The sequence below is a fragment of the Tasmannia lanceolata genome, unplaced genomic scaffold (genome assembly GCF_043159265.1).
Source record: "Tasmannia lanceolata isolate RefF3 unplaced genomic scaffold, GAP_Taslan_0.1 ptg000013l, whole genome shotgun sequence".
NCBI lineage: Eukaryota > Viridiplantae > Streptophyta > Magnoliopsida > Canellales > Winteraceae > Tasmannia > Tasmannia lanceolata.
This window is the reverse complement of record NW_027518690.1, coordinates 31321240-31393328: the sequence shown is the minus strand read 5'-3', so window position 1 is coordinate 31393328 and position 72089 is coordinate 31321240. Positions and strand designations below refer to the sequence as shown.

General features: G+C 39.2%; 2 long non-coding RNA genes across 2 annotated transcripts; both read left to right on the top strand.

Annotated features, from left to right (window-relative positions):
• Positions 1 to 38664: 38664 nt before the first annotated feature.
• Positions 38665 to 45252, top strand: LOC143890011 (uncharacterized). Its single transcript, XR_013255100.1, has 2 exons — positions 38665 to 39043; positions 42251 to 45252. It is a non-coding gene; the product is annotated as an uncharacterized LOC143890011 (long non-coding RNA).
• Positions 45253 to 61186: 15934 nt separating this feature from the next.
• Positions 61187 to 62108, top strand: LOC143889365 (uncharacterized). The gene is made up of 3 exons (XR_013254818.1): positions 61187 to 61650; positions 61734 to 61795; positions 61902 to 62108. It is a non-coding gene; the product is annotated as an uncharacterized LOC143889365 (long non-coding RNA).
• The last annotated feature ends 9981 nt before the right edge of the window (positions 62109 to 72089 follow it).

Below are 72089 nucleotides of genomic sequence, written 5' to 3'. Positions count from 1 at the left end.
CCAACCCCACGACTTCGGACGCTCGAACAAAAGTGTTCAAACGCCCGAAGGAGGTTTCGTGCCCAGACAGATGGAATCAAAAGAACCCGAGAGCCCAGATTTTAAAAGTTTTGCATGTGTTTTGAAGCAGCATCCCATACTCTCCTCACTCACGGCCTCCTCAAATCTGTCTTCTACTAGCTTCGTTTGGTTGCCCTGAGTCTCAGTAGCTGTGGGGATTTTGAAGGAATTCCTTGTTTTGTTGCCATTCCTTGTTTGGTTGCCATTCCTTCTTTTACTAGCTACTAGATGTCAGCCTTGGTGCAACGGTAAGGTTGCTCCATTGTGACCTGGTGGTCACGGCTTTGAGTCACGGAAACAGCCTCTCTGCAAAGCAGGGGTAAGGACCCATTTTCATCACATGGGGCACACAACTGTAGTGTACCTGGCAATCAAATCCGTTGAATTCTTCTGACGTGAAGTACATCAGCCCCTCTACAGTCATTGATACACTACTGCTGGGTGTCCCAAGTGATGAAAAGGGGAGCATTTATCATTTCCCAAAAAAGGTAGAATTTGGCTGAAAAATCTTGGTAATGGTACTTTTTCTCTCCTTTGTTTTTCTCGCTCCCCTCCCTGTCTTCTGTCTATTTAGTTATGACACCCCATACTTATTCCCCTTCTTTCCAGAGTCTACACTGTGCTAACAAACACTACTTACCACTATTCTCTGAGGTAATTCTAGACAAATCCTGCTTGTCTCCTCCCTGTTGACTTCTTATTCCACTACTCTCCTAGGCAAGGGCGGATCTAGATTGCCCCTCTAAAAATCTGGATTTTCCTAAATTAGTAGGTTTAGATATCAAATTTTCTTAAAACTTTCCCCCTTGAAATTAGGGTTGCCACTTCAAATTAGGGATTTTTTCCAAGTATGTTAGCATTTTTTTAGGGAAATGATAAGTTTGCCCTCCTTTTTTACTTGGGACAGGCCCCCCTCTAGTGTAAAAGATAAGTCAAAAATACACTTGACAGGGATGTTGCAAGTAAAAAATAGGGGTGGATCAATATATCACTACCCTTTTTTTAAAGTTGCCCCTAAAAATTGGGATTTTTTCCTTCATAGTTTAATTATTTTTTTCGTATAACGTTCCTATATTATAGGCTTTTTAGTGACTTTCTCATTGGCAACCTAAATCTCTCCCTTTATGCGAACTCACCTTAGCTAAGCAATTATGAGATTTTATATGTTAGTGCACATAGATTTTTTTCTCAAAAAATACTGCGGGCCCACTTCATCAGATGATCCAAAGTTTTCATTTGTTGGGCCACAACATAAATAGGTTGCTCCATCTAAATCATCTCCATAGGATGATCCTAACCCTCCGATCGATAATGAGATTGCCCTTTAGATTGAGGGCTTACTATCATCCCATAGATATCATTTAAGTTGTGTAGACATGAGATGTATATAGTGGGTCCCACGCATTAGAACATAAGGTGTGATTAGTGGGCCCCACTACATCAAAATATGAGGTGTAAAATGTGGGCTCCGCCTTAAGGATTAGAGGGAGATGGTGGGCCCCACCTATCAAAACTTGCAATCCAAAATGGTGAGCCCCAACATGCTATAACAACCATTTTCTGCAATGCCCCTTCTAATGTATATTACTGGATCCGCCCCAGCTCCTAGGTCAGTGCTGCGCATCCAAACATACCTAGGTAAACAAATATTGGCTGAGGCGTTGTGGACAAGAAACAGCTACTATGTAGGGAGGAGGCTAGATATAAGTCAATGGAGTTGGTGAGATAGCGCCCCAACTTTGTATTTATTTATGGAAAAATTGTCAATTAGTGACACAAAAATGCCAAAATAGTGGATGGGTGACACCCTTTTGAAAGCTTGTGAACGGAGGTCGAAACACCTTTTTCTGACATGGCCTTTTACCTAAATACCCCTCATGGCAAAAAGAACACGTTATAGTATATTTTTCTCGCTCTTACTTTTCACCTACCAAAATTTACCGCCAACCTCTTGCAAATTTATCCATTAACGCCTGAAACCCACGAAGTGTAAGTAAAGGTTAGTAGCTTATCTATTCTCTTAGGATTAGTGCTTCCATTAATGTGTTTGAACCCTGTCTTTAGTGTGTGATAATAACCCTGTCTATATTGTGTGTGATAACCCTATCTTATAACCCTTTTAAAAAGGTGACTTAGGGCTTGTGCTTCTATTATCTCTGAAACCGTTCTTATAGAGTTGCTACAATTGAGTTGAATCTCTTCTAGAGTTGGTACCCTACTAATAAAGTTGGTATTAGTGTTTGATGACCCGAATATAGATGGTTTATGTAAACCCTTTTGTACATGAATCACAATTTTTTGCACTTGATAATCCCTTATTTGCAGTTGGTAAGTCCCATATATTTACCTGATAAACTTGTTTTGACACTTGATACACCTCGGAGAGGCTTGGTAACCCCATTGGAGGGGGTTGAAAAGCCGTTGTACATTTTTGGTAATTCCCCTTTTACTTACTTGGTAATCCCTTTGGGTGCTGTGGGACCCGATCCCGCGAGAGGGGTGGGGCGCGAGCCGCCACGCTCCCTCTTGGTCTCTCGTACCCACGCGATTGGCGTGTGCATTTTTATTATTGATTTTAATTCATCTTTTATGTGAACTTGAGATCACTAAGGCAATCTGAATTCCACACAAAAGAGAATGACAGAGTCGCCACCTAGATGTGGGATCTAGGACCCATAACTAACCAGAAATCTAGACTAGCTACCTGGTTACGAGAATGGAAGGTATGGGGAGTTATCCACCACATGCACCATTCCTGCCCGATAATCGTTCTTCGATTCCAAAAGTTAACTCTTTTAAATTTATTTTAAATGGCTCATTCAATTCTCTATTAATGTGCGAACTAAGTGACATGCATCCTAAAATCTAATTTCAATGTAGATCCTAAGTGTGTAACTTGATTTCTTTATTTGTTTGAATTCAATCTAAGTGAGAGTTCTCCTAAAATTCTAATTTCATGGAAAAAATCCTAAGTGATTTAATGAAGCATTTACAAGAAAATTAATATACAAAACCCCACAATTTGTTGTGGAGCCGACTCGCGGTTGGTATGCCATCAGACATCCAAGCTGCCTACGTACCCAAGCCTCACTGGGATCAGAGTCGACGTAGTTCGGTGCACTTAAGCTAAGCTACTTATGCCCAACTCGACTAAGACATCGACCTAGACGGGATTGACTGTTTCAACAGTTTTAAGAGAAGTTATTTAATTCAAGTTGAGGATTTTATTATCCTAGAATTTCATCTAAGATGCTATATGATTCTTATCTAAATGCAAGTTATTCCTTAGACTAATGCAGGTTAGCCTACATCCTAGTTTACTAGGCTTGTCCTAGGGAAAGATTGGGCGACTAGTGTAACTAGACCTATGGTACGGATGCTATCCATAGCAAGCGTCCGTGATGAGGCTGGACTCCTAACTCTAGGACTCCCTAAAACCTAAGACTCCCTAAAACCTAGGACATGACCTGACACCAGTGTTCCTAAATTGGGCTCTAATGGTTCTTATATCGAAAACCATAATCCAATGGTTCCGAAAGACTCGAGACAAATCGATTCAACTTCTTGAAGTTAATGAATTTCAGATTTCAAGGATTTTCAGTTTCTAGACATTTAAGGATTACCAATGGCTCTAGGGTTTACGAATTTCGGCCTAGAATAACATCCAAGGAAGGGAATCGTGCGCTCTTTCCTTGTGCAATTTAATACTTAAGTTATAGCATCTTATTGCCTGGCATATCTCAGGATTTCCGTGGACAGTAACCTCGGAGGCAACAACATGCTATAGCTTAAATGTTCAAATTGTCAAAGATCGAGTGCAATAGGGATACGATTATGGATGCACTGGCCATTTTTCCAGGGAAATCTAAAGATCCTAAAATTTTTGTTTCAATGGATTTAGGAATTAATATGTGACAAAAATTCAAGGTTCTTTAGAAACTTTATGATGATTTTTAATTAATTTCGAATTTTCAATGGATTTTATCAATTTTAAACCATATGAGTGATTTTACAAGTGAAATTATCGCAAATGAATTCGAAATGAATTGAAACTTCTACGGAAGTAAGACATGATGGGATGTAGCTTACGAGAAGATTTTTGTAGATTTTTACATTCAGCTCATATTTAATTTTTATTTAACAATAACGAGACCAGATTGCAAAAATAACACAGAAACTACTAGAAATAGAACTCTAAATTCATTGAAATTTCTACAGTAGTAAGATATAAGTAAAAATAGCATGCTGTGAGATTTTCATGAATTTTAGAAACTATTTACTATCAATTTCGGATTTTTCAATTTTCAGACCAAATTATGAATTAACCCTACATCCCATAGGAAACAAGATCCAAATAAATTGAAACTTTTACAGAAGAAATAAATATGAAATATAAGACTACTGTAAAAATGTTGTGAATTTTAATGGTGACCTGATGTCAGTAAAAATTCTCACAAAAGCTGATAATTTTCAAAGAAAGCATTAAATAATATATCAAACAGAATCCAAAACTTCTTAAAAATTTATGGTAGAATGTATCAGTACCATATTATGTTCAAAAGAAATTTCATTAATTTTGGAATCCATTTAGTATATATTTTATTTTTCTTCGTCGAAAAGATATTTTTGAAGAGTTTTCCATTTTTAAAACACGATTTTCGAGGAAATTACGACTCCGGAAAATGTCCTTTAATCTTGTTCTGATATGATGAACACAAGAAAAATTTAAAATTCCAAAAAATAGATCATCCTGAGATGGCTATTTTTTCGAATTTTGTAATTTCTCAGCCATTATTTTAAATAAAATTCCACTCATCACTCAAATTTTCGAAATCCTTTGATTCAATGTCCGATCCAATCCGATGGTTATTTTAGTCTATTTAAATAGATCAGTGTATTAAATTTCGGGACGAATCGGAATTGAAACACTCATGTAAATCGTGATTTTGAGCACACACATATAATATTGAATTAAATTCAATTAAATGCTAAAAATCGTGCAAAAATACATAAAAAAATATCAAATAATCCTGGAAAAATCTGAGGATAGTGCACCTACCTGTGATGGAGATTTTGGGTATCCTTTGAATAGAACAAGATTTGAAGGCGGGGATATGGAGGATTTCTCTAGTAGTTTTCTTTGAGTCTTCTTCCTCTTTTTTTCTCCTTTTTGAAAGAAGAGAGCATGGGTATTTATAGGTGAGGGATGAGCCAGGTTGCCATCTTTAGGGCCTAGAGGTGTAGGGTGGAGATTGAGTGATAGAAAAATGAAGGGGAAATAATGGCCAAGATCGGATTTTTCTAGAATATTCTCCCTCTTCTTTGGCATCTTCCATTTAAGCCATGGCTATGTTCAAAATGGCAGGCACTTATGCGGCCAGGATCAAGTACTAAAGATTTAGGAACAATTCAAGGTCCAAGATGATGCCATTTGTCCTTGGAATCTTTGTAGATTTTGGAAGCAAATTTCAAGGCAAAGGAAATGTCCAATTTGGTTGCATTTGTAGAGAATGGCAACGATTTGGATGGTTGCGATTAACTGCAATCTCCATGTGATCGAAAGAACGGGCGAGATCAGGTCTCCAAATATCCTGAAATCTTTGCAATGATATGGAATAAGATTGGGTGGTTGAGATCAATTTCGATCGAAAGAATGGACGAGATGATGCCTCCAAATCTCCTAGAATCTTGTAAAATAATTTTCAAATATTTTGAATGTAAAAATCGAAAAATGCGGTTTTCAGGAGATTTTGAAGTTCGATTTTGATAATTCTTTCGCCATTAAAATCGTTGATTTTTCCTCTTTCATTTAAGCCCAATATTGCCATAGAAATATTATTTTCAGAATTTTTGACCAATGAGAGCCGTCAGTTTTTAACAGCGAATTATTTTTCCAACCGTTGATCAAATTGACGATTCGATTGGTCCAACCAACTTGATCAATTTTTTATGAATGATCCTAACCTTTGAAATATGAATTTTGTCAACAATTAAAGTACTGAAAGCATCGTTGTTGATAATTTGGTTAAATTATTTCGACGGCTCTCGTTCACCCACTTTGATCCGTGATTTTTCACTGGGTTTTTGCTCAATTAAGTGACACAATACTTAATTTGAATTTGAGATTAACCTTGATCGATCTTATTTTGACTAAATGTTCACAAATTCATGGTAAGGAAAGACACCCGGGCAAGATCTGCCCTTGGTCTAACGATTTACGGAAATCGGGTCTCTGAATGGAATCAGGTCCGGGCTGTGAAGTGCTCCTAGCTTATTTTGTCCCGATTGATGATCCGTAAAGTCAGATCGAGATATTAATGATCTAAAACATATAAATCCATGATAGAGGGGCTCTCACATGGATTTAACACACTAAATTCACCAATCAGGGTATTTTTCAATTTTTCGGATCTAATCATCTCACCCCAGGTACATCTCTTTATCATTTCGGTTTTCAGAAAATTTGAGGATGCATATTTTACCAATGAAATTCTACGGATCAATATATTAGGTTATTGTTGGTTAAAGTGTAGCAAAATGAGGGTGTCTACAGGTGCGTTTGGATAGCCGGCATTAGGAATCGGTATCGGTATCACACTCCAATCTGATTCCAATATAGGAACTTTCCCATGTTTATTCCACCCGGAGTCAACAATACTTTCCCATTCCATTTGGAAAGTTCAACCAAACAGTGGAATCTCCCAAACCGGTATCAGATACCGATATCGATTCCCGATTTCAGTAATCCAAACGCGCCCTTTGGGTACTTGAAACCCCTCTTTCGTAGAGAATTGAAAAACCCTAATTGACTACTTGAAACCCTCGTTAGGGACCTGATAATCCCCTTAGAACATCTTCTGTATTGACTTGCAAGCCCTCGTTGAGGTAGTGAAACCCCCCTTTAGAGTCCATAACCCCATTTATGAACTTGGTAACCCACTGTGTACACTTGAATAGCTCTCAAGGAGAGATGATAAGGCCCTTTAGCAACAACTTGATAACCCCTTTCAGAGGCTTGATAAACAATGGTTTCTCTTCTTTTACAGTTTGATGGGGATTTGAAGGATGATGTTTCTTGGGATATGTCGGGGGAAGAAGACATTATTATCGGTCAGCCATGGAATCAATTTCGACGAATTTGAAGCTGCAATCCAAAGAAGAATTGGTGTTACACAAAGGCAGGTTTCACTATCGATAAAATGTCGATATGTTGTTGATCCATATATAGTCACTTTAATTGACGTCAATGATGATGATGTCATCCAAATAATGTTGAGGATGTTTGACAGATACATGTTCAATTCTGTGATGATATACATAACGAAGAGCATAATTGACAATGGTATTAATTCTTTGAATTCGTCAATGCTTCCCCCAAACAATATTTTTACTAGTAGACCCTCTCTTAATCCTAGCATTCCTTCTACTTCAATTCCGTCCCAAAAGTGTCTGCGTTTTGAAGTGGACTTGCAAAAAGACTACGAAAGTGAATTTGATGGGAGACATGTAAGTGAAGAGATGGGAGGTGCTCCAGCAGAACCCGGCATAAGGTATTGCAGTTATTTGGAAATCTTTCAAGACTTCCATGTTTTAATTTATGAATTAATCATATGGATTGAAAATGACTTTATATTGCCGAACTATGCATGTCTCAAATTGACTTAAATGAAACATTGGCAAGTGGTTTGCATGCCAACCATGTTATTGGAGGTATCGATGACTTCCAAAATGTGGAAGATGTTGAAGTGTACTTCAGTAATGTTTTTGAAGATGGTTTCTGTGTGAGGGGTTTAGATTTAGAAGAAGAAAGAAATGATGATGATAATGACGATGGTAGTGATGATGATTACGATGATGATGAGGAGGAGGAGGACGAGGAGGATGACGATCATGGAAAGATCGGTGTTAGTCCATGTGCTCAGCTTATCAGTGTAGATTCTCCTATCAGAGGGGCTTCTCAACCGGTTCCGACTGATAGTAGTCGGCCAATGGAAGGAGATGGGATGTTTGTTGGGATCTCATTGCCAATTACATGAATTGGAAAGTGGTGGTGGAAGTTTATCTCATTGCCAAAAGGAAGGTATACACCATTCGTCATGACCCTCCTACGGCTTCGAATCCCACCTCTGAGCAGTGGGAAACGGATGATGCTCATATCCGTAGTTTACTCTGGAGAGTATGATTCTACAGATTTTCGGGACTATGATGTAGCTTCCGACTACAAAGAGGATTTGGGATCATATTGCGGTTCTATTTTCAGGCGTGAGTAATCTCACACGTATTTGTGCCACATATTATGAGTGGATGCATCTTTGGCGTGGTGACACCCCTCTTTCTACATACTATGGCCAGTTTGTCTCTCACTGTCAGCAGCTCGATGTTTTCATGCCCTTAGGCTCTATTTAATTGTTTTCCCGCTGCAGCAAAGGAAAAAAAGGAAAAGAAAGGAAACTGTGATAAACATAAGTTATAACATTTCCACCTAACTCATACACCCAAAATATAGATAAACATCACATAGTTCATATATAAACGGTTCAACAAAAAATAGATAAACATCACATAACCAAACGGCGCAGAATGAGCCCCAACATCTCCACTCGGTCCATCTTGTCCAGAGAAAGGAAGGCCTCAGCTTCATTCTGATGCCTGTGCAGGTACACATAAGCATCAATGAGCTCAACTCTGGCGAAAACATCAATGTTCAGCATCTTTGAGGTCAGGGAGGCTGTGTACCTCACCAGTAGTAATTTTGGCATAAGCAACCATTTTAATGCCAGTCTGCATATAAAACCATAATGTGAGTCAACATACCTCATAAACAAGTGGAAAAAGTCTAAAATGCTACTTCCATAGGTACTAACCCCACACCAATGGCTAACCCCAAAAACCACCGAACACTATGGATGTCCTCTTCACGCTTGTCTTTCAAATGCTCCTCATGGCGCTCATCATATGCATTTAAGGCCGTTTCTGCCTCCTTCCTTGTGGCATAGGAGCGATAAGATGCTCCACTATACCTGTTCACTTGAAGGTGACAGTCTGCCCAACTATCAAATATGCCCACCTGTCGTCCCTTGAAAACCACACAAAACTTATCCTTCGCCATTACCTGGTACCACATCAACAACACATACATAGTTCCATAAAATCCATCCATTAAAAAGAGAAAGAATGATGCACTAACAAACCCATACACCCAAAATATAGATATAACAATTCCATCAAATCCATACATAAGTTAGTTCATCCAACCCATACTAACAAACCCATCAAACATCACATAGTTATAACAATTCCATCAAACCCATACTAACAAACCCATCCATAAGTTACAACAATTCCATCAAACCCATACACCCAAAATATAAATAAACATCACAAAAGTAGTTCATATATAAACGGTTCAACAAAAATACCCAACAACCCAAAAAAACCATCCAACCATAAAAGGTACTCATAACTACATAGCCAAGCACCCCATAATGCGCTCCAACATCTTCAATCGGTCCATCTCGTCCAGAGAAAGGAAGGCCTCAGCTTCCTTGTGATACCCATGCAGGTACACATAAGCATCAATGAGCTCACCTCTGGCGAAACCACAAATGTTCAGCACAACATCTTTAAGGTCAGGGAGGCTGTGCACTTCACCAGTAGAAATTATGGCATCAGCAACCCTATTAATGGGTCATCAACCAATCAGAAGTGAGGTTACCAACATACAAAATAGGATCATCAACCCATTCCTTTGGTTGACAAAGCTACTGGATGTTGGAATTCAGGTTATCAATTCCCTCAAAATAGGTTATCAACCATCGTAAATGGGGTGAACCCATTCACTAGGTTGATAAAGCTACTTGAATTCAAAATTCAGGTTATCTACTCCTTGAAAACAGGATTACCAATATTCGGAAATGGGTTACCAACGCACAAGTTGGATTACCAACTCATACCCTGGGTTGATAAAGCCACTGGAATTCACAATTCGGGTTATCGACGCACTCAAAATTGGGTTACCAACATTCGGTACTAAGTTATCGACACACAAATTGGGTCATCAACCCAATCCCTGTGTTGATAAAACTACTGGAATTGACAACTTGGGTTATCAACTCCCGATTTTTTGGGTTACCAACATTCGGTAGTGGGTTACCGACACACAAATTGGGTCATCAACCCAATCCCTGTGTTGATAAAAGTACTGGAATTGACAAACCAGGTTATTGACTCCTAATTTTTGGGTTATCAACCCATTCAGTGGGTATTAAAGCTACTGGAATGAGCGATTATGAGTTATCGACTACCTCAAAACGAGGTTACCAACATTCGGAAGTAGGTCACCGACCAATAAAATGGGTTATCAACCAATTTCCAGTGTTGATAAAGCTACTGGAATTTGGCAACCGTCTTATCAACCTCCCACCTTATGGGGTGACTGACAATGCAAAGTGGGTTATCAACCTAAAAATTGGGTTACCAACAAATTACGTGCGTAGACAAAGTTACTGGAATTGGAAATTATGCTTACCAACCTCTCAATTTTTTGGGGTGATTGACATTGTAAAGTGGGTTATCAACCTAGAAAAGAGTCACCAACCAATTTACCAGGTAGATAAAGCTATTGGAATTGGAAATTAGGCTGACCAACCTACCAATTTTTTGGGTGATTGACATTGTAAAGTTGATTATCAACCCAATAAATGGGTCACCAACCATTTTATCAGGTGGATAAAGTGGGTTATGAACCCAAAAAATGGGCCACCAACCATTTAAATTTACAAGTTCCTGAGCCATTCACAAACAAGTTCCCCTGTTCAACTTCAAACACAAACACACATCATAACCTATTTTAATTTATAAGCTTCCTATCCATTAAGAAACAAGTTCCCCTGTTCAACTTCAAACACAAACACACTTGTCTAAAACCTGTTTAAATTTACAAGTTCTCCACCCATTCAGGAACAACTTCCCTGTTCAAATTGAAACACAAACACAAACAAACACCATAAAACCTGTTTAAATTTACAAGTTTTCCAACATTCACAAACAAGTTCCTCTGTTCAAATTGAAACACAAACACAAACAGACACCATAAAACCTGTTTAATTTTACAAGTTTTTCAACATTCACAAACAAGTTCTCAACACTGGAAATGGGGGATTATCAATCTGAAAGGGGTTCAAAACACTGGAAATGGAGGATTATCATTCTACCAAGAGGGGGTTCTAAACACTGGAAGTGGGGGATTATCAATCTCAAAAGGGGGTTCCCAACCCTAGAATGTGGGATTATCAATCTCAAAAAGGGGGTTCTCAACACTGGAAAAGGGAGATTATCAATCTCAAGAGGGGGTTGTCAACAGTGAAAGGGGGTTATCAACAATGGAAGTGGGATATTATCAATTCAAAAGGGGGTTCTTAACACTGAAAATGGGAGATTATTGTGGACCCCGATCCGAGGACGGTGAGGGAACGAGTCCTTAACACCCTCTAGATCATCCACGTGAATGGGAGAATGAGAGCTCTACCAAGGAACTCTCGAAACGGTTGCCACCCTCATAGCATAGCACAGGTGGCGATATAAAAAGAAAGAGATATGTCTTGATCTGGAGCCAAGGGTCGAAACCAAGACATACCTAAAATAAACTCAGAGTCGCCATCCATGGATATGCCATGGAACCCTAAAATCAAATCCTCTGTGTAAAGGATAACCAGAAATATATATGGGTTCGTGCCTAATTACGAATGGGGAAGGTTCGAAGAACACCCCCAATTCGTCCGAGTGCAAGCACTTGGTCTCTTATGCCATTTTCATTAACTCCAAAGAAGTTTAGGTAAAAATCATGTGAAATGGGAACAATCCTCAGGAGTCACCTACCTAAGCATGCATTTCCTGAGAATACAAATAATAAACACATATAAAATAAAATGAAAGATGTGTCACCTAAGCATAGTTAGGTTATGAGTGACAAGCCTAATTGGTGTCTAAGTTCTGATGTGCAAACACATGCAAGCTATAGCTAAACGTATAAGATCATTATAAGAAAGTAAGAAAACACATAAAAAATATACAATAACTACACAACAAATCCTAAGACTCTAAATGATTAGCCCGAGTCTTCGGATGGTCTGGTATTCATTCAAAGAAGCCTACGTATCCCCGCCTCCGCAAGAATCAGAGCCACGTAGTTCTTCGCACCTATTCTAAACTACGATGCCTAAGACACCTAGACCTCTATCCTAGACTCGATCTAAAAGACCGGACCAGTTATTAAAATTTCTTGTACTATTATTTAAATTCCGGTGAATTGTGGATTTTAAGACACCCCCTATATGCCCTAACTAAATGCAGATTAGCCCTAAGCTAATGCAGGTGGTTCCTAAAACCTATGTGTAACTAGGCTGTATTTCCTAAGAAAAATAAAGGATGGACTAACGTATCCTGCTCTAGTCATCACTCGGCGATGTGGATCGCCGACTGATCGGACGGAGGCGATCCTATAACTCTAGGACAAACCCCTAACTCTAAAACAAGCACACAACAGACAAACAATCAAACACCCTATCAAAAAGAAAATCCTAACTCTAAAACTCTCTATCTAGGAGAAACTCCTAACTTTAGAGGAAGATATTTTGAAAACATGATTTGAAAGGTTCTTTGAAGAGGGTTTAAAACATTATTTACAAAAAGTTTGGCTGGACTTGGGATGTAAATCCCAAGCTGCACTATGTACCTCGTGGGAAAGGATCAAGCCAACGTAGTTCGAAACGAACTCTCCTAATTGCTAATTCTAAAACACTCAACACTTTAGGCTTCTTTAAGGTTTTTCAAGTATTTTTGATGTTTTGAATTTCTAATGTTTTTTAGTTTTAAAATATTCAATGTTTTTTGGATTTTAAAACTTTTCCATTGTTTTTGAAGTTTTAAAGAGTTTTCACCCTTTTGATCAAAGACCTAAGGGAATATACAAAGCAAAACCCGAGGGCCGAACCCTAGGGCTAACAGGGGAAACCCCTAAACCAGGTAAACTAACACCAAAGACGAGGGAATGATCTAAGATCACAAATAGGAAAAGCTCTAATGAGACCGTGCTAGTCTCTAACAAAGAAGAACGACGACAACACTAAGGAGAAACTCCTAACAGATGATACCATGGAAGGAGTACAACTGAGACATAGGCTCTCTAATAATACCACGAAAAGATGAATGAGTCAAAGACTCTCTGATAATGCCATCCAAAGGACGAGTGAGTCAAAGACTCTCTAGTAATATCATCCAAAGGACGAATGAGTCAAAGACTCTCTAATGAAAACCACTAAAGAAGACAAATGGGCCAAAGGTTCTCTAATACTACAACTTAAAGGAGAAATGAGTCAAAGACTCTCTAAAAGGAACCGCTCTAATATAACGCTGGGTAAGCCTTCTAAAAAAGGAAACCCTCTAAATGAGACAAGGCTTATCTCCAAATAGGGGCTCTACCAATGAGGCAAGGCATGCCTCCTATGGATATCTCTCTAATCCGGCTGAGGTAAATTCCCTAAGGGGTAGGCTGTAAATGAGGCTCGTCTCTGAAAGAGAACTATCTTTCGAGACGAAACACGTCTCTTAATGGGAAAACTCTCTACTAAAACAAACTCCCTAAGGAATTGGCTCTAAACGATGAGGCTTGTCTCCTAAGGAGAACCGCCTAATGAGACAAAGCATGTCTCCTAAGCAAAGGAGGGGAGCGCTACTCGGACCGGGCAGGTCCCCTAGGGATGGGCTGCTACGGACACCATAATGTTTTATCATATATATATATATATTTATAATAGTAAAACAACCATGAAAGTAAACAGCATATCATGAACTTAGCTCCAAAACCTTTGCAAAATTAACACAAGAAATTTTTGTAGCTGCCCATAAAACAGAAATTACAAATTGAACTGATGCAGAAAACTAATGCTATCATACTCGTTCATAAAAAAATTTAAACTATGATGATGACCTACTCGGATAACAAAGAAACCATATCCTTATATAGCAGATTCACCTTGACCTGCTCTATTTTTTCTTGAAAACATTACAGCACCAAAATCCAAGATAAAAGGAGTTTAACCCAGCAAAGCAATTCGAACAAGAAATCACATCTTATTATCATAACATTTGAGATTAAGTATAGATGCATATGATCACAACTCACATGGGGATTATGGATAGCATCTCAATAATCGATTTACGAGCAATTAAGACCAAGGGAACAATAATAAAATGAATGAGCAATATAACATTCAAGCTCTTTAGCTACAAAAGTGATCTAAACATCTTGGAAATTCTACCACTAGATTTAGATATAGAAGGCAAAATGGAATGAACTTGCAACAATTTTATGTCCACACAACATTTATATCATCAACATAACCAAACACGGATTTCTATTAACCTCTAGATGCCAAGAAAGATGAAGAAATTGATTAATTGAAAAGGAAATCATTGGTTCAAAATAGGAATAAAGCAAGGACCAAAATAAGAATTGCAGATCTATAAATTCCACCTCGATTTGAAACCAGAATCGAAGCTTTAATCACGCACAAAGCATGTCAACAAAATCATCAAAATGAATTTATAATAAGAAGATTAAAAGCAATTTTACCTCCGTGATTTACCTTTTCCCTTCGATTTCTAGCTTCCAGATTTATAAAAATTCCGACAAGATCGCCTGAATCACCAACGTTGTCGTCAGAGCTTGGCCAGATTTTGATCGGAAAATATGATCAGAGAAGAAACAAAACGAAGTAGGGTTTTAAATTGGGGCTCTTCTCTCTCTCTCTCTCTCTTCTTAGATCTCAGATCTCAGATCTGAAATTCCTCATTAATTTCTATGAAAAATGAACCGTCTCCCTCTTTCAAATCTATGAAGATAGAGAAGATCAGATCCCGACAGATCTTACCGATGGAGATAGAAATAGGGTCTGTTGAGGATTTGTAGTGAGAAAAACTAAGGAAATAGAAACCGAAATAGGGTTTTGGGTGAAATTAGCTTTGAAAAATGAGAAATGCAAAAGAATTAACAAATCTAAATGGTTAATCAAAAAAGAGAAAGCAAGATTTAAAGGAGATCATCGACCGGCCGGAACTTATACTCTTGCCGGAATTCTGCCCGGAGAAGAAATAAAAAAATGGAGAAATGAGAGTTAGGGTTTCAAAGGAGGTTTCTAGATTACGAGATCCACATCAAACAAACGGAGACTAACCAAACTCCGGTCAGATCTGAGCTCCGGCGAGCTTAGCCGGAGAAGATCTGGAAATCCCCCTTTTTCCGATCTCGATCTCGATGAATAGTCCTCCTCCTCTCTTTCTCTGCTGGAAACGAAATAATGGGGGGAAATCGTCAGATCTGGTTTGGGTTAGGGAATAGAGAAGAAGAGGGTCTGAGATGGGATGGGCTTCAAGTATTAGTGGCTGATATGAAGGTGATAGTGGCAATGGAAAGGTGGAGAAGGAGGTGGAGGTGAGGGTGGATGTGGTGCGATCGGAGCTTGGATTCTGATCGTAGATCTGCCGGAGAATGAGATCGCATGCCGTCTGCAACTTTTCTCCCTCTCAGATCTCTTGAAACTTTCCTAACGAAGATCAAGAAAATCTTCTCTTCTCTCTCTCTCTCTATCTATCACAATCTTCGGATCGAAGGTAGGGAGACAATCGGGGAAGACGATCGGAGAGGGGAAATGGGTTTTTCTCCTTTCTCCTCTTTCTCTCTCTGGGTTTTTACGAGAAAATCCACAGTTTCCTCTTTTTTTTTCTCCCATCATTTTTCGCTTGATTTCTTTTTTATATTAAAAAAAAAGGCTGCTGATATTAGCACTACTAAATTTACTGGGCGCACAAATAGTGATGGGCGCGCCAATTAGTTGTGTAGAAAACGAGCTATATCAACCCTCTTTTGTAAAAAGAATAGATTTGTCTCCTTTTCTTCCCACGGACAGCCCTTGCCTTGATTAATTCAACCCCCTTATTGCTTGTACTGCTCTTCTTGCATCGCTCGTCTTATTTGACAAATATGCTTGGATTTTGACGAGATTTGACAGGGCCCTCGATGGGACCCTAACCCAACTTATGATAGAATTCGGGACCTTAATTCACTATTTTGACGAGGTCTCGCACAAACATTACCAACCTGGGTCCGGTCAAAATGGGGTGTCTACAGATGCCCCTCTTTGGCAGAGCGTGATTGTCACGTGAATGGCAAAATTGAACAGACGACACATTTTGACAGACCCAAAGCAAATTTTTGAGTTTTTGGTTCTAAGAACGGCATTCACAAGGGTAAGACTCTACTAACAATAGGGAGATAGCCTCTCACCGACTCTTAACTCGGCAACTACGACATCTCAAAGAGATAGCCTCTCCCTAATACTCATGACTCAACTATCTAAACTAGGTAGCAAAGATGAACGAACAGTAATAAAACACAAATACACTTGTTTTTTTTTTTTTTTATCAGGCTAAACCAAAGTAAACATAACAATGGCTCAAAGAGCACAAACCAAACAAACAAACTAATTACTTCAATCACTCAAAGAGCTCTCATTTTTTCAAATTCTTTTTTTAGAAACCTGCAAAATAGGCCAAAGACCAATGTATTGAAACTCGTCCAAAACAAGTTTAAAAACCACACACTAAAAGAGTTAAAATTTTTATAACACGTCGATCAGTCTAAAACTTACTCGACCACTTATTAGGGTACTCGAATATTTGAGCTAAACTCAAACATCTAATACGAGGCGAAACTAAGTCTCAAGCCCGACGATAGATATACAGATCATTGCTGAAAATAAATCTGTTTAGCTATCCGAGTAACTCTGACTCCTCTCTTTCAAGGTAGCGAATCACTCCGTATCACGCGGTTCTGTTAAACAGTTCCACAAAAACTCAAATTCGTATGTGCTGCTAAACAGTCCCATACAAACCTCTTCGCATATACACATGACACCTAACGCGTTAGGAAGCTGCACATTACGGAACGATGATTAGGCAAGTCACTAATCATCAGGGTACTAAATACCCAGGAGAAGGAAGAAAAGACCAATCCGTGCAACACAGGATCAGAAATATTTTCCCTATTAAAACCTTTCAAAAAAGACCAAACTGTGTAACATAGGTTCGGTAATGCTCATCTCTGTTAAAAACCTTTCAAAAAGACCAAACCGTGTAACACAAGTTCGGTAATTTCTATCTCTATTAAACTCTTTCAAAAAGACCAAACCCTGTAACACAGGTTCGGTAATTTCCATCTCTGTTAAAATCTTTCAAAAAGACCAAACCGTGTAACACAAGTTCGGTAATTTCTATCTCTGTTAAAATCTTTCAAAAAGACCAAACCGTGTAACACAGGTTCGGTAAATTCTATCTCTGTTAATTTTTTTCAAAAAGACCAAACTGTATAAAACGGGTTCGGTAATTTCTATCTCTGTTAAACTCTTTCAAAAAGACCAAACCGTGTAACACATTCGGTAATTTCCATCTCTGTTAAAATCTTTCAAAAGGACCAAACCGTGTAACACAAGTTTGGTAATTTCTATCTCTGTTAAAATCTTTCAAAAAGACCAAACCGTGTAACACAGGTTCGGTAAATTCTATCTCTGTTAAATTTTTTCAAAAAGACCAAACTGTATAACACAGGTTCGGTAATTTCTATCTCTGTTAAACTCTTTCAAAAAGACCAAACCGTGTAACACAGGTTCGGTAATTTCCATCTCTGTTAAAATCTTTCAAAAGGACCAAACCGTGTAACACAAGTTTGGTAATTTCTATCTCTGTTAAAATCTTTCAAAAGGACCAAACCGTGTAACACAAGTTTGGTAATTTTCATACTTCTTAAAATCTTTCAAAAGGACCAAACCGTGTAACACAGGTTCGGTAATTTCCCTCTCTGTTAAAATCTTTCAAACAAAGACCAAACCGTGTAACACAGGTTTGGTAATTTTCATCTCTGTTAAAATCTTTTAAAAAAATATCAAACCGTGTAACACAGGTTCGGGAATTTCCATCTCTTAAAAACACTCAAAGAGTACAAATTAGATAAGTACACACTAACCACTCAAAGAGTTTTTTTTTTTATAGCTGTATTAAATTTTTTTTTTAAAACAAGTGTAAACTAAAGGTTTTTTTTTTTTTTTTAATGATGGAAGAAAAGATCAGACCGTGTAACACAGAATATAGTAATTTCTTCCTTTATTGAAAACTTTCTAAAACTATGGAAGAAAAACCAAACCGTGGAACACGGAACCATCAATTTCTATCCTTATTAAAAACTGTGGACCCCGATCCGAGGATGACGTGAGGAAACGAGTCCCCAACACCCTCTAGATCTCCACAACGTGAAGGAGAGCTCTGCCAAGGAACTCTCGAAACGGTGCCACCCTCACAGCATAGCATGAGTGACAATATAAAAAGAAAGAGATACATCCTGATCCGGAGCCAGGGCTCGAAACCAAGATATATCTAAAAATAACTCAGAGTCGCCATCCATGGATGCGCCATGGAACCAAAACAAATGCTCTATTTGCAATGGATAACCAGAGATACAAAAGGTCTGTGCCTGGTGACGAATGGAGAAGGTCTGAAGAGCACCTCCAATTCGCCCGAGTGCGAACACTTGGTCTCTTATGCCATTTATTATTAACCTCGAAGAGTTTTGGGCAAAAATCATGTGAAATGGGAACAATCCTCAGGAGTCGTCTATCTAAGCATGCACTTCCTGAGAATAGAAATAATAAGCACACAAAAATAAATAAAAGATGTGCCACCTAAATATTGTTAGGTTATGAGTGACATACCTAACTGGTATCTAAGTTCTGATGGACAAACACATACAAGCTAAGCTAAAGGTATAGGATCAGTACAAGAAAGTAAGAGAACATAACAAAACACACAACATAACAAATCCTAAGACTCTAAACGATTTAGCCCGAGTCCTCGGATGGTCTGGTATTCATCCAAAGAAGCCTACGTATCCCCGCCTCCACGAGAATCAAGGCAACGTAGTTCTTCGCGCCTATTCTAAGCTAGGATGCCTAAGACACCTAGACCTCTATCTTAGACTCGATCTAAAAGACCGGACTAGTTCTTAAAGCTTCTTGTACGATTATTTAAATTCCAGTGAATTGTAGATTTTAGGAAACCCTATATGCCCTAACTAAATGCAGGTTAGCCCTAAGCTAATGCAGGTGGTTCCTACAGCCTATGTGTAACTAGGCTGTGCTTCATAAGGAAAATAATGGGATCACTAACACATCTTAGACCTAGTCATCAGTCGGCGATGTGAATCGCCAACTGACCGGACGGAGGTGCTCCTATAACTCTAGGACGAACCCCTAACTCTAAAACAAACACACACAAGCACACAACAAATCAAAGACGAACTCCTAACTCTAAAACTCTCTATCTAGGACAAACTCCTAACTCTAGAGGAAGATCTTGTTGAAAACAAGGTTTTGAAGAAAAAAAGGTTAAAGCATTTATTTACAAAGTTTGGCTGGACTTGGGATATGTATCCCAAGCTGCACTACGTACCTCGTGGAAGAGGATCAAGCCAACGTAGTTCGAAACGAACTTTCATAATACGCTATAAAACTCAACACTTTAGATTTTTTTAAAGGTTTTTGATGTTTTCAAATGTTTTTGAAGTGCTTTTATATTTTTGACGATTAAAAGTGTGCTAACACCCTTCGGCTAAAGGGGATCCGATAGAAGAGCCTCCTTACCCACCATATCGCGGTAGAATAATTTAGAGGGAAACGGGATCCCTAAAGCCTAAGGGGAAAGAAATCAAAATAGGGGGGACTAAAATCCCAAAGAAAAGAACAATCTCGAAGAGACGAAAACAAAACTAACGAACCCTAATCAATCTCCAAAGAAGACGATATCTAACATACGAGGGAAAATCCTAAACAAACGAGAGATGAAAAACCTCTAACCCAAAGGGTAAACTTCTAAACAAAAGGGGACAGATAAAAAAAACTCTACAAGAAGATCTACTAAACGATAGAATTCCGAAACTCGAAAAGGATCCCGAGGAACGTGCAAAGAATAGTCCCGGGAAGAAAAGAAACCCCTCAAACCCTGCGAAGACCCTAAGATGGGGAAAATGATAAGAAGGGCAAGGGGTTGGCTCAAGAAATATTCCGTCATCGCCACCTAAACCCGAGAGAAGTGTTCCCAAAATTGATGGCGATCCCGAAACTCGAAAAGGATCCCTAGGAACGTGCGAAGAATAGTCCCGGAAAGAAAGGAAACCCCTCAAACCCTGTGAAGACCCTAAGATGGGAAAAATGATAAGAAGGGCAAGGGGTTTGATTTGCATTTTCCAAAGATTGAGTTGGTATCTGTAAGCCCAAGGGTCTACTCTCCTATCTTGTTTTGATGATTCTAAACATAATTGATTGTGTTTTTGAATACTAATCAATTTGCTTTGAAGTGTTGTGTTTAAGATAGGATTAATCGTTGAAGAAACCAACACTCAACTTGGTCATGCTTAAAGGTGTACCAAACAAGAGCCAAAGGAGCTAAGTGTAGCTCACATCATCACTCAAGCAAGCATCCAAAGATGGAAGATCATTTGAAGACCTAAGCTAAAGAGGGATCGAAGATTGCATAGGTATCATTGTACATCCTTTCTCTTTAGATTTTCAAGTCAAGGCAAAACGTTTTCAAAGTGTTTTCAATTTGTTTTTCAAAGAACACTTAAGAACTTAAAATGGATTAGTGAATGGTTATGTGGTGGACCAACATGTTGGGACCCTCATGAACATTCCAAAATAACCATAGGAGTTGAGTTCCAAAAAGCTAAAAATCAAACAAGCAATAAAAATCAAAAACTGCGGATTTTTAGGCTTCTCGGAACTCCGAGATTTTTCTCGGAGCTCCGAGCTCGGAACTCCGAGAAAAGGTCCAGTAGCGTCTGGACATTTTCTCGGAACTCCGAGAAAATTTCTCGGAACTCCGAGAAAATTTCTCGGAACTCCGAGAAATGGTCCAGTAGAAATTTTATTTCTTCTGGCCGTTGTCTCGGAACTCCGAGAATATTTCTCGGAACTCCGAGAATGATTCTCGGAACTCCGAGAACCCTGCGACAGCTCAGAATATAGCCGTTGGGATTTGAATTAATTCTTGTATTTTGATATTTCCACCCCCAAACGGTCATATTCTTTGGAGAGGCTATAAATACAATATGTAGAGAAGTTTTTCTCACTCTCTTGATCATTTGAAAACATCCTTGAGCATCAAAGAAAACTTGCAACCTATTATTGCTTGAGATTTTTGTTTTCCCCAAACTTGCCTTGCAACTTGCAAATCTATTTGAGTTGGGATTTTAGAGCTTTCACTTGCAACCATCATTGAAGAGCAATCAAGGATCTACAAAGAGCATCAAGCTTTCAAGAAGAAGCCAAGCTATTCAATCTTCATTCCTTGTATAGGTGGCTAGGGCATTCCTTATTTTAATTCCCTAGAGAGCAACCGCTTAGAACTCGGCGGAGAAGGAGAGTCTTTGTAAAGGTGTAAGGGCATCCTCATTTAATATCCCTTGGAAGTGTAACCGCCTCGGAGCCGGGCATCGTGAAGGTCTCCAATAGTGGAAATCCTTAAGGACGATCTTAAGAAGAGTGGAGTAGGGCTTTGCCCGAACCACTATACATCGGTGTGTTCTTTCTTGTCTTGCATTTCCATTATTAACTTTTGGTTTGACATTTCCTTTTTGTTTCTAATTATTTACACTAACCAAATATTTAACTAAGTGAAGAAAATTCCAATTAGGGTTCATAGGTAATTTTTAAAAGGCCTAATTTTGAGTTAAATTCAATTCACCCCCCCTCTTGAGTATTTCAATTGGTATCAGAGCCTCGTCTCTAATTTTTAGAAAACCCTAACCGGTCTAGAGTAAAGATTCTAAAATGGCAAACTACCCTCAACACCATGAAGGTTATTCAAACACTAGGCCACCCTATTTTGATGGAACAAACTATGGTTTTTGAAAAACCAAAATGAAATTTTTTTTAACCCAAGACTATCAAATGTGGAGAGCAATTAATAATGAATACATCTTACCCACAAGAAATTTAAATGATTGGACCGAAGCCGAACAACAAGCTTCGAATTATAATGCCAAAGCCATGAATTCTCTTATTTGTGCTCTATCTCCCGGAGAATTCAATAGAGTATCAAATTTGAATTCGGCTAAGGAAATTTGGGACACTCTAGAAGTCACCCATGAGGGAACCAATCAAGTAAAAGAATCTAAAATGAACCATCTTTTTCGGCAATACGAACTCTTTCAAATGACACCCGATGAAACAACTGCCGACATGTACACTAGATTCACAAATCTTGTAAATGGATTAAGGGGTCTTGGAAAACAATTTTCCAATAGAGATTTAGTGACTAAAATCCTTAGGTCCTTACCTTTGTCTTGGGAATCCAAAACCTCCGCAATCACCGAAGCCAAGGACATGAACACATTGAACCTAGATGAACTAATAGGGTCCTTGATCACCCATGAAATGATTTTCAAAACAAAAGCACCCGAAATCAAAACTAAAATCGAAAAAGGAAAAGGAATTGCTTTTGCTTGTAATATAGGTGAAAATGAAGATGCAAAAGAAGACATGGAAGATGAAGTTGCCCTCCTAACAAGAAGGATCAAATTCTTGCAAAGGAACATGGGAGGGATGAGAAATAGAAGGACAAACCCTCCATTCAAGAAGAAAGAAGAACTCGGTGATGGATCTTCTCAACCACGATGTTACGGTTGCAAGAAGCTTGGACACATTCGCCCGGATTGTCCACTCAACAATGAACCCACTTCAAACAACCGTTTCAAGAGAAGAGAAGGCAAGAAAGGAATGACCGCCACATGGGATGAGGAAATTGAAAGCGAAGGCGAACAAAATGATGGCGAAGATTGCTTGATAGCAAGGAACGTATGCTTCATGGCCTCAACAAACGACAACAATGAGGTAAACACTTTAAATGATGTTATTGTTTTAAAAGAAGTTCTTGATTCCCTACAAAATGCAAATGATGAACTTGAAATTCAATTTGATAAAATTGCATCACTTGAAAATTCTCTTGCTAACATGACAAAAGAATTTAGTTGGTTAAAAAATGATCATGAATTTTTAGATGATAAGAATGAAAAATACAAAGTAGAAATTCATGAGTTAAATGCTTCTATCAAAATCTTAAATAAAAACCGACAAGAACTCTCAAATGAAAACAACAATCTAAAGCATGAAAATGGTAGATTATCTTTTGAGTATGATGAACTAAAGAAACTTTTTGAAAAATTTGAAAATAGTTCATTAAAATTGGATAGGCTTGTAAATCTTCAAAGAATGTCAAGTGACAAAAGTGGACTTGGACATAAATGGAACACCACAATATCCAACTATAAAACTAAACTTGAAAAGGTTTCTTCTAGCGGTACCAAAATTTGCTTTTATTGTAGTCTAGAAGGTCATTACAAGGTTGCTTGCTTACATGCTAAACAAGATAAGATTAAGTTGAACTCTAATGTGAAAACAAATGAACATAGCAAGATTAGGAAGATTTGGGTACCTAAGGGATCTCACTTGCCTATTCATATGTAGGTATGCCTTAAAAGCCATAACAAGAAGAACACATGGTACCTTGATAGTGGATGCTCTAGACATATGACCGGAGACCTTACTCAATTCGCATCCCTATCGCTCAAGGATGGTGGAGACGTTACCTTTGGAGATAATAAGAAAGGAAAAGTCAAAGGTGAAGGCACCATAGGTAACTCTACCTCTCCCATACATGATGTACTATTTGTTGATGGCTTGTCCCATAATCTTATTAGCATTAGTCAATTATGTGATAATGGTTTTGAAGTTGTCTTCAATCCCGATAAATGCATTGTTAAAAATAAGATAGATGGAGTAGTCAAATTCATAGGTTCTAGAGACAATAACATTTACACAATTGGATTAGATGATCTTAGACTCCAAAATGTAACTTGTCTTAATGCCATTAGTGAGGATTCTTGGCTATGGCATAGGAGGTTGGGTCATGCCGGAATGGATCTCATTTCGACCCTCTCCTCAAAAGAAAGTGTTAGAGGATTGCCTAAGTTCAAATTCATCAAGGATCACATTTGTAGAACTTGTCAATTAGGAAAACAATTGAAAAGCTCATTTGCACCTAAAAATATGATTTCAACTTCCTACCCCTTGGAGCTACTTTATATGGATCTTTTTGGACCAATGAAGACTAGTAGCCTAGGTGGAAAGAGGTACGTGTTTGTAGTTGTGGATGACTACTCACGATTCACATGGGTCATATTTCTAGCACACAAAGATGAAACTTATGAAAACTTCCTTACATTGTGCAATCAAATACAAAATGAAAAAGGTGTTGCTATCTCTTACATTAGAAGTGATCATGGAACTGAATTTGAAAATGACATTTTGACACTTATTGTAATGAACATGGCATAAAACATAATTTTTCCGCACCTAGAACACCTCAACAAAATGGAGTAGTAGAAAGAAAGAATCGAACTCTCCAAGAAATGGCTAGAACTATGTTGCATGAAAATGATCTCCCTAGATATTTTTGGGCGGAAGCGGTTAGCACCGCTTGCTATATTATAAACAGGGTATATTTAAGGCCAATTTCAAAGAAAACACCTTATGAGCTTTGGAAAAACTTGAAACCAAATATAAGCTATTTTAGAGTGTTTGGATGTAAATGCTTCATTTTGAACATTAAAGATAATTTACACAAATTTGATAGGAAATCGGATGATGGAATATTCTTAGGGTATTCTTCTCATAGTAAGGCATATAGAGTATTTAATAGGAGAACCCTAGTAGTAGAAGAATCCATGCATGTGACATTTGATGAAAGAGAGCCAACAACACAAGAAATGCCACATGATGAGGATGAACCCATTGAACATCTTTTTCCAAAATTGAGTGCTCCTCCTCATGCATCAACAAGTCATACATTACCTAGTGAGGAAGTAGAAAATGAAAATGATGACTCATTGCCTAGGGATAGGAGAACATTGGTAGATCATCCTGAATCCCAAATTTTAGGTGATGCCACATTGCCAGTAAGAACTAGATCATACTATCGTAGTGTGAGTAACAATTTGACGTTCCTATCCGAATTAGAACCAAAATCCATCAAGGAAGCTGAAAAGGATGAATATTGGTTGATGGCTATGCAAGAAGAGCTAAGTCAATTCGAAAGGAACAAAGTGTGGAGGCTAGTGCCTAGACCTAGTGATCATCCAGTCATTGGCACGAGATGGGTGTATAGAAATAAATTGGATGAAAATGGAATTATCACTAGGAATAAAGCTAGGCTTGTAGCCCAAGGGTACAATCAGGAGGAAGGGATAGATTATGATGAGACATTTGCTCCTGTTGCCCGTATGGAGGCTATTAGGATACTTTTGGCATATGCATCTCATAAAGGATTTAAACTATATCAAATGGATGTCAAAAGTGCCTTCCTAAATGGCTATATCCAAGAGGAAGTGTATGTTGAGCAACCTCCAGGTTTTGAAGACTTCAAACATCCAAATCATGTCTTCAGGCTTGATAAAGCTTTATATGGATTAAAACAAGCTCCTAGAGCTTGGTATGAGAGGCTTTCCACTTTCTTAGTTGAAAAGGGATTCGAGATGGGAAAGGTGGATAAAACCTTGTTTATCAAAAGAGAAAATCATGATATCCTCCTTGTCCAAATCTATGTGGATGATACCATCTGTGGCTCAACTAATCAAAAATTGTGTGATGAATTTGCAACCTTAATGAAAAATGAATTTGAAATGAGCATGATGGGAGAAATGGAATATTTCTTAGGACTCCAAATTAAACAATACAAAAATGGAATATTTTTAAATCAAGAAAAATATACAAAGGAGTTATTAAAGAAGTATGGCATGGATAGCAGTAAGACATCAAGAATTCCCATGAGTACTTCTGCTAAGCTAGAAAAAGATGAATTTGGCAAATCTGTGGATCAGAAATTGTATAGGGGTATGATAGGTAGTTTGCTCTATTTGACAGCCAGCAGACCAGACATTATGTTTACTGTCTGTCTCTGTGCTCGATTTCAATCGGATCCTAAAGAATCTCACCTATCAGCAGTTAAGAAGATCTTCAAGTACTTAAGAGGAACCCAAAGTCTAGGACTGTGGTATGAAAGATCATCTTCCTTCACTCTCATCGGATATTCAGACGCAGACTTTGCTGGATGTAAAGTAGATAGGAAAAGCACTAGTGGGACTTGCCAATTCTTGGGTAAATCACTTGTTTCATGGTTTAGCAAGAAGCAAAATTCAGTAGCTCTGTCCACAACAGAAGCAGAATATGTGGCAGTTGGAGCTTGCTGTGCTCAAGTCCTATAGATGAAAAGCACATTGATGGACTATGCAATCAAAATGGAAAATATTCTCATCCAATGTGACAACACTAGTGCTATAAGCTTAACAAAGAACCCCATACAACACTCAAGAACAAAACATATTGAGATCAGGCACCACTTCATTAGAGATCACTCACAAAAAGGGGATATTTGCTTAAAATATATCAACACTGAAGAACAATTAGCGGATATCTTTACAAAACCCCTTAGTGATGATAGAATTTGCTATATCCGAAGTGCCTTAAACATATGGAGTGCGGATCAAATCAAAGAAATTGCCAAATAAATACTTTGTGCCTTTAACCAGCTTATCTATATAGTATTTATATATAATCTTTGTTTGGTAGTATCTGCATGAATGAGATGTCAAATTTTTAATCTTAAAAATCACTCAATTGATATTCTTAGCCTTCTTAGTTTTTCTAAGTTGGAGAGGTATCTTCACTTTAATTAAAATACCTAACATCTTGACATATGTCAACATCTCGATCATGAACAGGTATATGTGCATTACTTGGTTATATATTTTTATACCATAAGCATTGATTTAGGGGGAGTTATCCACTCCTAAATTTTTTTTTTTACACCCTTTCTGTCGATGACAAAAGGGGGAGAAGTTTGAAATTGATTATCTATTCAATTGACTATATGCACCACTTGCTTATAACTTGTATCATTTATATGTGTGCATATATTGAGGGGGAGTTCCAGTATTCACTTGCCTACTATGTCACTCCACACACACCTCATAATCAATTTTGTTTGTCATCATCAAAAAGGGGGAGATTGTAAGCCCAAGGGTCTACTCTCCTATCTTGTTTTGATGATTCTAAACATAATTGATTGTGTTTTTGAATACTAATCAATTTGCTTTGAAGTGTTGTGTTTAAGATAGGATTAATCGTTGAAGAAACCAACACTCAATCGAAGATTGCATAGGTATCATTGTACATCCTTTCTCTTTAGATTTTCAAGTCAAGGCAAAACGTTTTCAAAGTGTTTTCAATTTGTTTTTCAAAGAACACTTAAGAACTTAAAATGGATTAGTGAATGGTTATGTGGTGGACCAACATGTTGGGACCCTCATGAACATTCCAAAATAACCATAGGAGTTGAGTTCCAAAAAGCTAAAAATCAAACAAGCAATAAAAATAAAAAACTGCGGATTTTTAGGCTTCTCGGAACTCCGAGATTTTTCTCAGAGCTCCGAGCTCGGAACTCCGAGAGTTCCCTCGGAACTCCGAGAAAAGGTCCAGTAGCGTCTGGACATTTTCTCGGAACTCCGAGAAAATTTCTCGGAACTCCGAGAAATGGTCCAGTAGAAATTTTATTTCTTCTGGCCGTTGTCTCGGAACTCCGAGAATATTTCTCGGAACTCCGAGAATTCTCGGAACTCCGAGAATGATTCTCGGAACTCCGAGAACCCTGCGACAGCTCAGAATATAGCCGTTGGGATTTGAATTAATTCTTGTATTTTGATATTTCCACCCCCAAACGGTCATATTCTTTGGAGAGGCTATAAATACAATATGTAGAGAAGTTTTTCTCACTCTCTTGATCATTTGAAAACATCCTTGAGCATCAAAGAAAACTTGCAACCTATTATTGCTTGAGATTTTTGTTTTCCCCAAACTTGCCTTGCAACTTGCAAATCTATTTGAGTTGGGATTTTAGAGCTTTCACTTGCAACCATCATTGAAGAGCAATCAAGGATCTACAAAGAGCATCAAGCTTTCAAGAAGAAGCCAAGCTATTCAATCTTCATTCCTTGTATAGGTGGCTAGGGCATTCCTTATTTTAATTCCCTAGAGAGCAACCGCTTAGAACTCGGCGGAGAAGGAGAGTCTTTGTAAAGGTGTAAGGGCATCCTCATTTAATATCCCTTGGAAGTGTAACCGCCTCGGAGCCGGGCATCGTGGAGGTCTCCAATAGTGGAAATCCTTAAGGACGATCTTAAGAAGAGTGGAGTAGGGCTTTGCCCGAACCACTATACATCGGTGTGTTCTTTCTTGTCTTGCATTTCCATTATTAACTTTTGGTTTGACATTTCCTTTTTGTTTCTAATTATTTACACTAACCAAATATTTAACTAAGTGAAGAAAATTCCAATTAGGGTTCATAGGTAATTTTCAAAAGGCCTAATTTTGAGTTAAATTCAATTCACCCCCCCTCTTGAGTATTTCAGTATCTCTGCAAATTCTAAGTAGAATGAGCCCTGATGTCATCAGCAGATCAAGCTATACGATGCTCTTTAATGACAAATTTTCTAAGGTAAGAAATCAGTTTTTACAATAACATCTACCATTAGATGCAATCAGATCATAAAAATGATATATATGATCAAATTCTCAAATTAACAGAAACCCCAAAATCTTATCTATTAAAAGAAATGAAATCGACCTGTCAGCGCAAAATGATATAAAAACGATGAATCTGCTCTTTGTAGATAACATTTGAATTGGGAAAAATAAGCTAAGGAAATGCAAGATGATGGCAAATGGAGTGGTCCTAAACTACTATCGTTCCAAAGATATTTACAAACAAGCCTATCATAACATTTCTATATTAAAAATGAAATAAATGCATCACAATTCATCTGAAAATTGCTACAAACTTCAAGAAAATCATATCTAAACACAGTCATCTGGGCATTACAAAGGAAAAGATTATGACAGAACCATGAAGAACACTGTAATTCTTGAATAGAATTATAGCCATACATCATCCAGTAACAATTAGAGTGAGATCATCATGAACCCTGAAACTTGAGCAACTCTAAATAAAACTTCAACTGTAAATCATTTCATCAACTTATAATCCGAATGCCTCCAGGCGTGAAGAGATGAGAATTACCTTGTACAAGGTCAAAATACCCATGATTTGCATTGGTGTGCTATGATGGGATTGAACCCATCAAGTAAATAAGAAAAACAAGTATATGAATGGTCATATACCTTTTGATTCATATCTGTGACAATGTGCCACCCTACTGTCATGAGTATTTTGGCCTTTTCATGGTAATTTCTACAAGGGTAACTGCAGTGATAGTTCCCCATGCACGTAGCAAGCAACAACAAGAGATCTTATAACTCATAAAGGATATCGCAGTGAACGACTCGACAAAGTGTCATTCTTGAATTGTCAATCAATTCTTTACAATTCCACAATGAATAGAAGAGCTGGACTTGTATAATCATTAAGGTATAATAGTGTTAGCATCATTAACATGAAGTAATGATATAGACGCTACCTTGCCATATTACACCTCAACTTGATTATCCGAAACAAATAAAACCTGATAATATGAATGTCATTTCACAAAAGGACTTCAAGCAAGCTTACTGTGACAGACCAAAAATAGCAGTGCCAAGTGCATTACCTTTGTGCTGAAATTGGAAACCCATTTCACATCTCACAGATAGTTTCACTATCCATCAGTGTTATTTCTCATAACTCTGAAAATCTAGTTAAAGAGCCTATTCCAGTGCAATTACCAAATCATGAGAGAACACTAACAACAGGAACTATATTGGGTGAAGAACCACCCGGCATTAACAGAATAAGGGAGGCATTCAAGCAATCACAAAGAGGTAATAGGGGCAAAATGAGTTACCAGATTGAAGGAATTAGGAGCCAAGTGCAAACCGCCTCTTCTGTTTCTCTCTGTTGGGAAACCTCAAAATGAAGCCTCCTTCCAAACATAAAATTGTCTTCTCTTCCTCCTTCTCAAACACTAGCTAACCCTCTTCAAAATGGTATATGTAGACCCCATTTTCTTAACCCAACTGACCCTTTTGCAAGCTCTTATCCCAGATGAACACTCCCTACCTCTATAACTCTTTAAGATGATTGTGATAGAAATGAAAAGGGGGGATGGAATCTGTTGAGACAAAAGTAAGGAAATGGGGGACATATAGATGAAATGGGGTTTTGATAAAATTAGGAAGGGGTTTGGATTTGGGTTTCAACGACCTGAAATTAAAAGGAGAAACGAAGAGGGTTTCAATGGAAGAAAAGTGGGGAGGTGCCTGAGGTGGTTGTAGAGGGGTGGCCGGATTTTGGAGGCAAGGGTGGATGCGGTGGTAGAAGAAGGGTGGCCGGTGGAAAATGGAGGTGATTCAAAGTGGGTTTCCGAGCTGGAAAACAGGGCAAATGGGTTTGGGTTTTAGAGGTGACAGCTCTAATGGGTTTTGGGGTTTCGGATTTCCGATTGGGGGTGGAGGTAAAGGCTCGAACGGTCGGAGAAGATGGGTTTGGCTGGGAGATGGAAATGGGGGTTGCAGATGGTGGGAGATGATGGTGGTTATCGGATTCGCAGGGGAATGGGAATGGGGTGGTGGCCGAAGGTGGTGGTGGTGGTTGAGAGGCTTTGGTGGTCGGAAATCCGATCGGAGGTGGAGGTAGAGCCTCGAATGGTTGGCGAAGATGGGAACCCTTCCCTCTCTCACTCTCTTTATGCTCTCTGTGTTTCTCCCTCTCTCGTTTTTCTCTCTTCTCTGCTGTGATTTTCAGAAATGGAGAAGGGGTTTGGGGTTAAATGGGGGTTTGATTGGAGTGGGTTTAATCAAATGAAGAAGATGATGGGGATGGCAGAGGTGAGTTTGGGTTGATGCTAGGGGTGGGTCGGATTTAATGGAGATGGAGGTGGGAGGTGGGATCTGCCGGCGGGAATGGGCTGGCCAGAGAAGATGAAGTGATGATAATGGTGAGTGTGGGTTTTGAGAAAAAAATAAAAATAAAAGAAGAAAAAAAAGGAGATGGAGGTTGAGGTTGTGGTGGTGGTGTTAGAGCTGATGGGTGGAGAAGATCGGCGAAGATGGAGATGAGGCCGTGGAGGTGGCGGCTCCTCCCCTTCTCTCTTGCGGCTGCAGAAATCACCCTCCTCCTCAAACCCTAGTTCTCGTTGCTTTTTAAAGGAAAATGATAAATTAACACCCCCTTTAATTTCCTATAGACATCCCTCCTCAAGTATAGTTATAACTACTCTTCTTTAGTTCACTTACAGGGCACTCATATGCATCTGATTCACCCCACTCTACATTTCTTTTATATTAAGCTCGGATTAAACCCAAGACCATGGGTTGGGGTGCGACTTGGGCCAAATTGCCGAGTTCAGGGGTCACTCGCGCTTCAGAAAGGCTTTTAGCAATAACTTGTAAATGGGCATTTTTCAACTTCGGGAATTTATTCATCTATGGAAAAAAAAGGGGTCGGTCAAAATGGGGTGTCTACAAAAAACTTCAAAAGGAATGAAGAATTTACCATCTTTAATCGATTTCACTAATGGGCCAGTCATCTCTTACCAAGAGTAACTAGGAGCGCATGATCTTTGCTAAAAGCAAAACTCAAGTAGATTGATGAGATTTTCAGATGCTGACTCTCTTTAACAGGTGAAAAGCATTCTGATGAGGTTTGAAGGATGCAGGAATAGATTCTATATTCCGCTGGGAATTGAAGTTTCTGAAATTGACTCCAAAAGAAACAATTTGATCAAGGAATTCAACTCAAAGAATATGTTCAAGCTTCTCTGGTTTCTATTTGCTAAGAATAGATATCCCAGTTATCATTGTGTAATATCTTTTATGACGCAAGTCATAAAAGATGCCCCTAGTATGATGTGCTTCCATGACAAGGTCTTAAGAAAGCAGAACCAAGGTAAGTAGGAAAAATTTGAGTTTGCATGGGTTCTTTCTCCGGTATAGTGGTAAAACCAACTCCACAAAGGCTAGATCTAAGATTCTTCTGTTTATTGCTGAACATTACTTGAGGCTTGATGTCTCTGGTAAGTTTGAACCAAATGTTTCTTGCCCCTTCCTTGATTTTCAGACCAAGATCCACTTTGAATTTTCTTCTCATTTCAGAAGGTATACACCCGCTCTTCCAGTGCCAGACACTATGGACTTTAGAATTGAATATCAATGAAAAACAGACTTCTAAGGACTTGACAAAGAAGACGCAAATTATTCAAGGGACCCGACTCACTTTCAATTCACCCTTAGATAAAATGTGTTATTTTGATATGGTAATGTTAGCCACTCTTAGAGTACTCTCAAAAAACCATGTCAAGAGGCTCTAGTTTCCTCCATCGGGACATCCGTCATGGTTATTACCCCCTTCGGGTTGCGCAGTCTTAATGCCCCTAGTTTAAAAGGATATTAAAGTAAGTCTTGTCGACACTACTCGGATTTCGGGATCTTACCCTGTGTAGAGGTTGCTTCTCTGGTTTTCTCGATTTCTCTTTTCGGAAGAAGTCAAAACTAATATCTTCCAAGTTTTCAGTCTAAAAGACCACTTATCTCAACTTTTGCTTTCCAAGATTTCAGTCTAAAAGACTACTTATCTCAGCTTTTGCTTGCATTACTTGCACTCAAACTTTGGAATTCTTCGCGACTGAGGAACTCCTTCTGCTTCTATTTAACTCAACTTTTCATGGGAAGTCTTTGCCTCTGACTAGATTGCATCTTCAAGTTTTCAATCCAGCAAACCACTACCCTTACTTTCTGATAAGTCAATTCCTTTGCTTGTTGACTTAGCAAGAAAAACGACTTTCACCTTTCTCTAGGCCGCCCTTTCAGGTTTTCAACCTAGCGGGTCTTCAGACTCTCATTCTTTTCTTTCTGTTTTTCTTTTCATTCGCCTCGAACCTTTACTTGTTTCACCAGAAGGACTTTCTAGGTGGGCTTGGGTTCGAAAGGGGTGAATACCTAAGGTTCTAAGGATTTAGACCGAATCTGGTCTAGCAAGACTACCTACGTACCCCAAAAATGGAGGATCAGGTCCGCGTAGTTCGCTTTGGGATTTTTCAAAGAATGGTTTAACATTTAGCTTCAAAATTTTGAAAAAAACAATTTATCCCAAGGTTTGACCGAACCTGAATAAATCAGGTTGCCTACGTACCGCTGAAGAAATGGGGATCAGGTCCGACGTAGTTCGGGTGCATAAATGCCCCGGGTTTATAATATGGTTTGATTTGACTTTTTGGCCCAAAGGGTTTACAAATGGATTTTAAAACATTAGGATTTTGGCTATAAAAGTTCAAACGCCCAATGATGGCCTTCTAGTGTATTAGATGTACAAGCTCTTGAATGCTAAGGTTCAATGGCTTTGAATAATTTTGTCAAGAAGTCTGACGGTATTCTTGGACAAGATTTCAACAACGGTGTTCAACTTAAAGTTATACTCATTTCAAAGATCTTGAATTGGTACTCAAGATTCTACAACTCCTTGTCTGAAAATCTTCTTTCAATATCTCATCAGCTCCACAGGATGTCTAATGCTTATCTCTTTAAAATTTTACTCTTAAACTGGATGTCTAAAGCAGGTGAAGTCTTGCTTTGCTCAACAACAGGGCATTCCCCTGGTTTATCCTTATAGGATCAAGCAAGACTACCTCAAACCCCTATAAACAGGTTTATCAATTCTTTGCGCTCATCGGGAGATAAAGTTTTGCCAATTCATCTTTCCCGAGTTTCGAATTTCGATACCACTATCGATAGTTTCGATTTCTTCTTCAAGTGGCTATGCTACACACTCTTCTTCTCGTTTGACCTTTTCAGATCTCGGGGGAAATTTCGTCTGCAATCTCATCCAAGAGGGGGGTCTTTAGTTATTTAAACATTAGATCTAAGAGTGAATCATAGAGTATCAAAGATACGAAATCAACCATTTTATTGAATTGAAGATTGTAAGTACATTGATGATTTTTGACACGTCTCAATGGGCTCTTCATCAGTTTTGATAGAAAATAAAACACTGACTCTATATAAGAAAGACTGACAGACATGACACTTCTTCTTTCTTTTTTTTTTCTTTTTTTTTGACATTGACATTACAAGACTCACCAACTTTCAACCTAGGAGTTGGCATAGATTCAACAAAAAGACACTCTAAAAACTGGACGCGTCTTCATGAACAAGAAATTGGCACTGAAAGTTTATGGGTAACCCGCCTTCCTTCATGATGACAGCTACTGAGCTCGATCCCGAAGTAGGAATCTCGGAAAGGGCAACCCTACAAAGTCCGGATGACCTGGCTTGCATTGATTTTCATCTTCCGGCATCGGCGAAGTCTTCTTAGTTCTGCCTGACTCCTTCTGATTCTCAATCATCGGCTCTTTTCCTTTTAAAGTCCTCTTATCACTCAGCGTTAAGGTATGAGCAGGAACAGCTGATTCTGCATACCACTGAATGAGCTCATCATCTTCAATTCTCAAAACATATGGAGTACGCTTCGGTTCACTTGGCCCTAGAGTAACGGAAATAGAAATGACTGGTTCCGCGAAGGACTGGATAAACTCATCTTCATCAATTCTCAGAATATATGGATCACCTTTCGGCGCAGGTCTCTGATCAGCACTGAGCTCGCAAAGAATAGAGAATTTTCTTTCACATTTCTGAGCAGGTTTCGATGCAGGCTTTGGCATGGGTTTCTGAATAGCACTGAGTTCATGGATAGCATGAGGGTCATTGTCTATTACATTCTGGATCTTATATTTCAACACCTCACAAAAATTGGTATTATGGCCAAAACATTGGTGATATGAACAGTATCTCTTACTACCATGTTTCTCAGATTTTTTCAAAGGGTTTAATTGGGAAGGCAAAACGATTTTCTTATTCTGACGAGCTCTTTTAAAGCAGCTTCATGTGTACAGGTAATTTTGTGAATCTTCTTCTGTGTTTCTCAATTGATTCTTCGTTAAGAACGAGAGGTTTCTTTAGCAGCTGATGAGAAGTCCCAATGTAATTCATTTCCTTCGAAGCATTGAGGTATTTCCTTTTGAAAGACCAATTCCTATTTCAAACATCTCACTCCTTTTCTGCTTGAGTGATTCTTGCCTGTCATTAAGGAATTCATCTATATTTCCCTGGGAAAATCGATCAATGAACCTCTCAACTACATCATTTAGGCCTTTAATCACCCTTGGGTTTAAACTGTAAAACCATTTCTTGGCCATACCAGTTAAAGAGAGTGGGAATAGCATTGCTATCTGGTCTGGAAATAAACCTTGACCTTCTAAAAGAGTAATGAATGACATCAAATGCCTCCTTGGACACCCTATCCCATCATATTCCTCGAACTTTGGAATCTCAAATTCAGGGGGTAGGGTGACATCTGGGAAAAATATGAAGTCATGAAGGGCCAACTTCTTTTCGCTCTGAACCCTCTTATCTTCATTAATAATGTCTAATAGTCCAAACTCTTCTAATAACGATTTTCCCTTATCCACCTGGGTCATATTTCTGCTACACTTCTCCTTGTCATGCAATGCATCATCGACATCTATCGACAACTTCACAGGTTGGACTGAACTCACAATCATGGAAGGGTTCTGGATAATCAGACTCTCAGAAACTAGTAACTTCTCTTTTGCTTGAGCCTTCAAATAGGTCATGTCTTCTTTCATGCCTGTTACCTCAGTGCAGATGGTTTTCAACATATTTCTTATCTTCATTAACATTTCCTCAGATTCAGCCATTTAGTAAAGACCGGGCGAAATAGGTGGAGACTATATTTGGTAGAGTAAGCAAAGCAAAAGGCTACCTGAATCAAATGAGTTTGGAAATGGTTAGTTTTATGGATAGACAGTCATTTGCTGAACTCAGACTTTTGAATTGGAAGTGCACACACTAGATCAATAGTCACGGGATAAAGATTCTAAACAAATAGAGAAAAGAGTAATCTTGAACACATCAACAGGTATTTTATTCTGAAAATCAAAGAAATACTGTCTATGAAGGTTAAAGAAAAATAGACAGTGATAATATGACCTACATCAACAGGGTCTCAATAATTCTCAATCCACTCCTTTAAGTCTCATTTGAGTATAACTGTTCTTCTTTTGGGAATGAAAGAGTCAAGAACGATAAACATCCCTAATCTAAATAAGTTTCGATCTCAGCAATGATCATGCACTCAAAGAATACAGGTAAGATCAAACTTTTCCATCAATGATTTCGATATGATCCAAAGGTAAAAGATATATGATAGGCAAACACGGATCAATGGAAAAATCAATGGCTCAGATAATAGACCATGGTCATAAGAATGACAAAAGTAGGGTCAAGGACCAGATCTAAAATCTGAATGATGGATATCAACAACTGTACGATCAATATGATCAGAAATTATAGACCATGGCTATAAAGGCACCATATCAGCCATCAACCAGATCTAAGACATCACGAGTAGACAAAGACAAGGATCTAATCCTACTGAGTGATGTATACATAAGATGAATTTATGATACAACCAAAGAATGGATACATAACCAAAGGGTAGCCCATAAATTGTGACCACGAGAATGACCCGTACAGGCCACTAACCTAGTAAAACTGAAAGGGATACAAATACAACTGATCAAACTAGAGTTTTCACTAGAAATGGATTTTAAGCTAGTCGAGACTATACATGGGAATTGAGGCAAGGTAAATTGACTCTAAAGAATAGCAGTCATGCTCAAAAAACATTTTGCGAAAAATTCAGCAGCATAACGACTAGACAAGAAAGTCAAGATAAGGCAAACTCATGGTTTTTCTAATTCTAAGAAATAACGTTTATGCTCAAAATGTTCTGGACCAAATCCGGCAGCATAACGGCGCTAAACAAGGAAGTAAGGTAAGGTAAACTCATGGCTTTCCTAACTCTAAGAGATAGCGGTCATGCTCAAAATATTCTGAATAAAATCCGGCAGCATAACGGCTATACAAAGGATTCCCACAGCTCAACCAAAGGTATGTGAATAACGGTTTCCAGAAAAAGGTGATCAACTAAAGGACTGACCAAAGGTGAAAATATACAACAACGGGTCAAACCCTATAATCAACAGATCAAAGGACAAATCATGGCTAAGGTAATGGCGATAAAAAGTCACTGACTAGATCTATATTTGAATAACGAATGGATATGACTGATTTGAAAAGAATAAGGAATTCTAACTAAGAGAAGAACCTTAATATACATAATCAGTATATATAGGTATATACACATACACACAAATCCTAACCAGGGGCACCAGCCCTAATTCTAATATAGCTGAGTCAAGGAAGTCTCGACTCAAGACAGACCGGTGAGTGTACTAGGACCGAATTGTAGCCATGTAAAATAAGCTACCATAGTCTACAAGTGGGACAAAGCTCCTAACTCTAGGTTCCACATGTGTAAGCAACACACGTTCGACCCTATATGAATGCAATATACTTTATATAAACACGAGTACTTCCTAGGTGGATTTCACTAAGTCAGTACGTATATACATAATATATAAAACAAAGTACGGCTCCGGACTCAACCTAATGGGTACTATGCGTATGAACCATACCTAATATGTATAACAAAAGTACGCCCAATGTTATACATAGTATGCTTCATTGCTCATCGGCTGCTATAAACACAAGTGCACCGAGTGTTTATGGCTGCAGCGCTGGCGCATAGCTTGGAAATAGATTCAACAGTACCATCAGGGTAATGACATCCCAGTCGGGCACGCATTGAATCTATCCCGTGGAGCCAAGAATAATAAAAAATAATGAAAAAAAGTAAAGAATAAACAATATGATAACATATGATGTGCAGTGTGTGAATCCCTTGTTTTAATTACGCACCTATCTGGTGCCCCTGGATTCTAACGATAGAGTTCCCATTTAAAATGATTTTAACTCAAATTTCTCCAAACTTAGTAAAAATGGCATTTTTAAAGAGTTACACAATGTTTTAAGAACTCCCCAGCAGAGTCGCCAGCCTGTGGACCCCGATCCGAGGACGGTGAGGGAACGAGTCCCTAACACCCTCTGGATCATCCACGTGAATGGGAGAAGGAGAGCTCTACTAAGGAACTCTCGAAACAGTTGCCACCCTTATAGCATAGCATGGGTGACGATATAAAAAGAAAGAGATATGTCTTGATCCGGAGCCAAGGCTCGAAACCAAGACATACCTAAAATGAACTCAGAGTCGTCATCCATGGATATGTGTAGACACCCCATTTTGTTTTGTTTTAATCAACAAATAAATTAGTGTGTTAAATCCATGTGAGAACCCCCTCTATCATTGATTTATATGTTTTAGGTCATTAATATCTTGATCTGACTTTACGGATCATCAATCGGGACAAAATAAGCTAGGGTCACTTCATAGCCCGGACCCTGATTCCATTCCGAGACCCGATTTCCGTAAATCGTTAGATCAATGGCAGATCATGACCTGGGTCTAACCATCCAAAACCACCTAACCTCTCCTCTCATCCTAACCATTCAAACCTCACCTAACCTCACCTAACCTCTCCTCCCATCATAACCATCCAAACCTCACCTAACCTCACCTAACCTCACCTAACATCACCTAACCTCACCTAACCTTACCTAACCTCACCTAACCTCACCTAACCTCCTATCCCATTCTCCTATAAATACCCTCTCATCTCACCAAAGAAAAGGAGGAAAAAAAAGAAGAGAGGAGAGAACCCCTCTCTTAGAAAATTCAAGCCCTCTCTCTAGACCAAATCCCTCTTCTCCATAAGTTTGCATGGAATATCGTCTACAAAAAGGTATGTCTTTTGGAATTTTATTTTCTTTTCTATATTTGTAGGATTGAGTGTTGTTTTGCGTATATTTTGGTTGATGTCATGTTTAATTTTGTACTAGTTTGGCCTTGGTCATGTTCTCACTTATGCTAAATATGATTAATGTGTTAGGGTCATTAGAACCTATTTGCAATGGGATGTTGAAATCATTGGCTTGTTAGGGAATTTAGATTTCTTTTGGGAAAACAATTCATTAAAAATTTTGAACATTTACAAGAAAGAAAACTTGAATTTTACATGAATTATCAAAACCCATTTAATTTGGCTTACAAAACCTCCATCTTTCAATTGATAACAACAGCCCCCACTCCAATTTGATAACAACAGCCCCCACTCAATCTCAAGAACCCAATATCCATACCCCACCTTGCCAAGTAGATAAAAACAACCCCTTTTTCAAACATCCCATTTGAATCTAATCTCAGGCCCATTCAAGCCATTTTTCATATTCACCGTCTTTTAATCACTAAAAAAATAAGAACTATCAAAAGAAAACATGGGGGTGCCAATATCATTCCCGTCATAGTGCTAGCTGTTAGACTTTAAACAGATTTTTCGACCTCTAAACAACAGAATCGTGGGAAATGGTTAACTACAAAGTCGTAGATATTTTCGTGCCGTTTCCAACGAGTATTCGTGCTAGATCAGACAGCGAGCGGTTAAAAAGTTAAGTCCAAAATGGTTGCGGCACACCTTTAGGCATTTCCAGTTTAATGTTGCTGTCCTTTTGTTTGCAACACAAATTCGAACCTCTAAATCACAGATTTACAAACAATGGAGAACTACAAAGTTGTAGCCCTATAAAAGATCTTTCCAACGCATATTTGTACGTTGAATTTGGCCAAGCGGTTAAAGAGTTACGACAGTTTTAGTGGGCTGCATTTGTCAGATCTTTTAATGGTCAATGGTTTGTTGAATTTGTGCAATTGTCAAAACTTGGTTGTGTTAACGTCATTTTCCAAACCAAAATCGAAAGACATTAATCTAAAGTACATCCAACCTAAAATTAACAAAACTAAAATTCACCCATTTAAAATCCACTGATAAAAATCCGTTAAAAGCCATTAACCAAAAGACCACTAAAAATTTCAAATGAAACTAAAACCTTCTAAATAAACAACTTTAAAAGCTACCAAACACACTAAATACCTTCAGATAATAAAAGCTTCAAGAAAACTCTAAAAGTTTCCACAAACCCAAAAGAATTCGAGATTCCCAAGAGCCGGTGGATTCAAAATTCCTTTAGGAACCCTTAGAGCCCAATTTAGGAACACTGGTGTCGTGTCGTGTCGTGTCCTAAGTTTTAGGGAGTCTTAGGTTTTAGGGAGTCCTAGAGTCAGGAGTCCAGCCTCATCACGGACGTTTGCTATGTATAGCAACCGTGCCATAGGTTTAGTTACACTAGTCACCCGATCTTTTCCATAGGACAAGCCTAGTAAACTAGGATGTAGGCTAACCTGCATTAGTCTAAGGGACAACTTGCATTTAGATAAGAATCATATAGCATCTTCGATGAAATCCTAAGATAATAAAATCCTCAACTTGAATTAAATAACTTCTCTTAAAACTGTTGAAACAGTCAATCCCGTCTAGGTCGGTGTCTTAGTTGAGTTAGGCATATGTAACTTAGCTTAGGTGCACCGAACTACGTCGACTCTGATCCCAGTGAGGCTTGGGTACGTAGGCAGCTTGGATGTCTGACGGCATACCACCCGCGAGTCGGCACCACAACAAATTGTGGTGTTTTCTATATTAATTTTCTTGTAAATGCTTAATCAAATCACTTAGGACTTTCCATGAAATTAGAATTTTAGGAGAACTTTCACTTAGATTGAATCCAGACAAATTAATAAATCAAGATACACATTTAGGATTCACATTGAAATTAGATCATAGGATGCATGTCACTTAGTTCGCACATTAACATAGAGTTGAATGAGCCATTTAAAATAAATTTAAAAGAGTTAGCTTTTGGAATCGAAGACCGATTATCGGGCAAGAATGGTGCATGTGGTGGATAACTCCCCATACCTTCCATTCTCGTAACCAGGTAGCGAGTCTAGATTTCTGGTTAATTACGGGTCCTAGATCCCACATCTAGGTGGCGACTCTGTCAGTCTCTTTCGTGTGGAATTCGGATTGCCTTAGTGATCCCAAGTTCACAGGAAAGATTAATTCAAATCAATAATAAAATGCACACGCCAATCGCGTGGATACGAGAGACCAAGAGAGAGAGAGCGGCGGCTCGCGCCCCACACCCCTCTCGCGGGATCAGGGTACCACAGTCTGGCGACTCTGCTGGGGATCACCTAACTTCATTAAAATTCCAAAAGATAATTCATTTGAATTTAATTTAACTGGCTCATAAGAACTCTATCTCTTGTATACTTGTCAGATTAGTTTGTCTTGTTTTATTTTCTCATCACATTTTACTCAAACTTAATCTAACAAAACCTGAAGGCATCATAGATTGCGCAAACATATTGCACACACTTACATCACTTGCATCTAAACTCTTGCATCTCACGTGCACACACGTCCTATTTTAGGAACCCGGAGTGTTATCTAGCATGGTTGACTGGGATTTCATCACCTGGTGCCTCTGTGCTAGAGAAGCATTCCACCCTTAGCCTAGTACCTTTATGGTACGTAAACGGATCTCTTGTTCACGTACTGATACGCCGGACACTGGTACAGTATATCGAACAGGGATTCGCGCTAAGGGAACTCTTGGCCTTACCCCTAGATTAACCCACACATGCATGTAGTATACGAACACATGTGCATCATGTGTGTGAGCCTAGTTTAGGATATCCTACCCATTGGTGTCTAGATTAGGCCGTGGTCCATCTTCCAATGGTCACGATCGGTCCTTAGATACACGAACAAAGTCATGAGTCGAGATTCTCTCTCCACTCCGATAGATTAGGATTAGGGTTGATGCCTTCAGGTAACACTGATAAAATGTGAAAAAAAAAAAAAAAAAAAAAAAATTTCCCTTTGGGTTAGGATATAAATCCCATAATTTTCAAAGATCTCATAGGATTAGTCATTCATGATCTATCCGTTGAAAGCAATCTTATGCTATCTCATCTAATCTTTTGATCGTGCGTCTTTCGTTCTTCTGTCATACGATTCGATCGTATCTTCATGCCATCCCCTAACTGGCAGATGCAGAATCTCACAATCTTTCGATTATGCGTTCTCATGATCTGATCATGCCTGGTCCAGATAATCCAATCTTGCTTGTACCCCTGGTCTGTTCCTCCTCTAGGGGCTACCTTTTTCAAGATTATTTTGCTAAGTCCTTCAGAGTTCACTCTCAGAATCATTGAGCTAGGGGCATTTCCCTATGCGAATCAGTCATCATTGTCCAAAATTGAAAGTATCAGCCATGATGATGTTCAGAACGAACCAGCCTTCGCCGAGCCTTCAACGCCAAACAGTTGCAGCGGTTAAAGTTTTAGTCACTTACTATTTTATGTTGAGTCAGTCATCATGGTCAGTATAATTGTTGAGTCCGGTCTTACAGTTAAAGGTCAATGCCTAGTCCAGGCAAGTTATCTTCTGTTTCTCTTTCTTATTTAGAGTTGTGAATCGTGAGCATGTTCAGGATAGGTCGTCTGATGTAATAGCTTTTCTTTAAATAAAATTTCAGTCAGTTCCAAAAAGTTCACTTGTGTCTGTTCTTAAGTGTGCTTCTGATCTTAAAATAAGACTCCCTCCTCAAATGAGGACAAAATTGACGAAACTCCACTTGAGTCACAGCAATTACTTGAGCAAGAGGAGGAGCGCCAATCCCAGCTTTTCAAAGAAGAAATTGAAGTGGTAAACACTGGCACTGAAACTTTGATTCAGTGAATGCCGATTGAAAATACATTACCCTCTGAAGAGTGTGAAGAATTGATAAAATTGTTTCAAGAATAAGAAGATTGTCTAGAAAAGCTACAACCGATACCAGGGGCAAGACATAGATGGAAAGCTCAAAGAAAATGAAGAAAGTGAGAAGATATATGCTATACAAGGGGCATAGAGTGGAAACAACTTTCATATTTCCAATCAATGACCTTGGTTCTCAAGTTCATAAAGCCAACAAATTCAAGATGAAAAGTTCAAAAGCAAACAATGAAAAGTGATCATCAGATATCGAGAGTACGAATCCATAGATGGAGGATGTCAAAGAACAAGTTTCGCTCTATGAAAGTCAAAAGCACGTATTAGAATCTTGAAAGAAGAAGATCCATTATCTCTTACCTGGAAATGCCGTCAAACTCCGCGAAAAAAAAAAAAAACAAAAGAGAAAAAAAAAATAATCAGTACCAGAGGGACTCTAGTAACCTAGATCGATTCCCAATCTGAACATCGAAAGGCCTCCTTTGGCCGATTAAATCCCAAAATCAAAACCCAATGTCAAAAGAATACCGATTTGCAAACCCTTCGAGCCTAAATCAAATTTTCTTGAAAACCCATCAAACTTGGGGCATTCCCCCGAACTACGCGAGACCTGATCCCTATACTGGGGTACGTAGGCAACTCGGTTGAACCGAGTTCGGTCGATTCAAAAAGGAAAAGAAATTCAATCCTTTCAAAAAAAAAAAAAGAGAGGGACAAGTTCCAAAAGAAGAGAAGTTAATTGTTCCAGAAAGAAAAGAAAAAAGGAAAAAAAAATCAAACAATTTATCTTCAAACTAGGGGCATTCGCCCTGAACTACACACGACCTAATTCCTACCTTGGGATATGTAGGCGACCTGTTCACAGGTTCGGTCGAAATCTTTGTTGAGCCTTAAGCCATTCTTTGAAAAGCCCTATCCTACCTATAAAAGTCCTTCTGGTGTTCAGAACTAATGAGCTAGGTCCTGAGATACAATAAAAAAATGAAATGATGATGAATAAGAAAAATAACGGAGTTTGAAGATCTGCTAGACTGAAAACCTGAAAGGGCGGTCTAGGCAAAATTTAAGATCATTCCCCTGCTAAGTTGAAAACCCGAAAGGGCGGCTTAGGCAAAAGCTAAGGGGATAGCCTGCTGGATCGAAAACCTAGAAAGGTGGTTCAGGCAAAAGTTAAGGCTAGCGCGGTCCGCCAAGTTAAAAACCCTGAAGAGGTGACTTGGTCACGGTAAGAGAATCAGTATAAGAAGGCAACAGCCGGTATCAAGACTGAAGATCAACTGAAGTTCAAGCAAATTCAAGTGATATCCTCAAAACTGGGGGCATTGAAGCTAAGCAATCTTAGGGGTCGTAATTAAATTCTTGAGGCATTACTGTTTCGAGGAAGAAGTCCAGTGTTTACGATTTCAAAAAAAAAAAAAAAAAAAAAAATTCCTTGAAATGATAGATTTACCAAATAAAACGTTAACTAAGTCAGAAGCATCACTGTGTTTGTCAGTATAGTCAGTCAATCTTTGTTATTCTAAGTTCACTCCTTCAGGGCTGCTCAATCCTTTGAGTAGTGCCTTTCATCTAAGTTTTCTCTTTAGAAAGAGTCAATCGTCGTTCCTATGTCCAAATGATGTAACTGTCTTGGTGAAAGAGGCCCGGCCTAGGCAGCTCCCTGCAATTATACCTGAAAGGGTTCGAGAATCTAGTCAAACAGCTACATTTCAAAGAAGATCAACTCAGAAGAGTTCAGAAGTAGAAACATCAGAAAGCCCAGCTTCCGTAAAAAGATCATACCCCAGGAAGGCACCTTAAGCTTGGAAGAGCCCCAGATGCAATGGTGGTTGAGCCAATTTCTCAGAAAGACGAACCATTAAAATTCGGAATCTCCTTCCAGTTTGTTAAATACTATCCTGGTCAAGAAATGTTTATCTAAACACCTGTCAAGAGGCAAATCCCACTTTTCCATGATTATATCCGAGAGAGCCATTGTTCTAAATTACCAATCTCAAATGTCTTGTTCAAGGTTTCAGTTATCAAAATCCCCAGAAGACAAGACCAACAGTCTCATTGAGAAAAATCTTGTTGAAGTTTCATAAAAGTGTTCCTAATCCATCCTTGTTATTAATGGTTCTTCGTTCATAAGGTTGGTCGTCTCATCATTCGTCAAAGTCTTGGTTTCCACTGTCTTTACTGGGCGCGATCTATAATGTCCCCGATTTCATTGAGTTCAAAAAAAAAAAAAAAAAAAAAAATCCAAAATTCATCAAATCCAATTCTACGTCAAATTCAAATTCATGAAAACCTCTAAATTCTTCGAGCCCGTTTGTGAACGGTGCCTCTTTTCTCGAGGCCATTTGTGAATGGTCTCGTCTTCTCCTTGAGCCCGTTTGCTGACGGTATCTCATTTCCCAAAAATAAAAATTCATCAAATCCAATCCCTGATTCAAACAAATCCAATCTTACGTCAAATTCAAGTTCATGAAAAATCTCATGTCCTCTTTGAGCCCTTTTGTGAAAGGTGCCTCATTTCTCGAGTCCATTTGTGAATGGTCTCGTCTTCTCCCTGAACCCGTTTGTGAACAGGTTTCTCATTCTCTGAGTCCATTTGTGAATGGTCTCATGTCCTCTTTGAGCCCGTTTGTGAACGGTGCCTCTTTTCTCGAGGCCATTTGTGAATGGTCTCATCTTCTCCTTGAGCCCGTTTGCGGACGGTACCTCATTTTCCAAAAATAAAAAAATTTTATCAAATCCAAATCCTTAATTAAAAAAAAATCCAATTCTACGTCGAATTCAAATTCATGAAAACCTCTAAATTCTTTGAGCCCGTTTGTGAACGGTGCCTCTTTTCTCGAGGCCATTTGTGAATGGTCTCGTCTTTTCCTTGAGCCCGTTTGCGGACGGTACCTCATTTCTCAAAAATAAAAAAAATTCATCAAATCCAATCCCCGATTCAAACAAATCCAATCTTACGTCAAATTCAAGTTCATGAAAAATCTCATGTCCTCTTTGAGCCCTTTTGTGAAAGGTGCATCATTTCTCGAGTCCATTTGTGAATGGTCTCGTCTTCTCCTTGAACCCGTTTGTGAACAGGTTTCTCATTCTCTGAGTCCATTTGTGAATGGTCTCATGTCCTCTTTGAGCCCGTTTGTGAACGGTGCCTCTTTTCTCGAGGCCATTTGTGAATGGTCTCATCTTCTCCTTGAGCCCGTTTGCGGACGGTACCTCATTTTCCAAAAATAAAAAAAATTATCAAATCCAAATCCTTAATTAAATAAAAAATAAAAAATCCAATCCTACGTCAAATTCAAGTTCATAAAAAATCTCTAAATTCTTCGAGCCCGTTTGTGAACGGGGGCCGCCTCATTTCTCGAGTCCATTTGTGAATGGTCTCGTCTTCTTCTTGAACCCGTTTGTGAACGGTGTCTCATTTTTTGAGTCCATTTGTGAATGGTCTCATGTCCTCCTTGAGCCCGTTTGTGAATGGTGCCTCATTCTCTGAGTCCATTTGTGAATGGTCTCATCTTCTCCTTGAGCCCGTTTGTGAACGGTGCCTCATTTCTCGAGTCCATTTGTGAATGGTCTTGTCTTCTCCTTGAGCCCGTTTGTGAACGGTGCCTCTTTTCTCGAGTCCATTTGTGAATGGTCTCGTCTTCTCCTTGAGCCCGTTTGTGAACGGTGCCTCATTTTTTTGAGTCCATTTGTGAATGGTCTTGTCTTCTCCTTGAGCCCGTTTGTGAACGGTGCCTCTTTTCTCGAATCCATTTGTGAATGGTATCGTCCTCCTTGAGCCCGTTTGTGAACGGTGCCTCATTTCTCGAGTCCATTTGTGAATGGTCTTGTCTTCTCCTTGAGCCCGTTTGTGAACGGTGCCTCTTTTCTCGAGTCCATTTGTGAATGGTTTTCTATCCTCCTTGAGGCCGTTTGTGAACGGTGCCTCATTATCCAAGTCCATTTGGGAATGCTTCTTATCCTCGTTGAACCCGCTTATGAGCGGCGTCTCATCTCCTTCTAAAAACTGTTTGAGAGCGATCTTTGTCCTTTCCCTTCAGAATCCATTCGAAAATGATATCTCATTCTCTAATTGCCCGTTTGTGAACGGCGCCGCATCGAGTTTTTATTATTATTCAAGTTCTAGGGTTTCATCTAAGGTTTTGCATTATGTTAAGGTGCGTTGTGTCTAGAGAGTCCTTTGTCGATTAAAACTACGCAAAATGGTTCTGTCATTTTTAACTTTGGTATTCAATGACTACGTCATCTCTACCAAAGAGGGGCATCTGTAGACACCCCATTTTGTTTTGTTTTAATCAACAAATAAATTAGTGTGTTAAATCCATGTGAGAACCCCCTCTATCATTGATTTATATGTTTTAGGTCATTAATATCTTGATCTGACTTTACGGATCATCAATCGGGACAAAATAAGCTAGGGTCACTTCATAGCCCGGACCCTGATTCCATTCCGAGACCCGATTTCCGTAAATCGTTAGATCAATGGCAGATCATGACCTGGGTCTAACCATCCAAAACCACCTAACCTCTCCTCTCATCCTAACCATTCAAACCTCACCTAACCTCACCTAACCTCTCCTCCCATCATAACCATCCAAACCTCACCTAACCTCACCTAACCTCACCTAACATCACCTAACCTCACCTAACCTTACCTAACCTCACCTAACCTCACCTAACCTCCTATCCCATTCTCCTATAAATACCCTCTCATCTCACCAAAGAAAAGGAGGAAAAAAAAGAAGAGAGGAGAGAACCCCTCTCTTAGAAAATTCAAGCCCTCTCTCTAGACCAAATCCCTCTTCTCCATAAGTTTGCATGGAATATCGTCTACAAAAAGGTATGTCTTTTGGAATTTTATTTTCTTTTCTATATTTGTAGGATTGAGTGTTGTTTTGCGTATATTTTGGTTGATGTCATGTTTAATTTTGTACTAGTTTGGCCTTGGTCATGTTCTCACTTATGCTAAATATGATTAATGTGTTAGGGTCATTAGAACCTATTTGCAATGGGATGTTGAAATCATTGGCTTGTTAGGGAATTTAGATTTCTTTTGGGAAAACAATTCATTAAAAATTTTGAACATTTACAAGAAAGAAAACTTGAATTTTACATGAATTATCAAAACCCATTTAATTTGGCTTACAAAACCTCCATCTTTCAATTGATAACAACAGCCCCCACTCCAATTTGATAACAACAGCCCCCACTCAATCTCAAGAACCCAATATCCATACCCCACCTTGCCAAGTAGATAAAAACAACCCCTTTTTCAAACATCCCATTTGAATCTAATCTCAGGCCCATTCAAGCCATTTTTCATATTCACCGTCTTTTAATCACTAAAAAAATAAGAACTATCAAAAGAAAACATGGGGGTGCCAATATCATTCCCGTCATAGTGCTAGCTGTTAGACTTTAAACAGATTTTTCGACCTCTAAACAACAGAATCGTGGGAAATGGTTAACTACAAAGTCGTAGATATTTTCGTGCCGTTTCCAACGAGTATTCGTGCTAGATCAGACAGCGAGCGGTTAAAAAGTTAAGTCCAAAATGGTTGCGGCACACCTTTAGGCATTTCCAGTTTAATGTTGCTGTCCTTTTGTTTGCAACACAAATTCGAACCTCTAAATCACAGATTTACAAACAATGGAGAACTACAAAGTTGTAGCCCTATAAAAGATCTTTCCAACGCATATTTGTACGTTGAATTTGGCCAAGCGGTTAAAGAGTTACGACAGTTTTAGTGGGCTGCATTTGTCAGATCTTTTAATGGTCAATGGTTTGTTGAATTTGTGCAATTGTCAAAACTTGGTTGTGTTAACGTCATTTTCCAAACCAAAATCGAAAGACATTAATCTAAAGTACATCCAACCTAAAATTAACAAAACTAAAATTCACCCATTTAAAATCCACTGATAAAAATCCGTTAAAAGCCATTAACCAAAAGACCACTAAAAATTTCAAATGAAACTAAAACCTTCTAAATAAACAACTTTAAAAGCTACCAAACACACTAAATACCTTCAGATAATAAAAGCTTCAAGAAAACTCTAAAAGTTTCCACAAACCCAAAAGAATTCGAGATTCCCAAGAGCCGGTGGATTCAAAATTCCTTTAGGAACCCTTAGAGCCCAATTTAGGAACACTGGTGTCGTGTCGTGTCGTGTCCTAAGTTTTAGGGAGTCTTAGGTTTTAGGGAGTCCTAGAGTCAGGAGTCCAGCCTCATCACGGACGTTTGCTATGTATAGCAACCGTGCCATAGGTTTAGTTACACTAGTCACCCGATCTTTTCCATAGGACAAGCCTAGTAAACTAGGATGTAGGCTAACCTGCATTAGTCTAAGGGACAACTTGCATTTAGATAAGAATCATATAGCATCTTCGATGAAATCCTAAGATAATAAAATCCTCAACTTGAATTAAATAACTTCTCTTAAAACTGTTGAAACAGTCAATCCCGTCTAGGTCGGTGTCTTAGTTGAGTTAGGCATATGTAACTTAGCTTAGGTGCACCGAACTACGTCGACTCTGATCCCAGTGAGGCTTGGGTACGTAGGCAGCTTGGATGTCTGACGGCATACCACCCGCGAGTCGGCACCACAACAAATTGTGGTGTTTTCTATATTAATTTTCTTGTAAATGCTTAATCAAATCACTTAGGACTTTCCATGAAATTAGAATTTTAGGAGAACTTTCACTTAGATTGAATCCAGACAAATTAATAAATCAAGATACACATTTAGGATTCACATTGAAATTAGATCATAGGATGCATGTCACTTAGTTCGCACATTAACATAGAGTTGAATGAGCCATTTAAAATAAATTTAAAAGAGTTAGCTTTTGGAATCGAAGACCGATTATCGGGCAAGAATGGTGCATGTGGTGGATAACTCCCCATACCTTCCATTCTCGTAACCAGGTAGCGAGTCTAGATTTCTGGTTAATTACGGGTCCTAGATCCCACATCTAGGTGGCGACTCTGTCAGTCTCTTTCGTGTGGAATTCGGATTGCCTTAGTGATCCCAAGTTCACAGGAAAGATTAATTCAAATCAATAATAAAATGCACACGCCAATCGCGTGGATACGAGAGACCAAGAGAGAGAGAGCGGCGGCTCGCGCCCCACACCCCTCTCGCGGGATCAGGGTACCACAATATGCCATGGAACCCTAAAATCAAATCCTCTGTGGAACGGATAACCAGAAATATATATGGGTTCGTGCCTGATTACGAATGGGGAAGGTCCGAAGAACACCCCCAATTCGTCCAAGTGCAAGCACTTGGTCTCTTATGCCATTTTCATTAACCCCAAAGAAGTTTAGGTAAAAATCATGTGAAATGGGAACAATCCTCAGGAGTCGTCTACCTAAGCATGCATTTCCTGAGAATACAAATAATAAACACATATAAAATAAAATGAAAGATGTGTCACCTAAGCATAGCTAGGTTATGAGTGACAAGCCTAATGGGTGTCTAAGTTCTGATGTGCAAACACATGCAAGCTATAGCTAAAGGTATATGATTAGTATAAGAAAGTAAGAAAGCACATCAAAAAAAATACAATAACTACACAACAAATCCTAAGACTCTAAATGATTAGCCCGAGTCTTCGGATGGTCTGGTATTCATCCAAAGAAGCCTACGTATCCCCGCCTCCGCAAGAATCAGAGCCACGTAATTCTTCGCGCCTATTCTAAACTATGATGCCTAAGACACCTAGACATCTATCCTAGACTCGATCTAAAAGACCGGACCAGTTATTAAAGTTTCTTATACGATTGTTTAAATTCCAGTGAATTGTGAATTTTAGGACACCCCCTATATGCCCTAACTAAATGCAGATTAGCCCTAAGCTAATGCAGGTGGTTCCTACAACCTATGTGTAACTAGGCTGTATTTTCTAAGGAAAACAAAGGGTGGACTAACGTATCCTGCTCTAGTCATCACTTGGCGATGTTGATCACCGACTGATCGGACGGAGGCATTCCTATAACTCTAGGACAGACCCATAACTCTAAAACAAGCACACAACACACAAACAATCAAACACCCTATCAAAAAGAAAATCCTAACTCTAAAACTCTCTATCTAGGAGAAACCTCTAACTTTAGAGGAAGATCTTTTGAAAACATGATTTTAAAGGTTTTTTGAAGAGGGTTTAAAACATTATTTACAAAAAGTTTGGCTGGACTTGGGATGTAAATCCCAAGCTGCACTACGTACCTCGTGGGAAAGGATCAAGCCAACGTAGTTCGAAACGAACTCTCCTAATTGCTAATTCTAAAACACTCAACACTTTAGGCTTCTTTAAGGTTTTTCAAGTATTTTTTATGTTTTTGAGTTTTAAAATATTCAATGTTTTTTGGATTTTAAAACTTTTCCAATGCTTTTGAAGTTTTAAAGAGTTTTCACATTTTTGATCAAAAACCTAAGGGAATATACAAAGCAAAACCCTAGGGCCGAACCCTATGGCTAACAGGGGAAACCCCTAAACCAGGTAAACTAACACCAAAGACGAGGGAATGATCTAAGATCACAAATAGGAAAAGCTCTAATGAGACCGTGCTAGTCTCTAACAAAGAAGAACTACGACAACACTAAGGAGAAACTCCTAACAGATGATACCAAAGAAGGAGTACAACTGAGACATAGGCTCTCTAATAATACCACGAAAAGATGAATGAGTCAAAGACTCTCTGATAATGCCATCCAAAGGACGAGTGAGTCAAAGACTCTCTAGTAATATCATCCAAAGGACGAATGAGTCAAAGACTCTCTAATGAAAACCACTAAAGAAGACAAATGAGTCAAAGGTTCTCTAATACTACAACTTAAAGGAGAAATGAGTCAAAGACTCTCTAAAAGGAACCGCTCTAATATAAGGCTGGGTAAGCCTTCTAAAAAAAGAAACCCTCTAAATGAGACAAGGCTTATCTCCAAATAGGGACTCTACCAATGAGGCAAGGCATGCCTCCTATGGATATCTCTTTAATGCGGCTGAGGTAAATTCCCTAAGGGGTAGGCTGTAAATGAGGCTCGTCTCTGAAAGAGAACTATCTTTCGAGACGAAACACATCTCCTAATAGGAAAACTCTCTACTAAATCAAACTCCCTAAGGAATTGGCTCTAAACGATGAGGCTTGTCTCCTAAGGAGAACCGCCTAACGAGACAAAGCATGTCTCCTAAGCAAAGGAGGGGAGCGCTACTCGGACCGGGCAGGTCCCCTAAGGATGGGCTGCTACGGACACCATAATGTTTTATCATATATATATATATATATATATGTATATATATTTATAATAGTAAAACAACCATGAAAGTAAACAGCATGTCATGAACTTAGCTCCAAAACCTTTGCAAAATTAACACAAGAAATTTTTGTAGCTGCCCATAAAACAGAAATTACAAATTGAACTGATGCAGAAAACTAATGCTATCATACTCGTTCATAAAAAATTTTAAACTATGATGATGACTTACTCGGATAACAAAGAAACCATATCCTTATATAGCAGATTCACCTTGACCTGCTCTATTTTTTCTTGAAAACATTACAGCACCAAAATCCAAGATAAAAGGAGTTTAACCCAGCAAAGCAATTCGAACAAGAAATCACATCTTATTATCATAACATTTGAGATTAAGTATAGATGCATATGATCACAACTCACATGGGGATTATGGATAGCATCTCAAGAATCGATTTACGAGCAATTAAGACCAAGGGAACAATAATAAAAGGAATGAGCAATATAACATTCAAGCTCTTTAGCTACAAAAGTGATCTAAACATCTTGGAAATTCTGCCACTAGATTTAGATATAGAAGGCAAAATGGAATGAACTTGCAACAGTTTTATGTCCGCACAACATTTATATCATCAACATAACCAAATGCGGATTTCTATTAACCTCCAGATGCCAAGAAAGATGAAGAAATCGATTAATTGAAAAGGAAATCATTGGATTAAAATAGGAATAAAGCAAGGACCAAAAGAAGAATTGCAGATCTATAAATTCCACATCGATTTGAAACCAGAATCAAAGCTTTAATCACGCACAAAGCATGTCAACAAAATCATCAAAATGAATTTATAATAAGAAGATTAAAAGCAATTTTAGCTCCGTGATTTACCTTTTCCCTTCGATTTCTAGCTTCCAGATTTATAAAAATTCCGACAAGATCACCTGAATCACCAACGTTGTCGTCAGAGCTTGGCTGGATTTTGATCGGAAAATATGATCAGAGAAGAAACAAAACGAAGTAGGGTTTGAAATTGGGGCTCTTCTCTCTCTCTCTCCCTCTCTCTCTCTCTTCTCAGATCTTTGATCTCAGATCTCAGATCTGAGATTCCTCATTAATTTCTATGAAAAATGAACCGTCTCCCTCTTTCAAATCTATGAAGATAGAGAATATCAGATCCCGACGGATCTTACCGATGGAGATAGAAATAGGGTCTGTTGAGGATTTGTAGTGAGAAAAACTAAGGAAATAGAAACCGCAATAGGGTTTTGGGTGAAATTAGCTTTGAAAAATGAGAAATGCAAAAGAATTAACAAATCTAAATGGTTAATCAAAAAAAAAAGCAAGATTTAAAGGAGATCATCGACCAGCCGGAACTTATACTCTCGCCGGAATTCTGCCCAGAGAAGAAATCAAAAAATGGAGAAATGAGAGTTAGGGTTTCAAAGGAGGTTTCTAGATTACGAGATCCACATCAAACAAACGAAGACTAACCAAACTCTGGTCAGATCTGAGCTCCGGCGAGCTTAGCCGTATAAGATCTGGAAATCCCCCTTTTTCCGATCTCGATCTCTCCCTGCTTTCACCGAGGTTTTTAGACGAAGATGAATAGTCCTCCTCCTCTCTTTCTCTGCTGGAAACGAAATAATGGGGGGAAATCGTCGGATCTGGTTTGGGTTAGGGAATAAAGAAGAAGAGGGTCTGAGATGGGATGGGGTTCAAGTATTAGTGGCTGATATGAAGGTGATAGTGGCAATGGAAAGGTGGAGAAGGAGGTGGAGGTGAGGGTGGATGCGCTGCGATCGGAGCTTGGATTCTGATCGTAGATCTGCCGGAGAATGAGATCGCATGCCGTCTGCAACTTTTCTCCCTCTCAGATCTCTCGAAACTTTCCTAACGAAGATCAAGAAAATCTTCTCTTCTCTCTCTCTATCTATCACAATCTTCGGATCGAAGGTAGGGAGACAATCGGGGAAGACGATCGGAGAGGGGAAATGGGTTTTTCTCCTTTCTCCTCTTTCTCTCTCTGGGTTTTTACGAGAAAATCCACAGTTTCCTCTTTTTTTTTCTCCCATCATTTTTCGCTTGATTTCTTTTTTATATTAAAAAAAAAGGCTGCTGATATTAGCACTACTAAAATTACTGGGCGCACAAATAGTGATGGGCGCGCCAATTAGTTGCGTAGAAAATGAGCTATATCAACCCCCTTTGTAAAAAGAATAGATTTGTCTCCTTTTCTTCCCACGGACAGCCCTTGCCTTGATTAATTCAACCCCCTTATTGCTTGTACTGCGCTTCTTGCATCGCTCGTCTTATTTGACAAATATGCTTGGATTTTGACGAGATTTGACAGGGCCCTCAATGGGACCCTAACCCAACTTAGGATAGAATTCGGGACCTTAACTCACTAATTTGACGAGGTCTCGCACAAACACTACCAACCTGGGTCCGGTCAAAATGGGGTGTCTACAATTATCAAAAGAAGGTTCTCCACAGTGAAAATGAAACAGTAGATGTCAACGATTTCTCATCAAAGCCTCCTTATTAGGGAAAAACAAAAAATGAGACCCTAGATGTATAAAGGCTTCCCAATAGTGAAAATGAAATCCTAAACTACAAAAGTAACTTAATAGAAGGAAAATAAAAGTAAAAAAAAAAAAAAAAACATGATACCCTACCGTACCTGAGATGATGGGGAACACTCCGGAAAAAATGATGCCCTCGCCGGAATACGGTCCACTGCGAAAAAGAGAGGTTCGGATTAGCGCAAGAAACCACCCCACGCCGGAGAAAATGGGTTGATCTTCACGCCGGCCACCACCTCACGCCGGAGAAGATGGGTTGCAGGTGGTTAAAAATGAAAAATGAGAGAGAGAAAGTGAAAAAAGCTTCCAAACAGTTAAAAACGAAGAAAAGTTAAAACGATGGGTTTTTTCTTCCTTAGGGGTATTTAGGTAAAAGGCCACGTACGTAAAAGGTGTTTTGACCTCCGTTGACAAGCTTTCAAAAGGGTGTCACCCATCCACTATTTTGTCATTTTTGTGTCACCAATTGACAATTTTTCCTTTATTTATTTAAGAGGAGGCTAGATCCAAGTCAAAGGAGTTGGTGAGATAGCGCCCCAACTTTGTATTTATTTATTTAATTTTTTTTTTTTGGTAGGCAAGCTGGGGTTAGGCGGACCCCTACCAGAAGTAATTATAAAAGAAAGGAACAATACAGAAGGGGGCCACGAGGGCAGCTACAAGGGAGAGAAAGGAAAAATCTTACAAGTTCCCAATATCCCAATAACCCAAAGCCATGAAACAGGCAAGCCAAGGCACAAGCAGCAGCTGGAGGGCGTGTAGCCGCGTCATCAAACATTAGTAGGGCTTCCCTATTAGGCTTCATTGTATCTTGGAGGCAATTCGCGGATCCCCTTTGCACACTACTAGTGGGGGCGAATCTTGTCTTAAGGAAAGTGATATCACGCCTTGAAGCGACAAGTTTCTGTATTCTATCAACAACAGTACCCTCAATTTTTTCCAACATGGATTTCCTCTTCAGTAACTTCGCGGGTGAGGTAGTCAGCTTCCAGGCTGTTAATTTTGAGACTGGGCTCCGGGACCTGAGATGAGACAAGAGGAGATCTTTCCTGGTTTAGCAGACTTTTGAAATGGTTTACTAGAGTGGAGGCTATCAGGTTGTGATCAAGAGTGAAATCTCCTTCAGCAGTTTTGAGGGCGGAAATGGAGTTGGTATTTCTTCTTGCGGCAATAGCAGAGTGAAAGAAAGCAGAGTTCGTGTCGCCTAGATTTAGCCAGTCAATTCGGGATTTTTGCCGGAGACAACTTTCTTCGAGGTAGGAGATTTTATTCAGGTACTCTTTGGCTTCAGTTTCTTCCTTACGAAGAAGGATGTTGGTGGGATCTTGGGCAATTCGGGTTTGGACTTCATCAAGAGCAGCTCTAACTTCAGGTTTTTTAATATTCACACGGCCAAAGATATTGGAATTCCAGGTCTTGATATATCTCTTTACTTCTTTTAGTTTAGAAACCATCTAAACATAGGATTTCCTATGGGGTTAATTGTCCAGGCTCTCTCAACAACTTCAAAGAGGGAAGGTTCTTCAAGCCACATGTTATGGAAAAGGAATGGCTTCGGATTATGGGGGCAAGAATTGGGTAAGTATTGGATGGTGAAGGGGGAATGGTCAGATTGGCTGGGATTTAGATGGGTAGCAAATGCAGTTGGATAATTACATAGCCAATCTTCGTTCACCAGGGCCCTGTCTAATCGGCGGAGCTTGAGATTACCTGATTTTGTGCTGTTGGACCAGGAGAGGGTCTGACCCATGGATTTCAGATCAGCTAAGAAACAGTCATGAATACTTATTCACAGGAGTTGAATTCTTCCATATCAACTAAGTTAGGACTGGCGCCACCAAATCTTTCATTATGGTATTTGAAAATGTTGAAATCTCCCAGGGCAATCCATGGCTGGAAGATGGAGGAGCTAATGGTTCAAAGGTCGTTCCATAAAGCTCTTCTTTCAGTTCCGGAGTTATGGCCATAAACAGCGGTAATGTTCTAGTGGAGGTTAGAATGGATGTAGACAATTTCCCCATGAATATATTGGTAGGAATCAAAGATGGGAATAAAGTGAAGGATTTGAGGGTTCCACAAGATCCACAATCGACCTTTTGTTGTGTGGTTATAATTAGCGAAGCAGGACCAGTTTGGGCAAATTTCAGAGGCATATTCAGAAAGAAGGTCACTTGTTGCTTTGGTTTCAAAGAGGCAAAGGAGGGGGAGTTGGTGTTTACGAATGAGAAATTGGATATCATCGCGCCTTTGCTTCGAACAAAGGCCTCTAACATTCCAGTAGCCTAGGTTAATCATTGGAGGAGGTGGGGAGGGAGATGTGGACACCTTTAGGCGCAGGGCCAGGAGGTGCTTTTTGGTTTGGGTCAGAGCATTGGGAGGGTTGTATTGGACAAGCCGAGGGATTTTTCAAGGGAGGGATTATGAGAGGGTCAGGGGTTGGAGTAGAAGGACTAGACATCAGGTTAGATGAGTCTTCAATCCCAGGGGACCAGTTTCTCCTAAGATTTTCAAAACCAGGTGGATTAACAGGATCTAATTCATCATCAGATTTGTAGGTTTCAAGATTGTTTTCAGGGTCTTCTGAAAGAAGGATATCAAAGGGGTTTTGGGTTGGGACAGATGGGAGAATAGGCTGGGAAGAGTTTACATCATTTGAGGTGTGGATGGTGAGGGGGGAATGGTTCTTAGGGGGCTCAGAATATGAGTCTGGGGGACAAGCCATGTACGATTGAGGAGCATCAGTTTCCACTTGGGGGTAAATCTTTGAGATCTGTCTCCATTCAGGGTGGGATATGGGAGGGGCTGATTTTTTATATTTGGGGCATTTCCTAGAGGAGTGGTTGAAAATCGTACAGTGGATACAAGCTTGGGGTTTCCATTCGTATTCAATTTGTTGAGCAACTTCGCCAAGAGGGGAATTGATTTGGATTGTTTCTGGGAGGGGATCATCTGCCTCAATCTCAATGAATAACCTTGCAGAGTTCAATTTGGTTTCTTCAGCTGTCTTAGAGTCCATATAGAGAGGGTTTCCAATTGCACTTCCTATTTTGCTAATGGCTTCCTGGTTCCAGAATTGGAGTGGGAGTCTTGGAAGCTTTATCCAAATAGGGATGGAGGCTAGCTCAGGTTTTTCAAGGGGGACACCAGGGGTCCATCTGCGCAGTATGAGGGGTCTACCTAGGTGTGGCCATCCATTTCGAGGATTTGGTTGCAATCTTCTCCGCAACTAAAGCAGAATAGGAAAAAACCATTTCTGAGTGTGGAGACACTGATATTGCCTTTGAGGTTCCATTTCTTCTGAAGATTCTCCTGTAGATTTTGAACGTAGGGTCTTTTCCCCATGAAGAAGCCTACGAGGCTATTGTCCCATTTATTGCTTCCTCTGTCAACTTCTTCCATGGTGAAAGAGATGATAGTCTTATCTGAACCTGATTCTTTAGGAAACACTCTTTTTAGTTTGACAGGGACTGGGGCTTTGGTTTGGAAAAGAGGTTTGTCCAGGGATTTGGGGGTTGGAATGATGGTCCACTACTCACAGGAGGGAGGGGAAGGAGAGGAGAAGGAGGTGGGGAGGAGGAGGGTGGGTGGGTGATTTGGGACGGGGGCAAGATTTGATTGTGATGGCTGCCCTTGTCCAACGGGTTTGGGGGGGAGATTTTCAAAATGATTTGACTGGGTAGGGGCATTTCTAGTATTTCCAGAAAGCAAGGACGGAAAATTTTCGGTTTGAGTATAGATCTGGCTGCTGGTGGAATTTGAATTTGAAAGGGGCGGGATTTTTTGGAATGGGGATTCGGAATTAGAAATGGGCGGGCTTTTTTGGCGGGGTTTGAGCTTCTCTGAAAGTTCAAGCAAACCCGGTTCCATCCGGCGGTTCTCCGGCAGCTTAAGGAACTGGTTTAGCTGGGGTTTAGGGGGTGGGAGAAAGTCTTGGATAGTTTTACGGTCGTATTGGGAAGGCTCCCAAGGTTTTGGATCAGGATGGTTTCTGGGTTTTTCTGATATGGATCTTGAACTGGGTTTTGTGGCTTAAGGGTCTACAGGTTTAGCTGGTTTAGGGAAGATCTTATGGGTTCGAGTACCCTTTTGATAATGGGTTTCAGACAAGGATTCTGAGATGTTTTCTAGATTAAGGCTCTGGAGCAAAGGGGATCTATCGGATAGAGGGGAATGGGATCTCGAGGAGTGCGAAGGGAATCTGTGGGATGAAGGGATGTTAAGAAGGTCATCAACATGTGTGAGGAAGCTGGGAGCAGGGGAGGACTGCGGCAGCCATCCTTCTTCTCTATCTCTCATTCCATCAGCAAATAGAGCTTCAACTCGATGATCGAGCAGGGGGAAGTGGGGTAGATTTTCAAACCCATACTCTTTTTCAATCTCCCGCACCTGGTGCGGAATATTTTCAGAGGCAAAAGAGGTTTTACCTGGGTCAGGCGGATCTCCACTCACCATAGGAAGTGCAAGAAATGTCGGAGAAGGACTTGGCATGGCAAAGCACTTGTGAAAGAGAGAGAGAAAGATAAACTGACGGTTAAGGAATGCGGATTGAAGCAGCAAGTCTAATATATATTTTCACCAGGAAATCCTTAACTCTTCCGAATTAATTCAAGCTGGTTTTGCTATTTGTACTAGGGTAAAAGTGGTTGTTCTTGCCAAAATTCACAGCTAGATTCTCCTATCTGAAAACAACCCATTTCTTAAAAACTAGAGAGATCACATGGGTCGATCTTACCTTATTGCATTTGTTCTAATTTCAATTGTTTTGGCTCTCTACTTCTCTCCAGGTAGCTGTTTTCAATTTTCCAACATCTTTATATTTACTTTTCATCACATCAACTTTCTCTTTTTATAGGATCTGGGTCTAAGGAGAAGATATTTCGTAGAGGAACTCTTCTCAATCAATCTATGGTGGGGTTTTCTTTCATTTTTCTTTCAATTTCTAATGATTTTTAAAGCCATTTTTTGTAGGCCATGGTTTTAAACACTTGTTTTCTTTTGATGTTTTTAGGATGATTGGAAGAAAAGTACACTGTTGATGGATTACGATAAACCACCCCTCAACAGGAATCCTGGTGTAGGCCATTAACAATCAAAAGAACAACAATACATTGGGACTTGGCTGGCAGTTGAAGATGATAAGCACCAATTATGTAATCTTTGTGTTGGTTTCATGATAGTTTTTTGTTCCATGTGTGAAGGAAAAACTTTGATAAGGTTGAGTAATCGTTTAGCTTAGAACTCGCTTTGAAGCTTGGCTGGAGTATCTGCATAACGATTCAATGCAGGAGTACATGTCAATTGCTATGCCCACATGTCAATTGCTATGCCCACAGCAACTAAGTAAGATTTTATGTAAAGTAATTAAAAATTTAATATGTAGTGAGACCCAATTGAAGACATCTATAAGGGAATTTGTGTGGATGGTTCTTAGCAGATCGAGGGTCGGATAATTTGTCATGGTAATCGGATCAGATTCATCAGATTATTTAAATCAAAGGCCGAAGGCTATAAGTTCTTGTTCAAACCCATTTAAAACGATCAAATCAATGATCAGATGTTCAGATCAAATTCATCAGATTATTTAAATCAAAGGCCGAAGGCTTTTAGTTCTTGATCAAATCGATGAACCAATAAGCCCAACATCACATGATTCGACGAGTAAAGAGCCCCCAAAATTTGTGAAAATCATATGGAAGGTCGCCTCGGGGAGAAGTTTTCCGATATCGGGTTCTGTCAACCGAACACTTACTCAGTCGACCAAGCTTGGCTTCGGTCGACCAAGTGGGCCTTCGGCCGATCAAAGTGTAGGGACTGGATTTTTTAGAAGTTTTCAGGTTGGAGTTCTGCCGACCGAATAATGGCACAGGACTGGATTTTTTAGAAGTTTTCAGGTTGGAGTTCTGCCGACCGAATAATGGCACGGTCAACCGAACCCCACTTTCTAGAAGGGTCTCCTTGTAGGTGTGTGGCACTGTCACGTGTTGGGCAGTTGTCTCAATTCGGGCTGTTGTCTCTGATAATTGGCTGGATTTATTTTGGATATGTGGATTACATTGTATGTATGATATCGAATGCCTTGCACGCTTGTAAGGCTCTCATTGCAGGTGTGTGGCTGGCTCATGGTCTGCGTTCGAAGCGTGACAACTTTTTCATTTATTTGTCATCGGATCGGATTTGCCGGGTAAATTTTCTCAACAAACCAGATTTCTTTAACTTCATATAAATTGACGACAATACTCCTATTAATTAACTAAAGACGATTAGGGATTTAGGGTATTTCAGACAGAAAGGTAGGGATTCGTGGCTCATTGATATTCATGAATAGGCTATGCCAAATGAAGAGATCTACAATGAAGAGAAGGGAAACTTATGGATGGGATGTAGCCATAGAAATAAAGAAGATGCTGATGGCAGTCCTATATCACTTCTAGACAGATGTGAAGAAACAAAATCAGAGGGGCCACTACCATATCCTTAAAAATTTTGGATTCTATGCCATCATAGTGATAGGCCTCTCGTTTTTTTGCTTGGGGTGTAGCTTGTTAGCTTACTCTAATATTTGTTTTATAGCATTGTCATGTTGTCACAGTTTGTACGTACGCTCTTTAGCTGTTGTGCCCCTCCCACATCCCACTAATTAAATTTCTGAGTCCCCACTTTGCCTCTCCTCTCTAGGCTAAAAGAAAGGTTTTTTTTATCCTTTCCCTTTTATAAATGCATCTAATACTCTAGTAAGAAATCGTGGGAACAACCATTTCTTAAACACCCTCAAGAAGTTATGGGTCGATCGTACGCTCTCACTGTTCTTCTTATTTCATCTGTTCTTTCTCACTGCTTACACCAGGGTAATTGATTTTACGTTTCTTTTTGCCTTTTTCTTTTTCTTTTTTGTTGCTTTCATTGAGGCTATTTTTACTTTGTATTGTAGGTTTTGGGGCAAAGGAAATGAGATGTGAAGAAGCAGTTCTTGTTAATGTTAATCAACTTGAGGTGGGCTTTTCCCTTTTTGTGTGTCTTTGTTTTAACATGGTTAATTTTCAGCCGTTATTACAGGATAAAATCCTAAAATAGTGCTTTGTTTCTGTTGGATTCTCAGAGGAAGTTGGAGAAAAGAAGAGCGACAATTGAATTTACTACTGATTATGATGGTCCAAAGAAAATTTTTAAACCTGGTGGTGGACGTACCCCACCATTAAGCACGGGGAAAGAGAGAGAGGCGGGGGTGTAAATGTTAGCATAATTTTCTACTGTGCCAAATCAGATACCCTGGCTGAGGAATGTAGCTATTTCATTGTTCCTTTGATTTGCTTTGTGTGGGTAGTTCCTTTACTAGAAACTCACTGAGTCAGCTCAAAACTCACTTTGAGACTTGCCCATTGCTTCTTCTTTGTTTCTTTGTCTATTTTGTGAGTGCTTTTTAGTAGAAAACTCATTGAGTCAACTTGAGACTCACATAAGGTGTGAAACAACGAATTACTCCATAAGCTTAAGCTGTTAAAGATGGTGTTATATAATCTTTTATACTTTAACACTCTCCGTCACATGGGGCCCCTCTTTTTTAGGGTTGGCCGACACATGTGACATGTGGCCCTTTTTTATGGGTTGGCCATTACATGTGGATTTTTAATATCAAGGAGCTTTTTGAACCCATGGCAATTGCTCTGATGCCATGTGAAACAACCAATTACTCCAAAAGCTTAAGCTGCTTGATGGCGTTATTTAATCTTTTGTACTTTAACATAGGCACCTACACATCAATGCTAATGTATTATAAAGAGAAGAACACTCATACCAGAGGCTTCTGAAAAACCATTTCCTAAGTACCGTCCCACAGCCCCACATAGTATGATTAAGGTCAATTAAGGTGAACCAACTTTTATTTAGTTAATCTAATATCTGAACATTTGAATTTAAAGACAACTCACATATGGTCGAAGACGTGTCAATGTGCATAGGTTACATTTGCAAAATTAAGCAACTATTACTCTATTTGTTATGCTATAGTTCAAGACATCAGTCTGCTTCTAAATTTGGTAACAAGGTTCTTGTAATTTGGTCCATGACCCATGAGAAAGTAAATGGCCTGGTCATATTCTTGAATATGATGGATGGATATGATGCAAATTGATCGGCTAACATCTTAGTAAATGGAAGGTAGTATGTCAGAGACTCTGATGACTCACCCCTAAAAGCTAGCTATTAGAGGGAGGGTGCCCATTCCCTTATAACCCATCCCCATCCATCTCACTTATCTGATGTGGGACTATTTGCTTTTGCATGGAACCCCAACAATCTCCCCCTCCACACGGAAGCAACGTGGACCATCTCGCCCCTCCACGCGGCGGCAACGTGAGAACCACGAGATCTTCTCTGAGGGAATTCCACCGTCCTCGGAGTCATACTGGGGTTACCAAGATCCTCCCGGGAGTTACCATGCCCCAACTCTGATTTTGTTGTTTTTAGAAAGATTTTACGATTGCCTACCTAAAGAGTCCAATAGTATGCAATTTGGACATGATTTGGCTAAGTTGTAAGCAGTTTACAGATATAGTATAGTTAGAGTACGGGATTACTATTTTAGGAATGTTTAGTCATGTTTCTAGTTTTTTTTTTTTTTGTTGATTTAGAGAGAAGATTGAGAATAATTGTTTGGCACGTTTTTAGGGTTGCTATTCTTAGGTTTTGGTGAATGCTCCTAACATGGAAACAATAAGCACAAGGTATAAGATTGAGATTCAGCATGTATTTCTTCTCTATGATTAGAGATGATTGTGGCCTTTGCAAGCAGTAGGATGACAAAATGAATCCTGAAATGAGCAAGGTATGACAATGGCGACATGATGAGTAATTGGAATGCCCCTAGTCTAAGGACTATCAATGAACACCTGGATATAAAGAAAGAAGATTTGAATAATGCTCCTAGTACAAAGGAACATAATTCTAGACTAGGAATGCAAGGAGCTCAAACTCGGGTGTCATGGAATGAACTTTCTTGACTAGAATAAGACCAATGAGTTCTTCAAATACAGCTTTAAGTATGAGAGACGGATGAATAGACAATTGAGAGAAAATGACAATCTTGACAATGATCCGAACAAAGACTGACGAGGTAATTGACCTATGAAATGGACTTTCTAAACCTCAAAATAATGAAGATTAAGCAAGAAAAATTTAGAAGATGAAACCAATGAAAGCTACATGATCAGAGGAATATGGAGACAGAATCACCATTCTTGGTAGATGGATCATAGATGAAGAAGGATACAATCAAGATGAGATCGTACATAAGGGATAATCTAAGAAGATAACCTATGAGATCTTGGAAAAAGATGAGATTTATATCCTAATCTCAAAGGAAAAGTTTTTTAATCTTTTTACAGTTTATGCAATGATATCTGAAGGCATCAATCCTAAGCCTAATCTAGCGGAGTGGAGAGAATATCTCGACTCATGACTTGTTTGTGTACCTAAACCTTATCGCAGCCATTGGGAGATGGACTACTGTCCAATCTAGACACAAATGGGTAGGATATCCTAATCTACGCTCACACACGTGGTGCACACGCATTCGTAATATATGCATGTGTGGGTTAATTTAGTGATAAGGCCAAGGGCTCTCTTAGCGCGAATCTGTGCTCAATATACTGTACCAGTGTCCAATGTAGCAGTACGTGAACCAACAGATCCGTTTACGCACCATAAAGGTACTAGGCTAAGAGTGAAATGCTTCTCTAACACAGAGGCACCAGGTGATGAAATCCTAGTCAACCATGCCAGATAACACTCCGTGTTCCTAAATAGGACGTGTGTGTGTATGTGAGATGCATGATTTTGGATGCAAGTGATGTAAGTGTGTGAAATAAGTTTGCGCAATCTATGATGCCTTTAGATTTTGTTAGATTAAGTTTGCAGTACAATATGATAAGGAAATAAAGCAAAACAAACAAACTAATCAAGCAAAGAGCAAAAGAAAGATATAAGATAGAGTTTTTATGAGCCAATTAAACTAAATTCAAATGAGTTATCTTTTAAAATTTTAATGAAGTTAGGTGGTCCCCAGCAGAGTCGCCAGTCTGTGGGACCCGATCCCGCGAGAGGGGCGCGGCACGTGACCCACCTCCCTCTCTCTTGGTCTCTCGTACCCACCCGAATGGCGTGTGCCATTTTTTATTTATTATTGATTTAATTCACCTTTTTCGTGAACTTGGGATCACTAAAGCAATCCAAATTTTATGCAAAAGAGAATGACAGAGTCCCCACCTAGATAAGAGATCTAGGACCCATAATTGACCAGAAATCTAGATTCGTTATCTAATTACGAGAATCGAAGGTATGGGGAGTTACCACCACATGCACTATTCTTGCCCGATAATCCGGTCTTCAATTTCAAAGGTTAACTCTCTTGAATTTCTTTTAAATGGCTCATTTAACTATATATTAATGTGCGAACAATATGACATGCATCCTAAGATCTAATTCAATGTATTTCCTAATGTGTATCTTGATTTTCTTAATTCTTTTGGATTTAATATATGTGAAAGTTCTCCTAAAATTTTAATTTGGGAAAAAGTTGTAAGCCCAATGGTTTTTACCTTGGCATTCCCATCTTGTTTTGATGATTCCAATACACAAGTGATCATTTATCACTAATGTGTTTGTTTGTCTAAGTTGTAGATCTTGATAAAGTAAGATCAAGGATGCTTGGATTGAAGGCCAAGAAGCCCACATTGGACCACTAATTGGAAGGCCAAAGTCATCAAGCAAGAAGTCATGAAGACTTGAAGACATGAAGAAATTAATATTGAAGACCATTTTTTAATGTAATTGATCCAAACCTAGATTAGGTTTTTAGAGGCATAATTAAAGTAATCTCACACACCCTAAATAAACAAGTGATTGTATTTGTGGAGTTCCAACACCTTGGAACCCTCATAGCAATCCCATCTTGGTTGAGAACTGGAAGCCCAAAAACAGAATTGAAAATCTGCTCTGCATAGGCTTCTCGGAACTCCGAGAGTTTTTCTCGGAACTCCGAGAATTCTCGGAACTCCGAGAATTATTCTCGGAACTCCGAGAAATGGTCCAGTAGACTTTTTCCAACTTCTGTGAGGCTTCTCGGAACTCCGAGATTTTTTCTTCAAAAACTTTTGAAAACTTTAAAAATACGAAAAAACATCTGAAAAACCTTAAAAAGCCTAAAGTGTTGAGTGTTTTAGAATTAGTAGTTAGAGAGTTCGTTTCGAACTACGTTGGCTTGATCCTCTTCCACGAGGTACGTAGTGCAGCTTGGGATCTTCATCCCAAGTCCAGCCAAACTTTGTAAATAAAAAAATGCTTTAACCCTTCAACTTTAAAACCTTGTTTTTAACAAAAATCTTCCTCTAGAGTTAGGAGTTCGTCCTAGATAGAGAGTTTTAGAGTTAGGAGTTCGTCTTTGATTTGTTGTGTGCTTGTTTGTGTTTGTTTTAGAGTTAGGGGTTTGTCCTAGCTAGGAGTGCCTCCGTCCGGTTAGTTGGCGATTCACATCGCCGACTGATGACTAGGTCTTGGATACGTTAGCAATCCTATGGTTTTCCTTATGGCATACAGCCTAGTTACACGTAGGTTGTAGGAACCACCTGCATTAGCTTAGGGCTAACCTGCATTTAGTTATGGCATATAGGGTGTCCTAAAATTCACAGTTCACTGGAATTTAAATAATCGTTCAAGAAGCTTTAATAATTAGTCTGGTCTTTTAGATTGAGTCTAAGATAGAGGTCTAGGTGTCTTAGGCATCATAGTTTAGAATAAGTGCGAAGAACTACGTTGCCTTGATTCTCGTGGAGGCGGGGATACGTAGGCTTCTTTGGATGAATATCAGACCATCCGAAGACTCGGGCTAATAATTTAGAGTCTTAGGATTTATTATGTTGTTATTATATGTTTTGATGTGTTTTCTTACTTTCTCGTACTGATCCTATACCTTTTGCTGTAGCTTGCATGTGTTTGCACATCAGAACTTAGACACCCATTAGGTTTGTCACACATAACCTAGCTATGCTTAGGTGGCACATCTTTCATTTTATTTTATATGTGTTTATTATCTTTATCCTCAGGAAATGCATGCTTAGGTAGACGATTCTTGAGGATTGTTCCCATTTCAGATGATTTTTACCCAAACTTCTTTGGAGTTAATAATAAATGGCATAAGAGACCAAGTGCTTGCACTCGGACGAATCGGGGGTGCTCTCAGACCTTCCCCATTCGTAACCAGGCACGAACCCATATATATTTCTGGTTATCCATTGCACAGAGGATTTGATTTTAGGGTTCCATGGCATATCCATGGATGGCGACTCTGAGTTTATTTCAGGTATGTCTTGGTTTCGAGCCTTGGCTCCGGATCGAGACATATCTCTTTCTTTTATATCGCCACTCGTGCTATGCTATGAGGGTGGCATCCGTTTTGAGAGTTCCTTGGTAGAGCTCTCCACACACGTGGATGATCCAGAGAGGGTGTGGGGGACCCGTTCCCTCGCCGCCTATCTCGGATCGGGGTCCACAGGCTGGCGACTCTGCTGGGGAGTTCTTGAAACATTGCCTAACTCTGTTAAAATGCCATTTTTGCTAACTTTGGAGGAATTTGGGATTAAATCATTTTAAATGGGAACTCTATCGTTAGAATCCAGGGGCACCAGATAGGTGCATAATTAAAACAAGGGATTCACACACTACACTTCATGCATTATCATATTTGTTATTTCTTTTATTATTTTTTGTTTTTCCTTCTTGGCTCCACAGGATAGATTCAATGCGTACCCGACTGGGATGTCTTCACCCTGATGGTACTGTTGAATCTATTTCCAAGCTATGCGCTAGAGCTGCAGTCGTAGACATTGGGCGTACTTTTGTCTACAGCAGCCGATGAGCAATGAAGCATACTATGTATAACACGGGGCGTACTTGTGTTATACATGTTAAGTATGTTTCATACGCATAGTACCTTTTAGATTGAGTCCGGAGCCCTACTTTGTTTTTATATATTATGTATATACTTACTGACCTAGTGAAACCCAACTAGGAAGTACCCGTGTTTATATAAGTATATTACATTCATATAGGGTCGAACATGTGTTGCTCACACATGTAGAGCCTAGAGTTAGGAGCTTTGCCCCATTTATAGACTAGGATAGCTCATTTTATATGGCTACAACACGGTCCTAGTACACTTATCAGTCTGTCTTGAGTCGAGATTTTCTTGACTCAGCTAGATTAGAATTAGGGCTGGTGCCCCTGGTTAGGATTTGTGTGTATGTGTATATACCTATATATACTGATTATGTATATTAGGGTTCTCCTCTTAGTCAGAGATTCCTTATTCCTTTCAATTGGTTATATCCATTCCTTATTCAGATCTAGATCTAGTCAGTGGCTTTTTACCGCCATTACCTTGGCCAGGTTTGGTCCTTGATCTGTTGATTATAGGGTTTGACCCGTTGTTGTATATTCTTAGTCTTTTAGTTGATCGCCGTTCTCTGGTAATCATTGTTCATACCTTTGGTTGAGCTGTGGGAATCCTTTGTATAGTCGTTATGCTGCCGGATTTTATCCAGAATATTTTTGAGCATAACCACTATCTCTTAGAGTTAGGAAGACCATGAGTTCACCTTGCCTTGACCTCCTTGTATAGCCGTTGTGCTGTCGAATTTTTCGCAACACATGTTGAGCATGATTGCTATCCTTTGGAGTCAGTTTACCTTATCTTGATTCCCATATACAGCTTTGATTAGCTTAGAACCTACTTCCAATGAGAACTTCTGATTTGATCAGTTGTATTTATATCCTTTCAGTTTCATTCGGTCAGTGGCCTGTATATATTGTGCTTGTGGTCACAAATTATTTGTTACCCTTTGATTATGTATCCACTCTTTGGTTATGTCATAAGTTCATCCTGTGTAGTCATTACCCAGTAGGATTAGATCCTTACTTGTCTTGTCTTGAGATCTGGCCGATAGCTCATTTGCTATTCTTATGACCATGGTCTATCATTCTGATCCTTTTGATCGCATAGTTGATGATATTCATCGCCAGATTTAGATCCGGTTTGCGACTTACTTTTGTCATTTTATGGCCGTGGTCTATTGTCTGATCTCTTGATGATCTCTCATCTTTGATGAAAAATTCCATGTCCCAGATTGTATCCTTCCCGTATATTTGATTGTCAAATTCATTCTTATTGTTTACTTAAAGGTTATCTTCTCTCCCTTATCATCTTGTTCTATCTGAATGTCAGGTCTGATCATGGCGAATAATCTGTTAGACAAGTGGATAGCCGAGACCATTAAATCTTTTCCGCTGAGGTGTGAAGAATGGAGTGTGGCTGAGCGTTTCATCAGTTCATTTGCTCATCTGAATAGTCGCGGTATAAATTGGAAGTTTCTTCAAGCAACTGCTAGATGTTGGGATCCTGTTTTCCATGTCTTCCGATTCGGGTCCTTTCAACTCTGTCCTATATTTGAAGACTGGTGTGCCTTGTTAGAGCTTCCTCCCGAGGGTCTCTGGATTCGACCTTCAAGCACAGACTCCCCTCATGATCTTTTTTGCAAACTTTTTGAAAATAAGATCGTGAAAACTTTGCCATGCTTAACTGAGAAAAATGTGCAATTTCAAGCCCTCATCGAACTGTTTTCTAAAAACGTCGATCCTACTGACTCCCGTTTTCAGCAGTGTCGACGTAGCGCCTTAGTATTTGCTGTCTTTGCACGTCATGTCCTTCGCAGAGACTCTAGTGCCGCTCCTTTCACTTTGTTGACAATAATAGATCAGATAAATGAGGGGAGAAATCTTGTCCCTACTATGCTGGCTGAAACCTTTTATGGGTTAGACTTTATCGCTAGTAGAAAGGTGCAGGATAACTTTTTTGGATGTGCCAAGCTGTTATACGTGTGGTTATGTGAAAAACTCACTATCCTTCAACCACCAAACCGCATTGAGTACACCCTTAAGAGTTTCCATTCCTGGAAGGTAAAGATTAAGCAACCTCAGCTTAATGAATGGCACCACTGGTTGCAGACCATAGGAGAAAATCAAATTCGTTGGGTGAGTCAATCATGTCCACAAATTATTACCAGTACATGCCCATACTCATTTGTCCATCTTATGGGTTTAGAAAAATCATCTTTTTATGCACCTTTGTGTTTCCCTTCTCAGATTATTGGAATTTTGTATCCTTCTAAGGTTATCACACCACCTTGTTGTGAAGACCTTACTCCTGATCTCATTGCATCCATAGTAGCTGCTTGGAGAAACAAAATCAAGGAGAGGAGATCCGTTTTCATGTCTAAGCTACGGAAGGGAGGAGTATTTGGAGAGCCTGCAAACCGAAGAGCTCGAATTGGTGAACCATGAAAATCTTCGGCTCAAGATTGTCATTTCTTTTATTGTTTTCATTTGTTTTACTTGAATATAATCAGAGTCAAAAATTGTAAATCTGATTTCATTATAGATGAAAATTTAAAGAAAGAAATTTTACTTGATACATGTTATAGACAGTCGGTAATTCAGGGTTTCATCATTTTTCATGTAACCAATTGCTGGCGTTGTAACCTGTCAATATAATCAATACAAAGGATGTTTGTTTTTCTTTCCTCTCTATTGGTGCAAACTATCTCATTTCGTTTGTCAATCATTTAATCTAGTTTGTTAACTTCCAATCAGGATTCTGAAAGATAGCAACCATCGCTCCCAAAAAGGACTCCCAAGCTAAACCTACCTGGTCTAGACCTACTTCAGTGTCTAGACTTGTTCGTCACTTTGATTCTCCTGTGTCATCCGCAGTACATTTACCTCCTTCACCAGAGTCTTCCGGTTCCTTTGAAGTGAACCAAATGGCTGACTCAACTGACCTTCTGCTCAGTATGCAAGAGATGATGAAGAATCTCACCCGAGACATGGCGGGGATGAAGGAGGAGATGGCCAACATGAAGACCCAGATAAGTGATAAGACTTCCACCTCTAGACCTGTACTTCAGCATACTCGTGCTGCGTCTCCGGAAGCGCGTAGACCTGATATCTCGCCCTTTGAGGTTGATATAGATGACGCCCAATACGCTGCAGAATATTGCGCTCCAAAGGCTGATGGAGAAAAAGAGAAATTTTGAGAAATTTGAGAAAGAAATGTCCGAAAAATTTAGCAAGATGGCTCATGAGATAGAGCAGATGAAGGTACAGGGGCCAAAGAAATTTGATGTCTCTGAATTAATACTATCTTCAACAGTTTCTTTGCCTCCAAACTTCAAAGCTCCTGATTATGATAAATATGATGGAACTGGGTGCCCGCGTAACCACATGAGGTGGTTTATCATTTTATCCCAGCAGTACGGTTTGAGCCGTGAGCAGATGGCCCAGTTATTCCCGATCTCTTTGACTGGAATTGCGAAGAAGTGGTTCCTAAGGCTGAAACCGGAAGAAGTGAGAACCCTGGAAGACATTTCTGAGAAGCTGATAGAACAGTTCTCAATGGAAGAAGGTATTGAGGTCACGAAGAGAGACCTGAAACAGTTGAAGCAAGGTCCTCAAGAGACCTTTACTTTCTTTATCAGGCGCTGGAGACGCAAATCTGCCCAGCTAAGCCAGAGAATGACTGAATCAGAGCAGATAAAGCTGGTTCTGAAAAGTTTGTCTCCCCAATACTTTCATTTTCTCGCTCCTCAGCATTACCCGAGTTTTGATCACTTAATCAAGACGGGTACTCAGACAGAAGATGCCATAGCAAAAGGTCTGAGAGCAAAAGTTTCTACAGAGATTCGAGAAGGAAAAAGACCTATGGTCCAGCCTAAAGAAATTCACGCAGTCAGTTATACCAGGCCTGTGGCCAAGGTTGTTACAGAAGCTGCCAGAGCACCCAGGAGAGGTACCTTTGACAGAAAGTTTGATCCTCTTCCATATCCTATAATAATGATATTCAAAAGGCTTATGAAAGACAGGAAGATCCGGCTCCCGGATATCAAACCTCCACCCAATCCCTTACCCACATTCTGGAAGATGGACCAATATTGTGAATATCATAGAGGTCCAGGGCATTTGACTGAGAATTGTTTGGCCTTGAAGCATGCCATTCAAAATATGATTGACAAAAATGAATTGGCAGTGGAGAGACCAAACGTCACTCAGAACCCACTTCCCAACCATCATGCCATGCCTCCTTCTACCACCAATGCCATCTTTACTAATGAACCTTTGCTTGATCCATCAAACTTCATTTGTGCCATTACCACAGAAAAAACCTATGTCATGAAGTTTGACG